Source organism: Sciurus carolinensis, chromosome 5, assembly GCF_902686445.1.
Source record: "Sciurus carolinensis chromosome 5, mSciCar1.2, whole genome shotgun sequence".
NCBI classification, from domain to species: Eukaryota; Metazoa; Chordata; class Mammalia; order Rodentia; family Sciuridae; genus Sciurus; species Sciurus carolinensis.
Window position 1 is genome coordinate 53237688 of NC_062217.1, and position 72089 is coordinate 53309776.

The following is a 72089-nucleotide window of genomic DNA, read 5'->3' on the forward strand; positions in this document are numbered from 1 at the left end:
AATAGCAGTACTATCAATAAATATCTTTACTCCACTAATACAATAGTCACCCCTTAAGCACAGTTTTATTTTCCTTGATTTCAGTGATCCTGAGTCAACCATGTCCCAAAAATATTCAATGGAAAGTTATTAAAATAAACAATTCACAGGTTTTAAATTGTGCACCATTTTGAGTAACATGATAAAATCTTGCACCATCTCACTCTGTCTCACTTAGGACCTGAATCATCTCTTTGTCTAGTATACACATGCCAAATGTGCCACCTGTCTGTTAGTCCCTTAGTGGTTGTCTCAGTTATCAGATAGAATGTCACAGTATCACAGTGCTTGTGTTCAAGTATTCCTTTTTCACTTAATAATGATCCCAAAGCCCCAGAGTAGTGATGCAAAGAAGGCAGGAGGACATGAATCATGGAAGAGTAAGTTAAGTCTGGTACTCTCTGGCAACACTGCAGGGTATGTAGGAAAAATACAGTGTTGTAGGGCTCAAAACTTAATGAGGTTTCAATTTTCCGCTGAGGGTCTCAGAACCTACCTGTCGCCCATGGATAAGGGAGGAACTACTGAATAATTATAACTATGTTATTTTGCTACTATGATTATTACTACATGTACTATCTGTACAGAAATAAGTATTACTATTCGTAGTAGTAAAAAATAGTCATAGTAACGTACTTACAGTTGTGTGCTTTTAGATTTGGAATGTAGTAATAAAGAGTCTACCTCCATTTTGGACTTTTGACACTGACTACAAGTCTTTACTTCCCTTTCCTTTTATGTCTCCTGCGTTGGCTTTGATAGAAATTAAACTTCCCATGCATGGAAACTTGTCCTGTGCCCCAACTTTTTAGTCACTACAAAGGCCCAATTCACTCTTTAACTTGCCCAGCCAGCCCAAATCAGCTTGGGAGTGACTCCTTTCCAGGAGTCCTGTATGTGAACAATAAATTTTCATTTCATTGCAAAATGAAACAGAAAAATCTTTTTTATGCTTATCTAAAATTAAAACCTAACTTCATTTTACACATAAACACAAAATATTCTGTTCATAAACTTTATATATACTGAATTTTCTAGGAATAGTAAGAACTGTGTAAATCCAGAAAGCCTATACATATTTGATATAAAATCTTCCAACATTTGTTCATGTTATGAGAAATTCACATCTCCAGGAGCAAATGCCACTTGTGGCATTTGGGACATTATTAATTCACCTGTATTGATCAGTATTTGTAGCTGTCAGAAATAAAGTATGTGGAATTGACTTTTATCATATCTTTTTATGAGGTCATTCTTATGTATTTTGCATATTGAAATATGTGTGGTTTTATTATACACTTATTTCCCTTAATTTCTCTATCATACATTTAGGGCATTATACTGATTTTATACAATTACTTGAGTAGGGTGATTTCATTTTCTGATATTTTTACTGCAGAGATTTTCTTAGTTCACTTCATAGTTGTTATTAAAAAAGATTGTTGGATCTGATAAAGGTTGACAATCAGAGACATAAAAGAACATTCTGAAACAATGAAATAACACATTTCTTATTCACAATTTTTAAAATGGAAAGCTAATGGAGTCGGGTAATTTGAAATATGTTTGATACTGTTTTTTGATGTCATAAGAAGGAGAACAGTGTGGCATAGTCTTATTATTTCTATTTCCATTTTGTATTCCACTGTAATATACTGCAGTGATCTTACTTCAGAATGTAACTTTAAGGAGACCAAAAAGTCACATGGGTTAGAAAGAATCAAAGGGATGTAAAATAACAACATAACAGAAGTGGAACAGAAACTATTCCTACTGATAAGAGGATTGAGTAAGAGGAACAAAAACGAGAGCTGGTAGAAAATTGATGGACTCAAAGACACAAAGAAACAAGAAAAAGAAATTTTGCAAAGAAGAGTATGTAGCATATTGAGGGTTATGTAAATAAAAAAAATAAATGAAGGAGAACACAACTGAGGATATATTCCTTAGAATGCACAATTTTATTGAAATCACTATTTTTTCTTGTATAAGACACTTGTGGTCTCCTTAAATTAGCTGCAGTAACATATGAGACAAGACATACTCATCCTAAAAAATATTCAAACCAGAATGCAGCAACTCTGCAAGAAATCTAGTCATCTCATTTATTATGATGATTTATTATTCACTGAGCACCAGCTCGATGCTTCTCATAACAGAGGAAAAAAAACTTTTCTATTTCAGATATTTTTAAAAATATAAATAAAAATAAATGGAAGAATAAATTGTCTTGAGTCTGATACTATATACCACTTATCTCTTTTCTCTAGAAATTTATAATAGAAAAAATAATACTCAAGCCCCTAAAGAATAAATCACTAAAAGTAAAGGGTAAGAAAAATAACATAGAAAAGTGAATAATAAGAATTTAAAGAAAAAATAATACATTGCAAAATTTTCAATCTAATTTAAATAGTAACTATCTAGAGCATATAACTACAAATACCAAATAGTTTGGGTTCTTTTCCCCATCCACCATTTTCTTCTTATGAATTAACCTTCTAACTCTGAGTGCACGTGTACACCCTTCTTAAATATTTCAAGATCCAAATTAGTCATTTCTCCTCACTAAGAATTTTTTCCATGTAATCTTTGTACATTGTTTCAAATTATCCATAATTTTTACTGCAGACTCATGAAAACACAAGTATTCACAAACTACATAAAAAGTCCTTTGAATTCAAGACAACTTACATCCAAGAACAAGTAGACATAAGTGGTCATAGAAATAAACACTATAAGAAGATCATGGATCAGAAAACAGGTAGTTTCTAAATTTTTTTAAAAGTCTACTTATGTTTTACAATAACAATGTTAATAATTTAATGAGAGCTTGCTAAGTGATAGGTCTAGATTTACATGCTTCCCAGGCATTCTTTCATTGAATCACTGTGGAGTGAAATCTATTTTTGCCACTTAAGGAAGAAGGAGACTGAGGCACAATAAATAGAGAAGTTTCTCATAGTCACAAAGAGAGAAAATAAATACCAAGATTCACAGTTATAATTCGAGCTATGTTCTTTACCTTGGTTCTCCATTTCTTTTTAAGAAATTCCTTTCTAAATTTATTTTAATAAATTTTTAAATTATGGAAAAATACAAAATGTTAATGAAACAAAACTTATATTCCAACACCACACTCTAAACTAACCACAAATAACTATTGTTATTTGCTTTAAGTTTTATTCTAAGGAAATAAATTATCAAGAAATAAGTAAATGACCTACTAACCATCACTTTATATCTCCTTCTTCCCTTCCCCAGAATAAGTAAAATTATGTAATACTTCTTATCACTTTAGTTATTTTACATATAATATAAATATATCTATTTTATTCTTCTGAAGTTCTTACTGGTTGACAGTGAGTATATTGTTAATTCTCCTCCTGGCCACCTTTATTGTCTTAGCATTTGAAGAGAGTAACTATTACAGAAACTGAATGGCTCTTTCTAGAAAATACATCAGAAGCAAAAATATGTTACATTAAGAAATGTTATACTGGCATTATTCTTTGGACTAAGGGAGATTTCAGTGGAAACATTGGGAAATAACGAATTATCCATTTGAACAAGGTAAATTGTATGTACTTTAGTAATATAATTTTTTCCAAAATTATCAAAATATTGTTCATAGTTTCTTCTTAGAAATGTATGAATGAATAGAACATCAAAGTCCTGCCAAATCCAACGTTATAGTCCACCATAATAGGTAATGGCAAATGTACAAACCAAACTTACATTAATTCTTTATCCCTACTCTGCTCAAAAATGACAAATGCAACTACAAATAAAAATCTCATAAGGGCTAATATTTCATATTTCATCACCACAATCTAAGAAAAGTTTCACTAAAATATTTACCATCAGAAAGGAGAATAAGCCAGGTGCAATAGCACATGCCTATAATCCCAACAGATTGGGAAGCTGAAGCAGGAGGATCTCCAGTTCAAAGCCTGCCTCAGCAACTGAGAGGCAATTCAGTGAGATTCTGTCTCTGAAGAAAATAAAAAATAGGGCTGGGGATGTGGCTCAGTGGTTGAGTGCCCCTGAGTTCAATCCCCAGTACCAAAAAAAAAAAAAAAAAGGAAAGGAAAGAAAAACAAAAATAATAAGAGAGAGAGAGAGAGAGAGAATAAAAGAAACTTGGGAATTTATTTATCTGAAAGCCAATAAAGTAGAAGTTCAAATTAAAATTATTTCTGTTCAATATTTCCTCATTTAATTACAACATTCTTTCTTTGCTTTTCAGTGCTTTATTAAGTGGAAATACACAAGAAAGCTTTCTCCACCGGTATCTCCCTTATTCCTTATTCCTAGATAGCTGCAAAAATGCTTTACTGCAACATTTTATAAATGGTAGGACTACTACTACTTACGAATGACTAAAATGATGGTTCCATATCCTTTCCAATATTGACATCTTAAAGGAGGGTTGACTAGTGCTCACGACTAAAATATTTGATCTTCTGTGAGGACTGTGCTATCTCCTGGGAGATTTCAACATGAATATTTCTACAATTTGGAAAGCCTCTGCACTGCACTCCAACAAATGCAAAATATGAGTCTTGGAAAAGACTTTCAGACCATAGTGGCTATTGATAAATAAAATGGCATAAAACACAAGCAAAGGGATATAAATTTAATTTTAAAAGTCCTCAAATGCAATTTTTCATGCACAGGGTAATTATAGAGTGGGTAGCAATATAATACCGCAGACCACCCTGTGGTGAAAATACATTTCTCAATCCATGTACTGAAATTTTTTAACAACTTCAAGCTTCATTTTTCTTGTAATACAAATGGGACTAATACAACTTGTCACCTACTTCATAAGGAATATGATGAGGATTCATGAGATCATTAAATGAAGAGTCTCCAAGTGCTTAATTTACTCCCTGGCAAGAACTCAAAATTCCATTCACCTTTTCAGAGCAGTAGAGCATATTTTGTTCACAAAGAGTTAATACACCTGCTTAACTTTCTTACATTCATCTAGAAACTCCAGTACTCATGTGTGGTATCTAAACAGGACTATTTACATTGCTACATGATATAATATGATAATAGGCAAAATTGTTTTGTAAGGAAATTAAAATATAACATTTCCTTAGAAATCCTTTTAAACAGCAACTCTAAAAATCATTGAAATAGTAGCATATTTGTTTTATCTCATGGATGGCAAAGTGAATTTTTAAAGGGCCATAGGTGTGAAAATTAATAAATAAATAAGTAGACCACTGAATATAACATTAAAAAGGCCAAATTATACATGAGCAATTTTATACCTTTTCTTGGGATCAAAACCATTAGACTACCCTCATCTTAACTGACAAAGGTCTTTAACACGGAACAATTAGAAAGTTATTTTGATACATTAAAAATCTATTGTCAAATACCAAGATGGATAACAAAGTCTGTATCACCTAATATCCTTCTCATAACCTTTTAAAATAAATCCTTACTCTTTGTATATTAAACGTCTTGACAACATGAAAGTTCACAGAGTTACTGAGAGATGTTCAGATGCAATGATTGTGAAGGTATAATGATCTTGCTTTATTGAGTACTTGCTTATCAATATGCTGAGAACTTTCATGTAAGGGCAATGGCTCCATGATAAGGTGGGCATTTTTTTTGGGGGGGGAGTGTCTACTGGGGATTGAACTCAGGGGCACTCAACCGCTGAAAAACATTCCCACCTATTTTTTATTTTATTTAGAGACAGGTTCTCACTGAGTCGCTTAGTGCTTCACTTGTTACTGAGGCTGGCTTTGAACTCTCTCGATCCTCTTGCCTCAGCCTCCCAAGCTGCTGGGATTACAGGTGTGTGCTATCATGCACAGCCTAACTGGAGCATTCAAGCTAGAATACATGACTTCAGAGTCAATGGAAATGTAAGCCCAGAGGAACCCTTCATTTGTGCTTTTATCACACTACCTTGCTTTTTCCAGAAAGTTTCAAATAAAGGCAATATTTAAATCTCTTTTTCAAACAAAAATATGTTGTTCATAAACCAGATGTAGAGTGTCAACAGAACCATTTTTTCAAGAAAAACAAAAATTCTTTATATTTGATTTTGATAACAGAAGTAAAAGTTTTAAAAAGGAAAATAGATTAACTCTGGTAAAAGACTTGAAATACAGAGCCAAAATGAAGAACAGATGGATGAAATACTATTTATATTCATGCAAAAATATTTTATAGGAAAACACCATAAATGTGACATTAATTATTTGATTCAAAATGTGACAGTCAATTTCCAATTAAGCAAACATTTCATTAAATCAATTCACCTGTACTGTCTGAGGCTGAGAAATATTTGGAACAGATACTGGTAGATGAAAATGTAGCTGAAAATAAAATTATCTATTTCATCAATAAGACTTTTTATTTCTGAAATTGACCTAATTTCTACTTTCTTAATTTAAATATAAAATATATTATACATGGGAATAAACCTATTCAAAATGAAGTAGATTTGGAAATATTAATAGTTACTAAATTACTAATGAAGGTGAAACTCCTTCAAAAACACCAGCTTTTCTGTCTACCACCCCCAAATGCAAATGAATACTTGAATTTTTTGAAATGTACAATCAACTATATTCAAATAAGTCAAATGACTTCTTGATTCATTATAGCTCTAACTTATGAGATAGAATGCACTAATAGGAAATATAGCAAACATTTTAGGAACCCTAAATTCTAGTACAATTCTTCCATTACTATAAGGCCTTAGTATAAGAAAGGCTAGCTTTGCTTTTACAATCCTCTTATTTGAACAAGGGAGAACTGAATAATCATTAGGAAAAAAATTAGGTTTCTACATGGACAAAATGATCAATTATTCTCATGTTTGTAAGTTTTTGAATTGTGTTTCCAATATTTTCAAAAAAGCACTAGATCAACATTGCAATTTTACTTGATATCTTTAATGCTCCTTTTTTTCTTTGTTCAGTATGTCTACAAAACTGATCATCTCATAGATTTTATGTTTTTATTATTATTTTGTTTTTGGTACCAAGGATTGAACCCCGGTGTGCTTAACAACAGAGCCAAGTACCCAGTCTTTTTTATATTTTATATTGTTTTGAGAAAAGTTCTCACTAAGTTGCTGAGGCTGGCTTTGAACTTACCATCCTCCTGGGCCTCTTGGATTACTGGCATGTACAACCACAACCTGGCTGCTATTATTTAAACAAAATAAAAATATATTTCTTTTGCCCCTGCAGTAATAGCATGGTATTGTGAACAGAAAGGTGTTAATATCCAACTTCAAAAGCCACAACATATAGAATTAACAGAATCCTTTTTTTTTTTCTCATACCTTTAAGAGGCTGCTATTAGTTATTCACAGTTACACATATGTTCAGTAGCATGGTACAAGCAAAGTCAAACAGAGGAAAAGGAAGACTGGATCTATATTCAAAGATGAAGAGTAGCCTAAAATTACATTAAGGACTCTTCCCTGGCACCTTCCCAACCCCAGCCCTAATCTTGGTCCTCACTACAGGCTACCATAGCATCCACTCCCAGACCATAGTCCCATTTACAATTATATCATTCCGGATTATTTGATCAGTGCCTGGTTTCCTTTCTAGAGCAGCAGCAAGGACCTGTTCTGATTTTTTTTTTTCCTACCTCCAGTATCGAATAGAGTGTCTATTGAACTGCAGGCACAGAATATTTATTAATTTAATGAAAAGAATATCATTTCTAGTCATCTCTTTTTTTAATTTGGTCACCAAGATTTAAAATTTCTTCTATCTAAAAAATGATAAAATATGTTAAAGTAAAATAAATGAATAAAGAAACAATTTAATATTATGAACTCTGTTAATAAAGACAATTCTTTTGTTAGGTGCGTAATTTGGTGATAGAGCAAATGCTTTGCATTCACAAAGTTGGTTCCATCACCAGCACTGCAAAACAATTAAATAAATAAAGACAACTGTATGTAGTCTATCTATCTATCTTTATACTACTCTATCTATCTATGTTCTGTTTCAAAAAGAATCAGCATGTAGGTATAAACTTCTCTTTCAACAATGATTTTTCTCTTTTTAATACTGATTTCTAAAAAGAAAATCATATTTATTGAACTCAATAGTTCATTCAGGTCTTGTTTCTGACCATTAGCTTGGCGAGTTTTCTCTATCAACACTTCAGATTCAAACAAGTTCTTCTCCCATTATTAAAAAGTTTTCTACTCTACCTAGTTATTTTTTTAGGTTAATAAATGAAATTACAATGTTCAATGCACATTTCAGTATATATAATTATTACCTCAAATTTATAAGATCAATCCTGCATCTAATCAGATCTCTCCACTTAGTCATACAGAGTTACGTTTTTATACCTAAAAATCAGAAAATAAAATCACCATGCTGATTTCAGAAATTGTTCATGATACGCATGGAAGGGTATTTGGAGAGTATACATATATCAAGATATATATCCTCTTCATATCGTATCTCTGATTTCTTCCTTCTTAGGGGTGACAGATTGTCCCATGACAGCTCCAGGTATACATGGATCTTGACAGAGAAATCCTGAAATGAAGATTATACCTCACTCAACTGGCTCCAGCTGGTGAATCCCTTTGACCATATCTCTGATCTGCTTCACAGTGGTCAAGTGGGGCCAATTTTCTAACTTAATAGGAGGCAATAAAATGCTATAGGATTGAGGAACAACCGTTCCTGAAAGGTAAGATAATGTTCCCCAAGATGTTAAAAAAAATAAATATCTTCCATTAAGGGCTCTATTTGTCTTAGAAAATTACATGATTAATGAATCGTTTGCCCTTTTCTATACAGTTCCACCAGAGAACTGAGCCATTATAAACACATGCAAGAATACAAAATCTTTGTTATCTGATTTTATTTTTCAATTTTTAAAATATGTCACATCTAGTTTTAAGATGTTCTGGGAAGGAGCTGGGAAGAGCCAATTATATAGTAAGAATATGCCATCCCTGACTCATCTCTTGGCTTTATTTTCAAAGAAAAGGAACTGTTTTCCTGGGTACAACATGCTTGGCTTAAAAACAAGTGTCAGTTCTGCATGATAATATCCATTTGGCTAATCGGAACCTTTGCTTAGATGACTGTTGTTGTAGGAAAGCAGAGACTCAGTGTACCTCAAATCATTTCCCCAGTACAGCATGTGTGTGACTGATGTTGTTGGCCACTGCTGCTCTCTCAGAAGGAGAGAGTGAGATGCATGTTAGGTGTCCATGTCACTGGAATTTATTGTGCAGGTCCCAAAATGGGGCTGGAGTGCAACATCATGTAGTGTGAATTCTGTGATACTCATCTGACCAAGCAGAAGACTCTCTCCTTAAATTTTGAACTCCTGACTCCCCAAAGTAATCAAGATTGGCCTTCAAAACTTCATAGAAGAGTTGGTTTAAAGGGAGTTAATAAACCTTTAGTATTATTTCTGGCCAGGATAGATTTGAGTTCTCCATACTTTACAGGCAATATATTCTAACTATTCATTATCTCCAATGAAAATGATAAAAAATTAATTGAAAATTTATATCATAAAAATATATTTCACTGTATTTCTTTTCATATTGTATCCTAAAATACATTAGTATTAAAAATGTTCCTAGTAAGCCAGAGAATACTTGTATGAACATTTGTCACATACAATATTTAACAGATGTCTGATTTCAGTGTTTCTATTACTAAAGAATCAGCAATGATCTGGTGGATAGTGCATTATATCAGGAGCCAGAAAACCTAGAGTCTAGTTCTTGGCTTTGCTACTGACTATTAAATAACACCAAACAATTCCTGAATCATCTTATTCATTTTATTCACCATCAAGGCATAAGGAAAATGTTTTTCCTTCTCTAAAGTGTTATAGAGGCATGGTAAGCATGGTTAAATAAATCAGGTTTAAAATTTCAGGTCTAAATCAGGGTGGTGGTCAAAAATTTGAAATTTTCATTTATGTAGATATTAGAAATTAAGGGACAAGTCATTCCTGAAAGACTGATAGGATTACACTTATAGGAATTGTACAGGCAGGAGAAACTATGGTCTGACAAGTGAGGAAGTCACCACTTGTCTGCACAGAAGTGTCAACAGGTGTGCAAGTATCTTTTGATGATATCACAACACACTCTGGTACTTGAACTTTTGCATGTAATGTTTTCTCCTAGGACCCCATTACTGACGTGGAAACTTTCATATCAAAGACTAAATGTTATGGTTTAGCTATGAGATGTCCCCAATAGCTAATGTATGAGACAATCCAAGAATTTCCAGAGGTGAAATGATATTATGATAGCTGTAAACTAATCCATGGATTGATCCAATGACTTAGATTAACTGGATGGTAACTGTAAGCGGTTAGGGTGTAGATTACTGGAGGTATGCATTTGAGGATTTATATTTTGTCCCTGGTGAAATGGAATCTCTCTCTTTCTCTTTCTCTCTCTCTCTCTCTCTCTCTCTCTCTCTCTCTCTCTCTCTCTGCTTCCTGGTTCCCATGTTGTTTCAGTCAGCTTTTTCACTGTTGTAACTAAAAGACCTGACAAGGACAATTAGAGGAGAAAAAGTTTATTTAGGGGCTCATGGTTTTAGAGGTCTCAGTCCATACACAGCTGGGTCCATTCCTTAGAGCTCAAGGAAAGGCAGAACATCATGGCAGAAGAGTATGAGGGAGGAAAGCAGCTCACATGATGATTAGGAAGCAGAGTGAGACTCCACTGGTCAGATATATACCAAATATATACCCCAAAGGCATGCCTCCAGGGGCCCACCTCCTCCAGCTACTTCCTACCTGTCTTCAGTTACCACTCAGTTAATCCTGTCATGGAATTGATTCACTGATTGGTTTAAGACTCTCATAACCCAATCTAAACCTTATTGCATTGCCTCACACATGAGCTTTTGGGGGACACCTCACATCCAAACCACAACACATGTCTTGATCTGCAGCCATGATGTTCTGCTTCAGGTCTGACCTAGAACCATGAAGTCAGCAAATCATGGACTGAATCTTTGAAACCATAAGCCAAAATAATCTTTTTCTTCCCTACATTGTTCTTGTCAGGTGTTCTTGTCACAGTGATGAAAAGTTAACTAACTACTAAGCAAAAGGACAATGCATCCTTCACGTAGCAAGCTTCAATTCTTCTCTGAAAATTCAAATTCTTTTTCACATGTTGTTGCTATAAAAATAATGAAAGGAAGATGAACAGTCAGAGAATTTTTATGTAAATGAGAGAATTAATACAATGAAACAATTCTGTGAGCCATTAACCTAGTATAGCTGATGCTGGGATAAAGCAACATGAAAGACCCTTGAGCTCTTCCTTTTCCTGCTTGGGGCCCTCAAGACTAAAATCAGGTGCAGTGATTTTTCAGCCTCACCTAAGAATCACCTATTAAAGAATGGTTAAAAGACATGCACATGCCACACAAGGTCAACTAGATGAGAATTTCTAGAAATGGGTCCCACATCTTGTTGTTGTAAAATTGTATAGGTGATTGTATTATACACCCAAGTTTGAAGACCTCTAATCTAGTGCAGCCTATGGCAACTTAAAGTAGAAATTCCTTCCTGACTGCTGAGTCACAAAGCATCTCTTCTTTCTTTTAAAAGAGCTGAATCCTTAAAATATGGAAAAAAGCTACTCCTAAAGCTCTTAAAGATTAACAGCTAAGCCAATGTTTATTGACCTATTGCAGAGTAGAGTACAATCCAAAGATTCTGCTTTTCACTCGCCCGAATCTATATTATTCTTTGAAACACATGCATGTGAACTCCAGTACTTCCACTCCTGGGGCTATACACACAAGCTAAATATTACTTTTAAAGCTATGGCATTAAAGTCCTCAAAGGAAGCTTTCTACTCTAATTATTGATTTTTTGCCATCAAAAGAGCTATTCTTTTTGATTAGGAACCTACATGGTAACATGAATACAGTGCCCTATATTCATAACTCATATCCTTTATTTTTTCAGTGAAATACTAGTATCACATTGAAAATGTCCCCAAATCTGCTTATAACTGCCACACATTGATAAAGAATGTCACATGCAGACTTTCTTTCCAGGTAGATGTATCTACTGATTTTCTAGTTATCTACTTCAAACACCACTTTGATTCTTTAAAGAGTAAGAGCAATTTATTCAGTTACTTAAGATTTCTGTTTTGGTCTTTCTCCCCCTAGCAGATTCTGAAACTGAGTTATCACATTATTTTCAACAGAGTTGAATCCCTGATCAGGGAATAAAACTTGATTGGAAGGCAACTTGATACCCATATAAAACTCAGTTGAGGAATCTTTTAAAAGAATCCATCTTTTTCTTTTTTCCAGGGGTGGGTTCTTAGAATTGGGTGAATAAATACATTTCACAGGACAAATCATGCCATTATAAACAACCACAGATATTTTTATGAGAATATATTTATACTATTTTCTGGGAAGAGAATATACATTTATTAATCACATTGTAAAGGAAGACATAGACACAGAATAGTTCATAAGGTTTATTATGAATCTTCTAAAATCTCTCAGGATTAAGGTAGTTTTATTTCCTTTGCTCCCCATGGAAATGATTTGTATAACTCATGCTTCCAGTGAAATGCCATTATTTTTAATTATTGTTATAAGAATATAAACTGAAATGATGCCTTTACTACAGATATTTTTAATTATGTTATACATTACAGAGGACACATGTAAACCTTATTTTCTTGGTTTTCTTCTTGAGCCACTAGGTTACTTTAATTACATTATTTGTTACATTTCAAAGGCAAGCTCAAACTTCTGTATTCTACTTTCTGACTCTGAGACTGGTGGTCTACAAAGTGTTTGCAAGGTCTCTTGACAGGTCACTTTCTGATGACATTTGACCTAGGCTTCAGGCAGCAGTTCAGATTCCTTTTGCCTCTCATTTTTCTACTTCTTTGCCATAAAAGGACAGGTATCAGCCAACTGCTCATTTCTACATTCCTGTTATCACCTGTCACATACCTTTCAGAAGTCCAAGCATCAGCCCACAGTAGTAATGCTCCTCCATATCAGAGGTATACCAGCACCAGTGGTACAACATCACTTCCCAAATTCATTCTGTATGTCCTAGTTTGCATTTTCTTCTCCAAGTTCTAGAGGCAGAAGCTGGTTCCTGCAGTTACTAATATCTGTGTTCCCTTAGCATTAGATTCTTTTTTGTTTTGTTTCAGCCCTCAAATACCTATGTGACCAACTCTGTGTCAAATCCACTCTTAGAAAAATAGCTACAACAGCTTCAAGGTCTCCAACAAAACAATGATTGATATACTATAAATCATATAACTTATATTTCTGTCTTTAAAGAGATCTATTGATTTAAAAACATTTAATTAAGTAATGTTAACAATTATTATTAATTTGTGGAATAACACATTGGTTTTGCACAAAGGTCGAAAGCAGAGAGTAAGTCAAAGGTGTGCCATTCTAATTAGTAGATGTTTCATACAAGACACTGGTCTGATTTTCCAGAGAAGTGTTTCATAAGAATCCTAATGGTGAAAATCACATGACAAATTATATCTATAGTGAGATCTATTAGGACAAACTATATCATTTTCATGTCCCAGAGCAAAGTGAAATACTGGATTCATTGTTATAAAAAATCCTGAAGATTTCAAGACAGCAGCAAGAGAGCATTAACTGAAGATTGGAAGTTTTGTCCATGTGAGAGCTTCTGTGATTGCACATGCAAAGTGCCCACTGGATCCAACCTTACATTACAAACTTTGATGTTGCTTTTTTAGTTTATTTTTGTTAAAAAAAAAAAAAAAAAAAAAAAAAAAAAAAACTTGAGGTGCTTGCCTGTAATCCCAGCAGCAAGGGAGGCTGAGGATTGGGTTCAAAGATAACCTCAGCAATTGCATTCTTAAGCAACTTAGCAAGATCCTGTCTCTAAATAAAATATTACAAAGGGCTCGGTGGTTAAGCACCCCTGTGTTCAATCCCTGGAAATCCCTCCCACCCCCCGAAATAACAAACTTGGTTGGGAAAGGAGGAAAAAATATAAAGGTAACAGAATTGAATAGCTATGCCAAGAGAAGGAGAAAACATGAATACCTCTCTTATCAAATGTTTTATTTGTTTAGTAAACCATTGCTTGTAGACCAAATTTAGCCCACCATTCGATTTTGTAGATAAAGTTTAATTAGATTACAGCCTGTATTAGGCAGACTCATTCATTTATATATGCTCTCTGACCAAACTTGTACCATTACAGCAGCAGTGAGTAAATGTGACCAAGATTGTGAGGCTGACAAAAAATAAAATAGTCAACATCTGGCTATTTACTGAAAAGTTTGACAACCTCTGGTAGAGTATTATGGAGTAGATGTTAGAAGTTAAAAATTGCTTGAATGAGTTTTTCAATTATTCTACCCTTTCTATTACCATGTAATTGGAATTATTACATTTTCCAATCCATTATTTAACCCCCAAATATGTGAAGATGTATGCAAGTAGGTCTCTAATTTTAGGTCTGTAAAATATAATAATTTGTTTGTTCCCATACTAATAAGGAAGTCTCTGGAAGGTCATCAAAACTTCAGATAAGCCATCCAGCACTGTGTGCCCAGAACTAGGCGTTTTAATATGAATAAATGTAAGTAAGGCCATCTTTAATAATCCACAGTATCTCTAAATGCTGTGTAGATGGAAAGCCACTACTTTGTTGGCATTCATGCCATACACTGAGCATATCTGTGTACCTCCTCTGTAAATGCCACATTAGCCTGGTGAGCAAAGGCCAACATTTATAGTCAGTTTTTGGAAAATTCATCTAAAATAACTGGGCAATTATATAAAAACTTATCCATAAAACAAAGTAAATCTTATTACCAGTACCATGCTCAGAAATTACCAACTTTCATTTTAATGACCTCCAGATGCATTACACAATAGCAGTTCCTCATTTCAGGAAAATAGAAGTAGGATAACTATGCACTCGGGAGTTAGCTAGAGAAGTATTCAATTCTTCAAAAATGCAATTTCACTTCAAGCATAAGCAGTCAGGGATGAGTTGTGAGTTTAGAGCTCACCTAATGTTTTTTATTTGAATAGAGGGAAAGTTCGAATGAAGGCAATTGGACTTATTCTTTTCCCTGCCAAGAGTTGGGATTTTAACACACGTATTATGTTGGTAGTTTAAAAAACATACACAATGGTATTCCGTTTAGTTTTAAACTGTGATTCAAAAATAAAAAATAACAACAGATGGAGAAAATAAAATTGAATTCCTGGTACATTGCAAACAAGCTTAAATACTGTGTTCAGTTCCCATGTGCTGTGCTATTTGGTCTGAAGGACAGAATGTGACAAATGTTACCAGTGACTCATGGCCATGCCTACATGTGGTCACAAAATCCAATGTCTTGTGATAAACTCTTGCTTTTCATCCTTTTTTGCATTACTTTTAATGAATATCTATGCAAGTCTAACAAACTTTGAAACCATTGCAGTCATAATTAGAAAATTGTGAATTTTTCATTTTGTGTTGTCCAAAGAGACCTTATGGTATTAATTGCCAAATATGGTGGACAGAGCCAGGCCTGAGACATAGATCAATTTATGAGATTCCAAAACATTTACTACACCAAAGAGAGCACACACACACATGCACACACACACAGACAGAATTCCCAGTCCTTTGTCTTTCGACATCCCTGTGCTTATTATACCTATTTTCTTTTGGTTCTTTTTAGTTATACATGACAGTAGATTCATTTGATATAATTATACTAGCATAGAATATATCTATTCTATTTAGAACCCTATTTGAATGGATGTACATGATGGTGAGATTCACTATGGTATACTCATATGAAGTTCACAGGAAAATTATTTCAAATTCATTCTGTTTTCTATCCCCTCCCCTTCCCTTCATTCCCATTTGTCTAATCTACTGAGCTTCTATTCTTTCCCTCTTTCCCTTTACTGTGTGTTAGTTTTCACACATCAGCAAAATATTCAACCTTTGTTTTTTTGAGGCTGGTTTATTTCATTTACTTGCAAAAGTCACAGTCATTCTCCTTTATGGCTGAGTAATACTCATTGTGTAAATACACCATAATTTCTTTATCTGTTCCCCTATTGAATGGCATCTAGTTTGGTTCCATAGCTTAGCAATTGTGTATTGACCTGCTATAAAAATGAATGTGGCTGCATCACTGTAGTGTGCTGATTCTACATCTTGGATATAAACCAAGGAGTGGGATAGTTGGGTCGTTGTATCTTGATTTGAGATTCATCTTGCAACTGTGTCATCATTGCTTTCATGTGTATTTCTCCACAAAGATTAGATTAACACATGCTTTGTTTAAAAAGTTTTTGAACAGAGTATAATATGCCTTAAGAAAAGCACTCTAATCAAAATTTACAACTCAATGAATTTCACAAATAGAATGCTTTCCTTTTACCAGTATTCAAATAAAGCATAAAATACCAACCTAACAGGGATCCCCTCTTGCTGTGTTTTGATCACAACTTCACAAAAGACAACAATACTAAACTTAAAAATTGCTCTTCATATTTTAATATGTCATTTACATGTGGTCAACAGTGTGTGCTATTGTGTATCTGGTTTCTCTTGCTTTTAAAAATATGTTCTTAATTGACAGATAGAAGTTCATGAACTTACTGGATATACAATATACTTTATATGTACAGTGTGCATTGACTAAATCTAACTAATTAACATCAACATTACTTTACATATTTATAATTTTTTGTAGTGAAAACACTTAATATCCATCCAACATCTTAATATTTTTCAACTAAGTACAGTTACATTGTGTAATTGGTCTCTTGAACTTATTCATTGTGACTGGATTTTGTATTCTTTAACCAAAATCTTTTTTGCTCATTATTTTTTTTTGGGAGATTCATTTGTGTTGTTGGACCAATATTTATTTTTTAATTTTTACTTTCTAGAGTGTTATCAATATGTTATGAAACATCATAATTGTCTTTATCTTCATACTTCTTTTCTATATTATCTTATGTGTTCCCTTTGATTATCTTTTATTTCAACCAATCTTTTGAGGGCAACTTTGTATCATTCACTTTCTTAGCATTGTGAGAATAAAAATACATGTTAAAACCTATCTGTGTCTTCAGGAGTTTATCATTTAATGGAATATACCAAACATAGCTAATTTAAATATTCTACAAGGACAGAAGACCTACATAGAAGTATGGAAAATATATTGGAAAATTTCACTATTAAGATGATTTATTTTGCCTTAGGAGATCAGAGAAAAGCTCAACTGAAAATTCCCTACATAGTCGGGAAGGATTTAGATAGCTAATGGAAGAGTATGGGCACTAATGGCTGAAGATATAGCATGAACAACATTTTATAACACAAAACTGAGAAAGAATTTTCAGAAATGACAATGATGAGATGTAGTAAGTGAGTTTGTTGGAAAGGTAGGTTGGGGCATATCATTGAGGGTTTTGTCCCCAGTACTAGAAGTGAATGAACTCCCCTTCCCCTTTTCTTCTTTAGCAAAATAGCATTACCCTCTCTGTTGTTTTGCACTGCTAAACTCACATCTTTGCTCTCCTTGAATTATTCCCTAACCTTTTGCTTCTGGTATTTTCATTATTTAATGCTGCGACCTGCATAGCATCTGCAAAGTATCTTGAGTAGGGGTGACTGGAGATGAAGAAAAACACAGAACTGAAGAAAACACAGAGGCATTTTTAGGCAAAACTGGGGCCAGGTGGGATACTGCACTCTGATGGAGGCACAGTGACCCAGAACTAGCTCTGCAAGTTTATTAAATAGAGTCTCATCATCAGGAAGTTAAACTACAGGGGCATTGTAAATTGTTCAAGACTTGTGAGTTATCAAGAGGCTTCTTTTTGTACTAAAATGTTACAGAACTAGAAATATTTTTGCAGCTGTCCTGCTGCACCCAGGAAGTTCATTGTACTGGAAAGTCTGATAACCGTAAGGGCCAGAGTCAAGTGTCAAGGCTGTTAACATCCTCACCTTTTGTCAAGGAATATTTCCCAGGTTTGGCTTTTGCTGATACTGCAGGATCAACTGATGACCAGGGGGTCATCTGCTCTCCACAATTTAAAGAAGACCTGACAACATCATTGCAACAAAACAAGATTTTTCTAATTGTAAAATGTCATCAATATTTTTCTAGATAATTTGGACTCCTCACCCTTTGACATACTCTTCACTCCATCTCAAATTTACAACATAGAATGCACTGTAGTAAATTTATATAGTGATTTTTCATACCTCTTTTATGTATTTGTTTTTATGTTTTGAATCTTGTATCATTAGATGTTCAACACATGTTGGAAAATGTTGACATTAAGATTACAATTAAAAAACCCTGCATTTTTAGCTAATATCTCATATGCATTGTAACATTCCACATCTATACTCTATCACATTAATTTTTACTGCTATGGCTTTAAATTTATCATTAAGCACTAAGATTTTTTAACTATAGATAATAATTTTTAATTATGACTGTGTTTTGCTTCTTGCTAAACATGCAATTATTAGCAACCCTTGCCTGGGTTCCACAGTCAGAGTAACTGCAAAGCTGCTCAAAATAAATGAAAGTATTAAAGATTTCAGTAGCTCCTTCAGTTCTGACATTAGTGTTAACTCTCTTAAAATGGCTCTTCTGGTATACCTTGGAAACCTTTCTTCAATGTTTCTAGTACATGCCTAATCTTCAGATTTCCATAAGGTAACTAAGCCATCTTAGTATCATCCATTCTCATCACATGATCAGTCCAGTGGAGCTGGACAGCAAGGTACAAGGTTTGACACCAATAAAGTAGGGGGAAAAGGATGAGAAATTAGTCAAAGTGAATTTAGTTTTGGTAAAAAACTGAATTGGAGTGATTCTTCTCGACTATTAAGAAAACCTGTTATGAGAAATAAGAAGTCCAAATTTTTTCTTTCATAGTGATGAAAGATATTGTATGTCTACCACTGATTAAAATATAAATTATAATACTATTAGTAAAGTCTTTTATGAGAAACTTAGAATTTTTTACTTGAAATATCAATGACTGTAAAAATTTTGGATAATTATGATTAGCTGGGTTAGTCAAATACACACCTAACCAAATTAAATATTAATCTACTTGAACTCAACTATTTGTCTCTAAATTGTTTGACAAAATAATTCATTTGTGATGCGTTCAACAACACAATATAAACTTTCCACTTGTTTCCTTGTAATTTTTCTGGACTGATCTATGGGGATCTTTATCATAATTCTTATGAAAATCACAGTTTTGTCAATATCTCTGCAAACACAAAGAGGCAAAGTAAAATAACAATCAAGTTGAATGGGCTACTCTCAAAACCATATCAATCTAACACTTGATTTCGAACTTTACCAAGTGTTCTTGAATCACTAAAACAATATATTTAATGTAACCTATGTTATTTATGTAGGAATAAATTTTTTTGTTTTTTGCTATTTTAAAATTCTATTTTTGAGTTATTTTATTGTATTAAGATTTTCATTAATTGGAGGTGGCCTAGAGTCACAAATTCATTAAGTTGATATAAATCTATTTTGGTTTTCTCTCACTTGTTTTTCTTGTGTGCTAAAACTGTATTTTTAATCTTCAAAGCTTCACCTATAAGGTTTTGTGTCATTGTTTCTCATTAGTGAGAAAATTAGCACTCCATAGCACTAATCAATTTACTAATTGTTATCTGAATGACAAAGAAATTATGAAGTCTACCTCAGTTATTTTCTAGTCTGGTTTCAGAAAAGACACCTTAAATCCTTGTAAGTGGAAATAAATCCCAAGTCTGAGATGCCTTCTAAATTCTTCTAAAGGCACCTTGAAATACTTACATTTTTAAATACTAAAAACAATCTAATAAATTTATTTCATAGAATTTTAGGTTATGTTAACAGAGTTAAGCATAATTAAAGACTTAAAATTGATTCTGAGGAAAATTTCATACTGTACTGAACTGAAGAATTACAATTACTATTTTTTTACATGTGTATTTAAAACACATATAAATAAATGAATGATACTGTCAAAATTACTACAGAGATACTTTTATGACTGGATAATAGTAAGAATAGTCTTGGATAATAGTAAGAATGAATATGCATCTGGAAAATTTCTAAGCAACAAGAACTTTTGAACTTATTGCAAATTTTTCTTCTTTAGAAAGTAGGTGATCTGGTCAAATAAAAGAAAAAAGAGGGATCCAAGTCAATATCTAATGATGGCCCTTTCAAACTGGCTTAGTTATCGCCAATATAAAAACAGAACAAAAAAGATAAAGAGACACTTCACAAAAGAAAATGCATAAATAATAAATAAAGCTGTAATGAGGTAACCAGAAATATAACTTGTTGTGATTCTGTTTTATACATTTCCTCCTTTGAGAACTTTTATCCTAGTTACTCAGAAATATAATTTCTAGAATTATTACAGTGGAAATGGAAAGAGCAAAAAGAGTCAATGTTGTTCATTATTCTCTTTTATTTTTACATCCAAAATGGATCTGAGGGTAGCAGGGTACAGAATTACTGCTACATAGTAAGCTGAAAAGAGTAATTAAATACAAAATTACTCTGCCCCAATAGAAGAGTCTTCTGTGCCAGGAGGAGAGGAATGTGAGCATGACTTTAGAGATGACCAAAGGGTGGAAGAGAGCAAGAAGATAACCTAATTAAGTGAATGCAGATGAAAACACAGATATTTTTATTCATCGAGTCGGCAAAGGTTTGTTAGTTAAAACTCAATGTTTCCAAAGGCACGATAAGGAAGCACTCTGCTAGGCAGCATTTACATAGTAGTTCAAACACTTCAAAGGATATTTTACAATTTATATCAAGGACCATAAAAATGACCATACTTTAACCAAATGATAGGTTTCTGAAGAGCTAAGTAGGAATGTACAGAAAAGTACATGTGCATTGAAGTATTATCAAGTTTCTATTAAGACATTATTTATGATACCATAAAATTCAAAAGTACCTAAATATTAATAGACTATTTTTAAAGTATATAGTATTCTATCCATAGAACAGAAAATTTAGGGGAATAAATTTCATTATATTCACAAAAGCAATAAATTTTGTTCTATATAAGATAAATATAAAATTGATTCCTTTATAACTGCAAGTGAAATAAAATAATTCTATGTATAATAAGCAAATATGCATGCAAATGTACACACACACAAGTGTGCACACACACATACACACACAGAGATTGTTCCAGGTGCCAAGAATTGTATGATAGATAAGCATTATGTTTTTCTAAAGATCTGAGCAAGTTTTAGGCTTCCATGAGCATAATAATGACTCTGTAGATTAGTTTGTTTATTGCTAGCTGGGGTTTCAGAGAATTGTGTAACTTATGCTTTGTCAACCCAGGACGTGTTTCCAAGTAGTCTGCTCTGAACATTCCTGGGAGAGCTCCTTATCAACTCTCCTATTCTGGCACATATTTCTGATTTCCCAACACTTGATCCAACTAGTCAACCACCATCCCCTTTGATACTTCAATTTTATGCCTTTATTGTCCAGATTATAAAATAGAAGAGTGTGTGTTCAACAATATATTTGCAGTTGGATAATGCCATGTAGAGCAAATCCCCTACAGGGAAAGAGCATCTAAGAACACAGTGAAAAGAAAAGAATGAGAAATCTACTTTCAAATTAATCCAATGGGGTTGCCATTCATTTCTGTAATGTCTTATATATGTTTCCAGACACCAAAAATAATACATCATTACCCATGTTCTCAGTGAAATCCTCAAATAACTTTTACCCTACTGCTTACTCTAGTGAAAAAAAAAAAAAAAAACTAAAGCATTGGAAAATGGTTATTGTGACACTATTAGATGAAAGAAGTTTTAATCCAGATATGATAGATTCACTATAAATTTTTCAGAATTAATTGTTAGAATATAGAGTTTAGAGCTTAACATATGTCAGGCAAATTCAATTGTTTTATCTCCTCTTCAAACAAAAATGCCAACCTTTTTCTGATTAGTAGACTACACCAATTAAAGAAAAAAGAAAGCAATTTAGTGGAAATGCATTGCATAATGGTGAGAGCATATTGATAAAATATTCATTTTTTTAGAAGAAATACAGTTCAATCAAAAAGAGCTTGTGGAAGTTTCCCCTTTGAGGAGTATCATTTCATCAGAGATCACTTTCTTAAAAGGAAAGTTGAAAACAGATGCATTAGCTTTCCTTCTTTTTAGTTAACAAGGTAAAATAAAGAAATGTGAGTAACAATGGCAGTTAGTTGATTCATTGTAATGTAATTAAAGGGCTTATTAAGAAATGGTAGAAGCTACTACTCAGACAAGTTTCGGAGGCTTATTTTGATTTCAAGAGAAGCCAACCAAATTCTTTTGTTGTGTCTATTATGATGTTTTAGTTAAAATGTTCCTAAAAATATAATATAGACAATAAACGATAAAGGAAATTGTTGGATCATATAATGGAAGAGATTTTCCAAGGTGATATGCTTCCAAATTCAAGTCCAAAGGATAAGGTAGAAGCCTCTACTTCAATAATAACTTACTCCAAAGTTGGACATTGACTTGCATTAATCCTAATATGCCTGACTTAGGTTAAATGGTAACAGATCATGGAATACCTTGATTTGCAGGTTATTTCAGGTTTACCTCCAGGAGGTGGGGAGGAATCTTTCACACTGAATCCAGAATTTCAGGATACAATTGAAAAAAAGTCAACCCACCTAGTGTCCACCTCATGTGCCACTCAAAGTCTATTTGGATATTTAGAAGTAACCAGCCTCTCTCATGATGCAGACCAAAAAGTAAAATTTCAGTTGCAGGCTGTGTCATCATGAAAGCTCTCAGGTGTGGAGGTGGGATTGTGAGTGTTTTAAGGATAACTTTAAATACCAGAAGAGGAAGTAGTTCACAGGTATCAAGTAAGCTTATGGCAAGGGTTGGAGTAATGTGTTAAAGTCAGTTTTACCTCTATGGAGTATTTGAGGCTTAAATCTGTTGAGTAAAATACACAAAATCACAATACTCACTGTCGAAATAGCTGATTTCTAGTTCCTTAAATAAAATCCTTTAGGTTTCATGACAATTCTCTGTGATGCAGAAATCTTATCTATAAAGTAATTATTTCTCAGAGATTTCTGTCAACATCAAGTGATACAATTATTTTAATATGCTTTATGAACTGTAAAATCCTATAATAGGAAAGTATTAATATTATCATTTACAAAGGTTAAGTATTATCAACATTGTAGCATATTATCATATAACAAAATCACTTTATAAGATGGAAATTGCAAGAAGTGGTTTAATCACTATTTTGAAATTTTAAGATGTATTTAGTAAAATTAAAGTCTCTACTTTAGTGAACAACTTTTGACAAATACATCAATAAACAGAGAAGCTGCCGTGAATGTGGCTCTGATTCCAATGAAGCACTTACAAAACTGCTTTTAACTTTATTACTTTTTCCTACTTCCTTTCTCATGCTCCATCTGCAAGTTACTAATCCAAGAACTGTCTCCCTTGAGCATATTTTTTTCCCACAGAGCTAGTTTCTGGAACTGAAAGGATGTTAAAAGAAAGATTAGTGCCTAGTAGAGGGTCTCCTGAAACAAAAAGTAGACCCAATGGGACAATCAGAAGAGAGAAAAAATAACTTGGAGATTTGAAACAAAGCAGGTTTCTCTCAGTATACACAGGAACACAGGACCCAGAAAACTCAGACCTCATAAGAATTTTCATTTAGCAAATACAAGTTTATTTCTAAAAGCCTCAGTCCTTTCCAAAACTTTAGTCCCTAGTTTTATTAAATTTCCTAGACAAACAGCAAAACATAGTTTTGTAAGAACAGCCTAGTCAATGAAATTCTTGATTCATTTGTTAAATATAATTTGTATCACAAAAGATTGATTTGACTATGTGACAAATAGCAGAAGCTGAATTAATTAATCCATGATTAGAGATTTGGTTCTATGGACCATTTTTCTAGGGTTTGTAGCCTACAACAGTCTATTAGTCAATGAGAGTACTGATAATTTTGCCTTTGCCTTTCTTATATTTTTGCTGATGTTGACCCACAATTATCTTTTCATTGAAATTTTCTATGATTTTTTTTTCAAATGATGATCTATCTTTAAAAAAAATCCTACAATCTTGTGGAATGTGTTCAACTATTTAATATTATTATAGATTTTGGGTCATAGGTGTCTCAGTTTCTTGAACAGCTTTTGTGTTTCTTAAAATCACCATGTAGCAAAGCTTCTTCACTTGTGTACTGAACATCTGCCGTGTGCTAGGCTCAGAATTAGATGCTGATATACATTTGGATATAAGAATTTATCCTGAGAGATATACCATATTCTATGACCTCCAAGATTTATTCAAAAATGGAAACTAATTTGAGAGGAAAGTAGAGATTTCAGAGGTTGTTCTGTGCTGAATCAATTTCTTCCTTTTTAAATTAATAGCCATTCTTTCTCTAGCACATATTTTTTTAACATTTTAGGTCCAACAATTTACTGTACAATTTAAACTTTGTGTTCTCATTGTGAAGATCCTTTTATCTATCTTTTAGCTAGTGTCTGCAATCACAGTCCCCAATAAATATCTTGATAGTAATAAAATACAAAAGAATTATAAAAACTCACAATCTCCAAGGATTTTTTTTTTCATTCCTAAAGCTCAGCAGAAATAAGGTACAAAGTTTAGTGATAAAAATTTCACCATTTTTCTTACATTTTAAGAAACTTGAAAATATTATGTACTAAAAATCCAGTGTTCATTTAAATTTGGCTTAAAGCAGAATAGAGAATAACACAAGTAAAATGTATGAAATTAGTACATTATTGTTTTTTTTTTCTCACCACTAATTCTACTGTTCCTGTTTTCTTAAATCACTACATCCTAAAAATTCCATGTAAAAAAATAATAGAATAAATAGCAGAAGTTGAATAAAATCAAAGCCCTCCCATTTTATAGAGTAAAAAATTATGTAATATAATTTGATAGTAATTCAATAGTAACCTCTAAGACAGGATTAACAACAAACTTTGGTCTTTAAAATATAAAATTCCATAAACTTTGAATTAGATAAGTTACATGGTAGTTAGTAGGTCATCCAAGATCCAATTAAAAATGAGAGAGAGAGAGAGAAAGAAAGAGAGAGAGAGGGATTTATTAAAACTGTGCTTAAGGTGGTGATCAGTTTAATTTGATCACTACTGTAAAAATTTTCCATTGCCATAATAAAATATAAAATCTTGGATTCTAGCACTGATGTCTTATTCACTTGAAGAATCATTACACTTTAAAAATACTATTGGAAATGGCAAAAAAAAAAATAACACTTATTTGGCATGGAGTTCACAAGAAGAATCCTCTTTTCTAATTGATTTTATTGCATGTCAGTTTCACTGAAGTGATTTCTCCTAACTGTGTCTTAGAATAAGAGTTCTAAGGAATTCTTAAGATAAATAAAGTTATGAACTAATTTATATTGCATTTCTCCACCATTCTCCAAGTATATTAACATATTACAGGTTCGGAAAATGTTGCAGTGATAATATATACTGCAGTTTCCCAACCATATTTGTGCATACACCATCTCACAATTAACACCAAATAACATAAACTAAGTTTGGAAACTAAACCTAAGTTTTGATCTAAACCTATCAATCAATTTACGTTTTCCAGTTTTTAACTTAAAATGTCCGATTTTATAATGATGACTCATTCATTTGTCAGGCATTATTATAAAATGTGCTTAACTACATAATTTATTTTGCATCCATATACTTTTTCTTTAAAACTTATTGAGTAAGTAATGTGAACAAGGAGTTCTTACTATCTGGAAGATAAATGCCTGAAAAGACATTGCTTAAAGAAGTTAAAAATACAGGACAGAAAATTATGTAAGTAATGATTTTTCTATAGAATATAATAATTGATAAAATATCTATGCTTTAATGGTTCTTTCTAAGATACAGTCCTTAGATGAGTTTTGTAAAAACTTTCTAATTATACTTATTATATAAAATCAAACTTTGCTTTATTGAATGAACTATAATTTTGAATTTAAGCACCACATAGTTCCATTATGTCTTCAAAGAATGCCCAAAGATTTAGAACTTTTTCATACCTGTATTTAATGGCAACAGGTGGGTTCTCCTAGTTATTGTTTGTTTGTTTGTTTCCTTTTGTCAGCTTGTGTTACTTTTCGGTTTTCATGGACTAGATATTTATGCAAGCTCTGACCAATGCTTCTATTTTATTTCCCAGAGCAAAACTAATGATTGGAAGAGGAAATCAAGCAACTTAGTTTAACTACTGAATTTATTCTTACTTTTATTATAAAGAAGGTCTGTGTTGATCAGCATTATCAGCTTTTCCTTCCACTCAGATGTAAGAAAATGAGGTTTGCTAGAACTAACTCCTCACTTTTCTGCTACTATGTGCCCATGCAAATGAATGCCATGTAATTAATTTCCGAAAGAGTTTTTCATAGGGGACCTTATCTACTGTCTTAAAATTTAATTAATTCCCTGTGTGATACTTGAGCAGGTACTGTATGTTTATCTTCCGACTAAAGAGGTACTAGGATAGGCACAGAAACAAAACCTACATTCCACCACCAGGAAAACAATATGAAATAGCCAGTACATTAAAAAAGAATCAATGAAATTCACAAAATAAGTTTGTGAATTTTTAGAAAAAGGAAAGAGGATATTGACTGGTAAATAATGAAAAGGACCATACTGTTTAACCACTATGAAAACAAATGATAAGTTGTAACAAATTCAAATTAATTAATGATTCAAAATGAGAAACAATAACAACACAGACCAAAAATTCTTCCCTTAGAGACATTTGACCCTGTCAGTATAATTTCCCAAATGTAATTGATCTCCCATTTTTGGAAATGTTCTGATATGGATTTTACATGTGATATGTAAGTAAGGCGTGTGGATCACTGAAAAGAGGAATTCTCCGGTTTAGAGCATTTTTATTAAAAAAATCTGATTATATAACTTACCAAACATATATACTAGTGAGCCATGCCCCTAAACGCATAAACTCTAAGCTTATTTACATCATAGAGCAAGTATATTGTGACAATAGCATTTTAAACATACAAACTTGTTATTATGTTTCAACTTGTAAATATCACACCCACACTTTTTTGATTTATTTATTTACATTAAAACATTATACTTACACATAGTAGTTGGATTCATTTTGACCAAATAGTATATGCATAAAATTTGATTTTAGTACCCGTTCCTCTCCTTTCCCTTCTCCCCTCACTCCTCTTATCCCCCTTCATCTATCTATTGATCTTCCTTTAACTTATTTATTTTTGATTGATTATTTTGTACTTATACATATGGTGAAATTCCACACAGAATATTTATATATGTATATAACATGATTTTGTTAAATTCATTCTGCATTTCCTCATCTTTCTTGTTCCTCCTCCTTTCCTTTGGATCCCTTCCTTCAACACCACTGATCTTCCCAATATCTTTATGATATCCAATCCTCCTCACCTTTCTTTCCCTTATTCTGTGGATTAATCTGGAGGTTTACAGTCAAAGAGATTTAAACCGGCCTTTTCTTTCTTTACCAACAAGGGAGACAAAGGGTCACAGACTTGGAGTTAACCTGGTATTTCCAACTGATATTACTGGAATGTTACTCAAGGAAGAAAATGATTGACTTGATATGATATTTAAACATGGTCAGTTTGAGAAAGCTCCAGATGAAGTTCTTAACTTGAAACAATCTTGTTTCCATCCAGTTAAAAGTCCAACACACTGATAGATTTACTCTTTCTTCTTGTTCTCTTATTGTACAGTAATATAATTTTATCTGGTAATAAGTGCAGTTATGTAAAGAAAAATAGCACACAAAATTAGCCAAGTTGCAAACTCAGATCCAAATAGGCAATATTAGTTTTGTAAATTCACTCTTCACCCTAAATTAGTGCAACGAAAAATAAAATCACACAAAGAACATAACTTAAAGGTTTTATCTATATTTTGCCAAGATAGAGTCCCATTACTGAAAATCAAAAAGATTTTCTAATAATTTTAAGGTAATTTTTTGTTAAACTATAAATGTACTGCATCAGCATCCTGTAGAAGTAAAGTTACTATGACTTGAGTGATATTAAACAATTTGTCAGCTGTTTATAATTAAATCGATAAAGCTTATTTGTGAAGCACATTTTTACCACCATAATTCTTTTTTTTTTTTTTGGGGGGGGGTTCGGGGGATCGAACCCGGGCCTTGTGCTTACAAGGCAAGCACTCTACCGACTGAGCTATCTCCCCAGCCCCTGTGAAGCACATTTTTGTCAATCAAATTCCTTGAGGTGGCTGCCATACTCTTCATCAGTTTCTGAACGCTGACATCTGAAATATGCAGAATGCAAGAGTTAAAGGCCACGCTACTTTATAAACCAGCTAGACCTACTGCTGTTAAATATCAGATACTTACTTGTAGAAAAAAGCTAATTTAATCTGTTCCATTTAATTTTCATGCTTGAAACAATGAAACAGCAATTTTTGATCAATTAGTACTTGTCTAATATTGTTTTTTATCAAAAGTCACCAATAAATTTATAATTTTTGAAAAATGCTGTTGAAATCCATTGATAATTGCAGGGTATTATGACAATTCATAGATTGCAATCATCATCAGATCACCTAGGTTAATATTTATTTAAAGTCATTTAAGAAAAATGCATGTATAAAAACTTTATTTTATATTGATTTTAACCATTAGATTATAGTACATTCAAATTCATCAATATCTGCATATTAAATAAACTTATCCTCAAAAAAACTTGTTTAATGATCATTTTATTATATTTTCTGTTTATATTCCTTGAAAAACCACTTACACATATTAATACAGAGGCATAAAATTTTGAAAAATAAAGTCTTGCCAAGAATTTTTGGAACTTAGAAAAATGCATACAGAGAGCCAACAAACAATATAAAACTTCTTAAGTCTTTGATCCACTTTGAGTTGAGCTTTGTGCAGCATAAGAGGAGTTTAATTTCATTAAACATCTAATAAATTAATACAAGCATTCATCACATAGTTATCATTTTTGTGGTGAGAACACCTCACTCTCAGCATTTTTCAAGAATACAGTATATTGGTAACTATATTCACCATGTTGTACAATTGATCTCTTGAGCTTATTCTTTCTATATGAATTTTTTGTCTTTGCCAACCATGCTTGCCAACCACCCCAGTCCCCTGCCACTCACTATTCTATTCTCTGCTTCTATGAGTTTGACTTTTTTTTAGATTCCACATGTAAATGGGATCATGAGGTGTTTATCTTTCTGGGTCTGCCTTATTTCACTTATAATTTCCTGTTTCATCCATGTTATTAAAATTATCAAGATTTCCTTGTTTTTGAAAGCTAAATAGAGTATCAAGGTGTATACATATCATAACCTCTTTATCTTTTCATCTGTAGAAGGACCTTTAGGCTGACTTCACATCTTGCCTACTATGTAATAGACTACAATGAACATGGAAGTGAAGGTGTATCTCTAGAGATTGCTGGACAGAGTTCTCATCTTGTTTCTTACTGTAGTGAGAAAGTACAACAAAATAGAAATCTCAAGAGCCTACCCTAGAGATGTACATGTTTTCTTTTTTCTTTAGTGCCCATCTCTATCATTACTGCTCCTGCTTCATGGGACACCTTCCAAAAATATAGTATTTTGAACAATTCTTAAAGAAAAATTGATAACTTCAAATAAAAAGGGAAACTCAGACACTTTATTATGCTACCAACAATCTCTGCTTCTTGTTGTTGACAATAGGTGTATCATTCCTGTGTTCTCAGTTTAAAATCAATGTTTTCCAGTGTGCCTTGTAGATAAACAACAAGGCAAGGGAAAGTAATTTTTTTCACCATTCACAATAGTCCAGTTTTAAAATCTTCTCTAGAGTAAAGCTCAAGTCGCCAGAGACTAGTCATTTATGTGGATCTTCCTGAAACTGTCTACAGCTTTGACAGTTCCAATCTGTCCCACTTACTTGGAAATTTGTATCTAGTGGAGTAGGAATCATGCTGTTATCATATTTTGCATAAATTCATAATGATGACACTTAATTGTAGGCAAGAAAGAATGTCAAACTTGATAGAATGTTCTCAATAATGAAGAAATTATATTGTTTACTTATTAACCCTATTAGTCCTGGTTATTTCATAAAGAAATCATCATTTGATAAATTTATATTTAGAATAATACTGATGATCGATTTTAAATTGACAACCTAGAAATTCTAAATCTTCACTCCTTGACACCTAGTGGAAGCAAATGTAATGGCAGCATAGATTCCCAACTCACTGCACTTTAACCTTAACCTGCAGGTAATACATTGTTTAGTTTCTGTGTCCAGTGGTCATTTGTCTCCTTGCTGAGACTGCCAAAAGACTTGCCAATTAGTGTCAATCCTAGAGGTGGTTTGGGAATGTGGGCGCCTAACCAGGAAGAAAAGTACCAACATCATTAACATTTTTATGAAAATAAGAGCAACACAAAATTGTCATTAATAAATTTATACTAAAATATAATCTCACAGTATTCCCTGGTCTACCAAATCATTCACAATACATCAACGAATGTCATCAAAATGAGAGCAAGGTATGACAACTGAATATCCTATAAATCTGTTCTTGAATCTTTAATATGGGTACTCTATATCATCTCAGAAATTATCTCATGCATCTTGATGATGAAGGCCTGGATAAAATCAGTAACAAGAAGACAGACAGCTTTCTGACTGAATTCTTTCATATTTTTCTATATAGTCTGAAAATTACACTGGAGGTATTCAAAATGGGAATTCAATATGGGAAGGAAACACTTTCACACTTAATCTAAAGGGATATAATCCTTTCTCAAGAGACGTGCAGGTAATTTATACTTAAACATTTTCCTTTGATCTTTGTATCACTCTCTCTATTTAGAGTTAATTGGATTAAGTGCACACTGAGAGGGAATAAAAAAATGAAGAAGAGGAAGAAGAAGGGTTTTCTTTGGGCAGACAGCCAGGAACACAGCAGCAGAAACTTTTTGTTAATTGATTGAGCCACAAGTGGTACACATAATTAATCAAAATTAGAGATGGACTCCAAGGCACTGAACTTCTCAAATAGGGAATATGACCCATGGATATGCTTACACATTTTTGCTATTTATGTATCCAGAAAATTGCCATTTAAATTTTTTTCATGAAAATTATGCTTTTCTGTGCACAAAGGAGAGACATATAAAACAAAGTCAAAAGAATTCTTGCATATGTTCCTTTAAGTATCTGAGATCATTTAAAGGCAGCATACTAGTTAATATAGTGTCTTTGTCTTCTTAGTTCAAGGCAGAAAGTATCTTGAAATAAAAATTGTGGTAAACACAAAAGCAATTCTAATTCTGCTGCTTTTTGTTTTCTGAGATTCTCAGGTGCATAGCACACTAGTTTATCATAGGTCCTACTTCAGGTATTTTATATTTTCTGAACCACCTTTTTATATTATTTTCTGTAGGCGTTCCTATCAATTTCTGTGCAACATCATTGAACATCTAATATATAATTATACAGAGAAAAATACAGGATGCACATAAAAATTCTAAATAATACCAAACATTAAATTTAGGGAAAATTAAAAAAAACTGATGGTAAATTTTAGATTTTTACTCTTAATGGGATTTAAATATATGGAGCTATGTCAGTTAAACAAATTTGCAAGCATGTGCTGATATGTATTGAAGTCTTAACATTAGTTAAATATAATGTTGATATTTAATTTCTTTAGCCATGGGAGACTGGGAATAAGGCTAAAAATGTGTGGTATTTACTTATGAGATAAGCTTAGGTCTTGTAAAGCCATCTCAGTACTTCTAGGAAAATCAAGATTCTTTCTCAAAATAAATCTGAGTCAGTATCCTCTTGGGTCTGAGAGTATCAGAGACTTATTTACAGTGTGTAAAAACAGTTAAGAAGACCTTAGAAGGTTAAATACAGAGGAAAGCTTTGGGAAATGAACTAGGCTAGTTAAGGACATGCCACCAAAGAAGTAATGCCTTTGCCATACAACCTTTCTGAGGAATATTTAGTCCAATCAGTTGTTTTTCAAACAACAACAAAAAAAAACAAGTGGTGATATTGTTCATTTATTACCTGATTATATTAATATAATTGGGAATGGAGCCCTTTGGTGCACCAGAAGGACAGGCAAGGCTTGCTTACCCTCCATTTGAATAGACCTAACAGCCATGTGACAACTGTGTTGTAGTGACTACTCAGGGACCTTGGTAAATTGGCCTGGGGTGAAAGTTCCTGGTTCAAAATGCTTACTGGGATTAAACAATTCAGGGCCCTAGAAAACTACAGAATGAAGTTTTATTTCAAGAATAATTTTAAAATATGCTATTATTTATACCTTGATCTTAGTGATGAGCAACTGAGACCCAGAGTTTAAATATTGTTGTTCAGGATACCTAGCGCCTGACTGAGTCAGTACTTGAACTCAGATCAATATCATTAAAAAGTCTCCTGTTTTCTACAGTACTATAACATTATCAGTAAGCTATTCCTTTAACATTTATATAAAATAACTTCTATGTTGAATCCTAATCAGTGAAGCTCATTCTATAAAAAAAATCCAGTTTAATAAAACTCACTTTTTTTTACACTGATTGATGTCCACAGTGTTGGTACTTCATTAACACATTTCTGTCAAGGTTCTGCCTTTGAGGTTAATGTGGATAAATGGCTAATCTTTAATAAAATTAGTTTCTTAGACAGTGATATTCATACCCAGATGGTTGCACTTGTTCACAAGGAAAGGAAGGGTATGTGAATTCTTGGTGGAGAGAATTCTAATTTGCAATTTTTGCTACCTCCTTTCACCAAGACCCTGATGTAATTCCTATGGGAACATTTTGTTTCTCCCTACCCTTAAGAAAAATTGCTGTATTAAACCACTGTTACTGAGGGAGCCTTTCATATCCCTGGATACATTAGAGAAGAGGAAAGTAAGAGCTGTGCTAGATAAAAAACTCACTTCCAAGCATGGAATCTTGAGACCCTACAAGTCATCTTGTCAATTGCTTCTCCTGCATGATCTAAGTCATAAAATCTTATGCACCAGATTTCTAGTAAGACAAACTTAGTTTTGAAAATAAGACCTAGAATAATGTTCAACCAAAATACTTAGATACATGCCAAATATACCTAACTAGCAGTATACCAAGATCTCCTGCACACTCTGAATAAGAGTGTATATGAGAACTATTATGCAATGTTACAATACCCACCAAAATTTCAACAACACGTACACTTTAAACCAGTAATTCAATTTCTAAATAATCATCCTACAGATATAAGTAAAATTTTACTTATGTTAGCAGTATTCATTGAAGCCAAAGATTAAAATAATCTAAAAACAAAGCAAAACAAGGTACAATCATATCCACACACAAATATAGAGTCTATAAAAATGTTAAATATATAAAATTAAATATATATTGTATTTCAAAGAAGAGAATATTATGTAGCCATAAAAAGTCCTCTATATGTGTGAGGAAATAGCCAAGATATATTGTCCAATGAACAAAGAAAGAAGCAAAAGTTGTTTGAAATGTTGTATTATTGAGCAAAAGAAGAAAAATACTTGTACGTGTATTTTCTTATATATGAACTCTCAAAGAATATCCAGTAAACTAACAACAGTGGTTAAACTTAGGGAAGGTAGATAGCAATGTGTTTAGGTGGAAAGAACAGAAAAGAGATTTTTCATATATATAAGAGGAAATTTCAAATATCTAAATGATGTATCTATACAGTTTAATAAAAACAGTAAATTTTAAAGTTCATAAATTAACAAAACAATAAAAACCTTCTTGCTCTCAAGTTTTATTGTTTTTTAGTTTTTGTTTTTAATTTGGCCAGTGAAACACAATGACATCAATATTTTATATACATTCTGTATTTCATGTGTAGACGTCATAAACACTAAACTAGGCTGTATCTATAATTATGCTACAGAAATAACATAATAAGGGTGATTACATATTATGTGATTCATTACAGCTTCTAAAGATTAATATCGCAACTGACATTGAGTGGTATTTTAGAATGAAGCTGAATGGTCGATTACAATGACTGGGCTAACATTGTATCAGATTTCTATCATACATTCCTTATGAATAAAAAATACAATTTTGAAAATTCATGCTATTGTAGTTTCTTAAATAATTATGTTACATGCAATTTCATTAAAATAGTGATAAAATTTATTGTTTTATTGGCCAAGCAAGTGTTCACTTTGTTTATGTCATCTAACTCATTAGTGTATAGAGATATAAACTCTGATATTAAAGTTGTGGATTATTTTATGTAGGATTCAAATAGAAGAAAATGCTCCATATGCTTTATAGACTTCTATAGTGTAAGAGCTTGATTTCATGGAACAATAATACAATGAATTTCAGGTTCTAATTTTGTAGGTATAAAAAGCACCACTTCTGATAAGAACATCTGGCTTGAGTATCTCTGAAAACTAGTTCCACAAATTTCTAGTGCTCTTCAGAACATGGGAACTGATTGTGATTAATCAGGGAAAAGCCCTTCTCTAATAAGGCTCTGTCCAGTCCAATTGCTGAACATGACAGTCTTTAGAATTACATCGCCAAATGGTCTACTAGAGATGGAAGGTTGAAAGATTGGCTGAATTAAATAGCTCACCTTATGTGACCTTAGAAATGGACATATATTTTTTGACTGAAGGCGAAGAAAAATCCATGCATTAATGATTTTGTATATTATATATGTATTTTGGAAGAAAAACACTATAGGATGTTTCTTTTACACTGACTACTTCCAAGTATTATTATCCAGTCTAACTGCTGCAATCACTCAGGTGACAGCCCACGGTGTGCATCCATCCCTTCACTCCTGATTACAGATAACATTTGTAGCATAAGGATGAGAGAGGGAAGCAAGATCCTGAACACAGAGAAAAGTCATCAGAAATCATAAGAGAAGAGAAGCTCATTTGTATGACTTGCCACCTCCCAGTCAAGTGCCTGCTGCAGACATTTATTGTTATTAGAAAGTGGGCTTCTAAGACAAGTGAATCATGTTTCACAGTGTACTAGCTTCTAACATAATTAACACAGAAGATTTAGATCTAGATTTTGTCAACTCAACAGCAAGAGGTCTTTAAATTCATGTGTGAACTTATTGCATGATTCAATGATCACACAATCCAAAGGCTACTCTGATGGCATGTAGGTTTCTACAGAAGAGAGTACCTAGGAAAAAACACATACGCTAATAATTACTTGAAAATGGATTTTTTCAAGCATAGGAAGGCAGAATTTTATGGAAATCTCAATTTGGTGGCATAGCTTATCTTTGGCATAAAATTCTTTCATACATAAAATAATGTAGAGCAAAGAAAGTCTTGATGTATCAAAATAAGAGTTTTATGAATCATTGTTAAAATCTCACTAAAAATAAAACATACGAACAATTTTGAAAATCATGATATGCAAAAGGAAGAAAATTCAAATCACCCAAAATTTTAGTATTCACACAACCACTAACAGGAATATTGGTGCATATCTGCCATTTATAAATCCTTATGTTGTTATATCAAGATATATTTAATAAATCTCATCTGGTTGAATGTTTGACTTTTGCCTAATATTTGTCAATTGACAATACTGGGATAAAAAATCATTTTAGATAAGTTTTTACACAAGCCCATGATTATTTCCTGAGAAGTCATTCCTATAAACTAGTATTAATTTAAGACAAGATTTCAATATGTATTACCTTATCTTCAAAAATTTGTTCCAACTTAAACTACCAGTTTGTCATCTAGCATTTTCTCCCATAGACATAGATTTTTGTTGAAAATATTTTCCCAAATAAATGTCAAAAATTATATTTTAGTTTAAATGTACATTTCTTTATAATTAAAATAATTATAATTATAGTACCTGTTATTTTAGATTTTCTTGATTTTAAATGTTTTTCATATATTATTGTTTCTTATAATCATTTAAATTGTGGGAACACATTTTGTTAAATTTAATAATGATGTTTCATTTTTTGGTAACATTCATTTTTATTAAAGTTTTTGTTAAAGACTCTTCCAATATATAGAAACTCTTATCAGTCTAGCAGTAACTAACTCAAAGGGAAAGCCAGCGATAGATATTGGGACTCTTGGAGCATCAAAATAAATAACTAGGTGATGGATTATAACCAGAGTACAAGAAAGACTCCATGAATTAAAACCAATATAAGTAAATAACTGATAAATAAATAAATACAGAAAATGTACAGTTTCTCCTTACAATAGATTTTTTCATTAATAAAAGTAGAATAAATCATGAAAAAGAAAAATGACCTGTTGGCAAAGAATATAATAAAAGTTTTTCCAGGTAAGAATTATCTATGGATACCCAAATTAGTGCACATTGGCTTGAAACAAACCAGGATATTTTTAATGTTTCGATGTATCTCCCTAAAATATGCTTATTAATTAAAAAGGAAATGTAGTAAATTTACAGTCATAAACCTGGCACACATCACTTCACTTAGCAAGCCAAGTTAACATGTCCAATCTCTAGTAATGAAGCTCTTTGAGGGCTTCATATCAGGTAGCTCTTAATATGATAAATAGATAGCACATCATTTCGGTAGTACTCAGAGAAGTACTTTACTTTAACCAGGAGAAAGCATTAAAACAAACCTGAATTGGAGGAGATTCTACAAAATATTTGGCCAGTATTCTTCAAAATTGCCAGGACTCAACAAAGGAAGACCAAGGAACTACTATTAGAGATTGGCAAAAATTAAGGAGACATAGTTAAGCAAAAGATGAATACGTGAAGTGGGTACAGAAGTAGAAAAAAGGCATTAGTAGACAAATTGACAGAATTTTAATGAGTAAAATTGTTGCTAGTAGTCTGTCAATGTTAATTTCCTAGTTTTGATATTATTATACTACATTTGTGTAAATTAGTATGGTATCACGTAAAAAGTTAATTGAAGGAAATTTGTAAATGTATGCACTACTTTTTTAGGCTACTTATTGATAACCTAAAAATAATTTCAAAATAGAAAGTTAAAATGACTCACCAATCAGTTCTTCTGAGTTATCTATGTTATCATTCTCACAATACAATCCTCTACATAAGGTTTTGAGGAAAATCCTTCACACTACATAGACTACATTTTTGGTTTAGTGTTTCAGACTAACAATGCATTAAGATTAATAAATAGCTTAAAGCCAATTTGAAAGAAGTATGCATATGGCATGATTTATTAAATATTTGAAAGTAACTCGCATCTTTAAGATGATATAAGGAAATTTTAAATGGTTTGAATAAAAGTAATTAAATAATAAATACCAACATGCATTGATAAAGAAATGATAATGTGCACAATTTTAAATGCTTATAATGATGAAGAATGAAAACCTGATATATGGAGATATAGAATTTGTATGCAAGTTTCTATCACAAGTCCATCTAGCCCAGGATTGAAGGCATAGAAGTAAATACTCATAAGTTATTTGGGGATTATTTTCTTCTTGCTCCTGTAAAATGAAAATATCCTGTATTTGGGTATTTAACTTATTTCCAACATTTCACAAAAAGAAATAGTGGTATGATTTGTAATAATAAATATGCAGGTGGACATGATGACCCATGTCTGTAATCCCAGTGACTTTGAAGACTGAGCCAGGAAGATTACAAGTTCAAAGTGAGCCTCAGCAACTCAGTGAGGCCCTGAGCAACTTGGTGACATATTGTCTCAAAATAAAAAAGGGCTGGATTGCTGGAGATATGGGTCAGGGTTAAGTATCACTGGATTCAATCCCTGGTACAAAAAAAAAAAAAAATACAAAAGAATACAAAAAAAAAAACTTATTCATATGTATTTTCTAGTTATTGGAGGTATATCATAAAAGAAAATTTCCAGAATTAGTATTGCTTCAACAAAGGGTCATTGCACAAGTACTTTTATTAGATATTGTCAATTGCCATTTAGAGGGTCTATGCCATTTTACCTCTTGCCTAAAATGTATGAGTGTCTGTGCTGTAATGGAATGTTTTATTACTCTCTCTCTCTCTCTCTCTCTCTCTCTCTCTCTCTCTCTCTCTCTCTCTCTCCCCCCCTTCCCTCCCTCTCTCTCTCTCTCTCTCTCTCTCTCTCTCTCTCTCTCTCTCCCTCTCTCTCTACTTCTCTCTCTCTCTTCCCCTCCCTCCCTCCTCCCTCCCTCCCTCCCTCTCCTTCTCCTTCTCAGTACTTCAGGGAAATCCAGATTAAAAGTAGGAAAATGTTATGGGCACAGTTGTCTTAGTCTTTAACAAAAGTCTATTTCTCACAGTTCTGGAGTCAGTGAAGTCCAAGATCAAGGTGCCATCATTTGGTGTTTGGTGATAGAATTTGTGTTGCATCTCCGCTTGGCAGAAGGCTGCAGAGCAAGAGAGCTGAATGCTGTGTGGAACTTCTTTTATAAGAGCCTCAGTCTCATTCATGAGTAAGGCGCCCTCATGACTTTATTACACTGAAAAGGTTTCTCCTTTTTATACCATCACATTGGCAATACCTGATACCTGAATTTTGAAGGGGACACATTCAGACCACAGGAGACAGTGTTATGGGTTGCATGGACCTGGCAGCAAACTCTCAAAATTCATATGTTGAAAGGCTAATCCTCAGTGTCTCAGATTAACACTATATTTGGATGTAGGGTCTTTTATTAAACTATAGTGAGGTGATCAGAGAGGACCCACCTCTAATATTTCTGGTGTTCTTTCAAGATTAAAAAATTAGAACCCAAGTAAGTACACACAAAAGGAAGACCACAGTAGTAAGAAAAGACAAACTTTCTACAGGACAAGAAGAGAGGTTTCAAAAGGAAACAACCTTGACAAGGCCTTGATCTTGGACTTGCAACGTTCAGAATTTTGATAAAGTTCTTTTGTTTAAGCCACCTAGTCTGTAATGCATTATTACAGCAGCCAAAGCAAACTAATACAGAAGGCAGGAAAAAATTGAAAATATGAACAAACTTGACATTCTGGACATATTATGGAATATTTTCCCAAAAGTACAGAATATATCATTTCTTTTAGAAACACATGGAATATTCATAAAACCAGATGATAGCCTATAACAGAAAACAAATGTCCACAAATTTTAAAGATTGACATTTGCATAAATTAGAGTCACTGGCCAAAATGTTATTAGTAAGAAATTAATAAGTATAATACTTTTGGAAAAATTTCAAACGTTTTATGTGTGTATTTGTGTAAATGTAGATAAAGTATTGACCAAAGATAAAATTATAATGGAAAACATAAAATATTTCAAAATCTATGATAATGAAAATAGTAGATTTTAGAAATAAATTAGATGTGGACTTATCCCAATATTTAAAAGAAAAATTATGACCTTAAATGCATATATTGGAAAAAGAAATTCAACACCTCATCATGAACCTGATGTTAGAGAGGGAGCATATGAAGCCAATGTGATAAATTGATTTGGCAGAACCCTGATGCAGAGTGGATCCACTGTGTCTGCATAGTATGTAATGGAATGGATATTCTTTGCATTCGGCAAGACCTCTCATACTGCTTCCTTAGTCTGTGAGGCAACAGCTACAATCTTGGGGAAAATCAAGTAGAAACTTCTTGAAAAAATCATTTCCTCTAGGAGTAAAGGAAAAGATTAGGGTCATCCTTAAGTATTTAAAGGGTCAGATATGTTGACCCTTATTACATTTCCACTTAATGACCTCCCAAAGAAGACAGATCCCAAAGAATGGCAGTGAACTACCCTAAATTCAACTCAAAGTAACCCTTAAGAGCAGTTGCCGTGCTAGGTGTAGCTCTTTCGTTAAAGTCAATCAACTTTCCTTCAGATATCTGGAATTGCAGCCATCGATTTGAAGGTGTATATTTGTTTTTGTTCTTATCAGGAAAGAGAACAGGAATAGTTTGGATTCAGGTGGGAGGGCAAGTGTTATTTACATTTACATCTTCTATTATAAAGTAGTACAGAGAGGCTTGAATCATCAGGGAATTAATAGAAAATCACATTGGTTCACTATGTTATATTATGGAGATAATGAGAATGAAGAGAAAGATATGTCAAATAGAAGACAAATGTTCCACAGAATGGGAGATAAACATTATAATAAGTCAGAGAATATTCCTTGAAAGCAACTTTTAGATATCAAATGACCTGGAACATCCAAGAATATTTTTTCAAGGTAAAAAAATAAATGGTTCTTGAAACTATAACTTTAAGAACAAAGAATAATTGCCTGGTAGTCTTCTTCGAGTTCTGGAAATAAAGATTTCAAGCTGAAAAAAACTGATTTGTTTACTGAAGAACTCTGATGACTACCAACTTTACTGATCCCAAATCAAGTAAAGAGAGTGAAATTGATCCAGTCTGGAGTTCAGTCTTGCTATTTGTGCCATGCAATATGATTACATGAAAGATCCTATGGTATGTATCTGGAATACAGAGTCGAGGGAAAGTAACAATAGGAAAGTTGCAATATAGATTTTATGGAATTTTAGAGCAAGGTCATGTGATCTTTACCAGAGAAGTATACATTGGAAACATAGTTATTGGTGTACTACTAGGCCCTGAGAAAGATGAGACACCTAACTTCACAGCTTCAATTAATCTGGCATCTTGAACTGCCCATAATGAGCTGAATTTCATCAAAACCACTAACTTATGAGATCATGCTAGTCCAAAACAATTTACAACTGAAACAAAAGTGGTAAGTTCTATATTGGACAAGCGCAGGACCAGAAGGTGCAGGGCCAGAGGGCCAAGAAAGTGAAGATGCTGATGGTGGATGTTTTCTGGTGGGTGTTAACAAGTGATACAAAGATCTCATCTTTCCATATACTCATTCACTTACCTCTTCCCCAGACTTCTATGTTCCTGATCTCCCAGTCTTTCTTCTTTTAGAGCTGAACCAATTAGCCAAGCAATTCTCCACTCCCCCAAATCACAGACAATATGAAAAGATCCATATTAGACTTAGGGGCAAATTCTCATATTCTTTTTTTACTTCAAAAAGTTTTGCAGTTTTAATTTTTATACGTAAGTCAATGATGAATTTGGAGAGTTAATTTTTGTATAAAGTGTGAGACAATGTTCCTTTATTTTGCTTATGAATTGCTTCAGCACCATTTGTTGAAAAGACTATCTTTATTAAATTGCTTCTGGAATTTTGTCAAAATTATGTTGAACATACTGTGTGAGTCTATTTGTGGGTTATATATTCTGTTCTAATTATCTATGTATCCATCCACCAATACCACACAGTCTTATTGACTGTTGCTACATAATAATTCTGAAAATTGTGTATACTGACTCTTCTCACTCTATTATTCATTTTTAGAATTATTTAACTTTATAGTTTTTTGCCTTTCCATACAAAGTTTAAAATAATTTTGTTGATTTGTACACACACACACATACACACACACACACAAACATAGAGACACACAGTTTTCTGAAGCTTTGAATTAAACCTCTACATAAATTTATGTATATAATTTGGGGAAACTGACATCTTTCCTATTTTGTCTTCCAGCATATAAGCATGATTTGGCCATCTATTTATTGTCCTATCTTATGTCTTTAATAAAAATGCTGTATTTTTTAGAATAAAATTTTTAAATTTGTGCAAAATTATTTCATGTTTTATTGAGAAATTATAAATGATACTATATACTCTACATTCATATGTTGAGTGTTTATATAAAAAATTACAGTTCATTTTTGTTCATTTGCATTCTGCAAACTTACTGAATTTACTTATTAATTCTTAGAGTTTTTCTATTTAGGGTAATTTTTTTGATTCTTTGCTTTGTTTGTTTTTGGCTTTTTTTTTAGAGTTCTTGAACTTGTCTAGTAGGGACAGATTAATTTCTTCATTTTTGATATACATGCATTTTATTTAATTCATTTATTGTTTCTTTGCAATTTTTTAAAAGTATTGCAAGGCAAACTTCCTGCTTCATGTTTATAATCCTTGCTTTTTTCCTATTCTTAGGGGTAAAGCAGTTAGTCTTATCACTAAGTGTAATGCTAACTATTTCTTATTAAATAACTTTTCATCTAAACTTGAGGGAATTTTTCTTTATTCCAAATTTTTATCAAGAATTTCAAACTTCATCAAACTTCATCAGTTTCAGATAACCCAGTCATCAAATGTTTCTTGTTTAGCTTGATTTTCAAATAACGAATTAACTTTGCATTCCAGGAATAAACACAATTTGTTGTTGGCATAGAATTCATTTTAAATATTGCTTCAGTCTATCACCTAATACTTTTAAGAACTTTTGTATTTTTGAGGAATATTGTTCTATAGTTTTATTGTTGTTATTTTGTCTTTTGACTTTAGAGTCAGGGTAACATTAATTTATAAAATAATTTGGAACTATTCCTTCATCTTCTATTGTGTGGTAGAAATTATTTAGGAATACTTCTTTACATGATTGGCAAATTCTTGACAGAGATTTCTTGCTTGGGAGTTTTCCAATGAATATTCGATTCCATAATAATTCTAGAATTACATTATTTCATGTTGGGTAAGTTGTGGCAATTTTAATTGGTTTGTAAATAATGTTTCATTTCATCTGAGTCATCAAATTTGTGAATCAAGTTGTTAGTAGTTTATCTTTTCAGATCTATAATGTCTGTAATGCATTCCATGTTTAATTGCTAATATCGGTAATTCCTGTCTTCTCTCTTTTTTCTTTATAATTCTGCTAGAAGTTTGTCATGTTAATGATCTTTTCAAGGAACCAGTTATTATCATTGACTTCTATTATTTTTCTGTTTTTAATTACTCTGATTTACCCACTTCTCTTTATCATTTTCTTTTTTCTGCTTGTTTAGGGTTTATTTTTGCTCTCCTTTTTTTCTAGGTTCTTGAAGTGAGACTTCAGATTATCTGTTTGAAGATTTTTCTCTTTGGATTATCTGAGGAATTCTCTTGCTTCTAATGCATATAGTTAGTGTATGAAATTTCCACTCATTAGTGGAAATTGTATACCACAAATTGGATATGTTGCTTACTCATTCATAAAGTCAATGTATTTTTATTTTCCTGTGATTTCTACTTTGATACAGAGATTATTTAGAAGTGTTGTTTAATCTCCAAGCCTGCAGCTTTTTGGAGGTCATACTGGGAATTGAACTGAGTCTCTTAACCACTCAGCCACACTCCCAGAATCCCTTTTTATTTTGAAACAGGGTCTTGCTCTGTTGCTGAGGTTGACCTCCAATTTGCACTCCCCCACTTAAGATATAGCTGTATCTATGTCTATGTCTATCTTTTATTGATTTTGTTTCTCTAGAAAGCTCTAATACAAGTATATCCTCTGATAACTGTAGAATCAAATTTATTTTAAGTGGGAAATTGACTCACACAATTATGGAAGCCAAAATTTCCACAATCTATCATCTGAAAGCTGGAGGCCAGTGGTATTACTCCAGTCCAAGTCTAAAGGCCTGTGAACCAGGGGCAATAATAGTATAATTCCCAGTGTGAGTCTAATGGCCTAACCTCCAGAAGCACCAATATTATAAAGCAGGAGAAGATAGATGTCTCAATGATAGAGAGCAAATATGCCCTATCCTCACTTAAAAAATATTTTTAAAAATTTCAACACACAGTGAATTTGATCACATTCACCAAATTGGTAAGGGTAATTTCTTTATTCAGTCTACCTATTCAGTTGTTAATTTCTTCTGATAGCATCATCACAAACACATCCCAAATAACGTTTTATCAGCTACATGGGCATTTCTTATTCAAGTGGACACAAATAACCTTCAAAACACTTTCATTATTTTTAAAATTTATGAGATTTGGTTTACAGTGTAGAATATGATCTATCTTTCTGTAATCACTTCATGTCACTTGCAGTTGACATGAAGAGTGTTCTCTAAATGTCAATTAGATCCAGTGAGTAAGTGATGTTACTGAGTTCTATATTCTTGATGATTTTTTTGTCTAGTCGTTGTTACTGGATATGGCAGGCTAAAAAATAAAGATATCTAATCTCCTAAACCTGTTGAAGACATTTAGAACATGCCACTCCAAATTATGACACTCTGGCATATTGACTGTTTTAAGTTAAAGGCACTTGAAAAAATCAGATGCAAGAAAATTCTGATCCCCTTATTTTTATTAAAAACAGGAAATAAAATTATAGAAACTAATAGAAGAAAACAAATATTCTTATCACCAAGGACAGAAAGTGGAGATGAGATAGTTCTGTACAAACAAACCTTGTGAAAATAATTCTTATCATCTTTTAGCCTCTCTGCATGTTTTAGTAAGTTTTCCACAATTTTCTCTCTTTGTTCAACCTAGTATACAAGCATTTTGGTTGTTCCAGTTATTCTGGGCCTTCATTTCCTTGTGAAGACTCCCATGTCAAATAAAATTTATAATAAATTTTATGCTTTTATGCAATTAATCTGTTTCTTTACCAAATTAATTCTCAAACCCCAAGAGAGTTGAGGTGAAAATTGGTCTCCTCTACACTGTGATTATATTGTGTATTAGTAAATTTTTTGTGCCTGTGACCAAAGTACCTGACACAACCAACCAGAAAGGAAAGATTTATTTTTTCTCAAGCTTTTAGAGGTTTCAGTTTATCACCAGCTGTTAACATTGCTGTGGGTCTGAGATAAGGTAAAAACATCATGGTGGAAAGGTATAGTAGAGGAAAGTAGATCAGTTCATGACAGTGGGAAACAGAATAGGCAGCAGGGTGGGCAGATACAAGACATAGTCCCCAAGTACCTAATACTAACAATTATTTCTCCAACAGTGCTTACCTGCCTAGTTTCCACCACCTCCCTATAAACCATTCTGCTATTGATGGATTAATTTACGGGTAAGTTCAGAGCCCTCATGATACAATCACTTACCAAAGCCCTGCCTCTGAACATTTCTGCACTGGGGACCAAATCTTCAGCATATTAGCTTCTGAGGGATATTCCAGATCCAAATCATAATAATTATTGTATACAAAAGGGGTTCTTTGAAATTAAGGTAAGAATTTTGAGATGAGTTTACTCTGGATTATCTGGGTGGTTCAATATAACCATGAGAGTCCTTATAAAAAAGAAATAGGAGAAAAAATGTGAGGGTACAGCAATAAAATGATGGAGACAAATATTAGATTCATGCAACAAAAGGAATAGGCATCAGTAGACTCTGGAAGCTGTACCAAGACTAGGAATAAATTCTTCCTTAAAGCGTCTAAAAAAATCAGTCCTGTCCATACCTGGATATTAACCTTTTAAAAATCATCTTACACTTGTAACCTTCAGAATTATTAGACAATATGTTTGTATTGTTTAAGCACTTTAACTTGTGGGAAACTGAAACAGAAGCAACAATAAAATAGTATAGAGGGTATTGAAGACACCATCTATAATAATTTCCAATTTATTTACTTCTCACAAGTTTTATTAAATTTTTTGCTTGATCCTTTATTTTTTGGTACATGCACATTTAGAATTGCTATGTTTTCTTGGAGGTTAGTGTCTTTCATAATTATATAATTTCCCTCTGTCTCTGATAATTTTCTTTGCTCTAAAGTCTACTCCATCCAATGTTAATATAACCATTCTTGTTTTCTTTTGGTTGTTTGAAAAAATATATCTAATTTCATCCTTTAATTTCAAATTTGCCTCTAATGTTATATTTGAAGTGAGTTGTCTTATAGATAGTATACAGTTGGGTTGTGTTTTCTAGTCCTTCTACCAAAATTTGCCTTTTGCTCTGTGTATTTAGCTCATTTGTATGTAATGTATGTATTGATGTGTTAGAACTTACACTGGGTATAATGAGCACTATACTCTCATAAACGGATTATGTTGATATCAGGGGAGCCGGTCAGTTACTGCAGGCATGACATTGTTATAAAAGTGAGTTGTCTCTTGCAAGTGTTCTATTCCTCTCTCTCTCTCTCTCTCTCTCTCTCTCTCTCTCTCTCTCTCTCTCTCTCATTTCTTTCTCTTCCACAGACCTTGGGTACCTTTTCCACCATGTCATAATATAGACAGACAGACAGAAGGAACACACTAGATGTGGGTACTGAGTTTTTAAATCTTGAGAAACTTGAGTCAAAGGAACTTCTTTTATCTATGATTTACCTTGTCTTTTTTTTTTTTTTGTTACAGCACCAGAAAACAAACTAGGAAAATGGAGGCATCTTCAGTTCAAATGGACTATAGAAATCTTACCATCTCCCTTTACACTTCCCTCTTTATAATTCTTTATAATTATCTTAAATATTCCCTCTTCATACATTTAGATTCACAGGAGACAGTACTTAATATTTTTGCTCCAATGGTCAAAAAATGTTCAGGAAATTCAATGCAGAAGTATAGTTTATTTTATTTTCCCATGTATTTGCTTACTATTATATTTCTTTCTGATGTTCCAAGTTTATATCTTCTATTATATTGTTTCTATTTGGAGAAAATTCCCCCATTTTTCTAAGGTAGATCTCTCAACAATTCCTTTTATTTTCTTTCATCTTAAAATGTCTTAAATTCCTTTTCTTTCCTGAATGACTTTTTAACAAGATTTAGGATTCTGACAGTTCTTTTACTTTAGAAACTGAAAAATGTGGTGCCTTTTCCTTCTGACTACATGGTTCCTGATAAGAAACCCACTGTTATCCATATTGATTTTTCCTTGCAGGTAAAAGGTCATTTCTCTCTCATTATTTAAGAAATTTTTGTCTTTAGTCTTTAGAAGTCACACTATGTTGTGTTTTGTTGTGAATGTCTTCAAGGTTTGCTGTTAGGGGGATTGATCCACTCTTTGAAACTATAGATTTATGTCTCTTGACGAATTGAGATTTCATCCATTATTTCTTTAGATTATTTTAACCTTCACTTTCTTTCTGCTTTCCTTCCTAAACTCTAATTACATGAATATTAACTAGAAATTTGGTTAACCTCCAATATATATATATTTTTTCTGATCTCTATTCATTTTTATTTAGTCTTTCTTTTCCATATTTCTCAAGTTAGGGAATTTTTATTTTTCTATCTGGCAGTTAATAGGCTCTTTCACTCTGTCCCCTTCTCCCTCCATTATGCTATTGTAGTCATCCCTTGAGATTCTATTTCGGTTATTATATCTTTCAATTTTAAGACTTCCCTTTGGTTCTTCTCCATAGCTCTTATTTCTTGGCTGAAACTTCTATTTCTTTGGTTAGTTTACCTTTTCAGTCTTTAAATTGTGTCTGTAATCACTCACTTAAAACTTTCCTTTTCATGACTGCTTAAAATCTTGGTTAGATAATTCTAGCTTCTTTATCATTTCAGTGTTAGCACTAGAATTGCCCTTTTTCATTCGGTTTGAGATCTTCCTGGTTCTTGGTATAACTAGCAATTTTTAATTGAGACTTGGCCATTTGGCATATTATATCATGACACTGGATCTTATCTAAGTCTTCACATTCTGTATTTAACCACATAATTGTTGCCATTACATTCACGTGTATTCATGGGTACTCCATGCATCCTAATCTTGCACCAAAGAGAGTTTAATAATAAATGATTTTTTTCATAATATTGGCACAATTTTTTAAGCTTCATATAATGGTTGCAGCACATTTTTTTGTGAAGAAATTTGGCATCAAAATGTGTGATGATTATGTGGTGAAATATGGTAGCTGGCTTCCTCTAACAGTGCTCAGGAAACAGAAAGAGGAGGGATTTGCCTTGTCACTGCCAGCTGGGGCTAAAAGACTAGGTATCCCATTTGGCCTTCACTGATGCCCACGCTATGGGGTTTCCTCAAACTTTTGGGTATGTGGAACTTCTCATTGGGCCTCCACTAGTGCCACTGTGAATGGCTGCAGAGCCATACCTCAGTACTTCTTCCAACAAGGTCCCCACAGAGAGTACAGAGGGGCAGTGAAGGCAGGTAGTGAAAGTTGTGATTTTCAATTAAGTCTTAATATTTGTTTTTATTTCCAAGTGGTCACAAAAGCCCCAACTACACAAGTCATCTTGTCTGACACTATTGGGAAGGTTTCAGGAAGGTGGAATGAGGACTTATTCGGGATGAAATTCTCAGATTCTTGATGGATCTTCTCTGGCATGACCAGTGGGGTGCTTGAGGTGCCTGTTTAAGCCTGGCAAAGATGCAACTCTACGTTCCCTACCTAGTCTGTCCTGGTATGGGTAGTGGAGGATGACAGGTTCCTTGTTTAAATGGAGAAGAAAAGACATCATCTACAAGCATTTATCTCCATAGTTTGCTTTTTGCTGGCCGTTCGACTATAGATAGCAGAACTCTTTGTCTAGAGGGGAATTATCTGCATTTTTGAATTTTCTGGATTACTGACTTGTACAACTCCAAGATTGGAATATATGCAAGGGAAAAAAGACAAAACAAAAACAAACTACCAAGGAACTTATCACATGTTCCTTGGTCTCGAGATGGCTCAATGTTCTCATTTATTCTATAAACTTTTCAGACTTTTGTTCCTTTCATCTATAATACCAAGTTTTATAATGCCATACATTCTTTAACATATAATATCAAAGTTTTACTTTGCAGAAGAAAAATGAAAAAGTTTATCTACTCTGTCTCCTCAGATATAAAAGGTTACAATTCACTTTTAAAATACTTTCTGAAAAATTGTTCATTAACTTTTTTTTCTGTGGCTATGGTTTAAGTTTGTGAAGGCTCCAATTTTATAAAAACTTTGAGTTTTTTTATGTTCAAAATAACTGAAAATGAAGCATTTCAACCTCTGGAACTTCAAGTTTTCCATTCCCCAGTGAGAAGTGAGAAGAAATGTAAATTAAAATTAGTTACAATGTGTTGCCTTAATTATTCCACTTATTACTTATTATCTTGCTTTGTGGTTTTACATGCCTCTGAACTGAAGAAGAGATTAGAAAAGAAGAGAATAAGCTAATTAAACTTGGCCTTCTAAAAATTAAAAAGAACCCAACAACTTGAAAATAAAGACAAAATATGAAGTGCAATTTTGACTAAGCTATAAAAAAAAGTTTCTGAGAAAACCTATATGAGGTACATATATTTGGCTTATATTTGCGTTTGTGATTCACTCAGGAAAAAGAAAATTGAAAGTGTTGGAGATAAGTCTCAGATCCAAAAGAACTGAAACAACTATAAATGGAACTATACTTTTAGGAATGTTCTTTCCACCTTTATCAAATTACCAAATCAAATCACTGTGTATCTTTCCCTGTATCCATCTGTCCTTCTACTCCTCTGGTTCTCCTATTTTTTTCCTTCCTTCTTTCCTTCCTTCCTTTTCTTCCTTCTTCCCTTCCTTTCTCCTTCTTTCTTTTTTTTATCGCTATCTTCTTTCTTTTGGTCTGCCTCTCTGCTCCTCCCCCGCTGTCCTTTTCTCTTCTATTATTATATCTTTTATCACTGCAAATTAGTTAGGACTCTACTGGATACTTGTATGACCACAATTTTGTGTCTAAAGCAAGAAATTTTCAGATGAGAAATAATGTTTAAAAATCTTTGAAACTAATACAACATTAATAGAAACAACCCAAAATATCTTAATAACGTGGGTTCTGAAATATCTGCTATTGACATCTTTTGTTTATGAACCTCTTAAATTTCAACATGAAAATTATATGCTGGCAAAGTTTTTGTGGATTTTCACACTTGATCTGCTACTTTGTTTGGGCATTAATAAAGCAGAGTGAATACCTGACACAAACAAGCTTCCTCTAGCCAAATGCTGCTACTTGGAGATCTAGGGAATAATGCAAATTTAAATAGAATTTACTTTGTTTTATTTTTTCTTTTGTACTTGATATGTAATGCTTAAAACCATCCTGACCTAAGTTTCTCATATTGGTGGCATTGATGGTTGTTTTTTCATACCCTCCTTAATTTGAATCTTTCTGTCTATTAGAATAGTCTTCCAAAATATTTCAAAAGCTTGAAGTCTTCATCCAGTCACACAATATAAAAATTCAGTTTTAAGTGTTGACTATAGTACTTGCACGTACATATCTGAAATCTTCCTACTGTTTGTGTTGCTCTACCAATTTGTTTCAAACAGTGCTGAGGATATTAAGCAACACAACCCCCTCTGACAACAAAGGTGCTATTAAGGGCTGTTGCATCAATAATGGGTGAATGTAAACTCCCTAAATAATCATAGATTGGATATTGTGTAGCAGTTTCAAAAGCGCAATTATAGCCTATTGTGTCAGTAATGTGTGCATTTAGGCCTCTTAATAGTACATATTGGCATAATGACTGTGAGATAGTGGAACTAGTTACCAAAGGGTAGATTCTCATTTCCTGGGTATATTTGAGGAGCGGAAATAACTGTTTGAAATTATTTAGGTTCATTCTTACTGGAATCAGGGGGTTGGAAAATGTTGCCTCTAGTGGGCTCTTCTGGCTCTGTGTCATTTGGAAAAAAAAATTACTAAACTGTTACTCAAGTTTTTCTCAACCTTGCTTCAGAGATACAGAGCTCAATTTAGAATATTCATGTCATGTTTGTCTCAATTCAACTCCTACCCTGAAATGGGAAAAATCTATGCAGAAATCCTAACTCCACATTGTCAGCTCCAAATTTGTAAGGTCATATTCTCTAACAGAAAAAAAATTATATATATATACATACACACACACACACACACACACACACACATATAAAATAAAGTATCTGTTGTTTAGTATCAATAATACATCCCTAAACCCATCCTAAAAATAAAATGATCTGCCTGCAAATGATAACCTAGAACCCATTTCGCAGGTTTCTTTAAATTGGGAAAATCGTTTCATTACATATTAAAAAAAAAAAAAACTAACCAATATATTAAAATGTAATTAAAATACAGTACAGCTTTTATAGGTACATAAAAACTATCATGTTAAGAAGTTAAATGCATCATTTCTTAATCACCACTCTATTTTTAAACAAGCAGTTTCTCTTTGCACACCAACATGTACAGTTTTCATGCTGTTACATCCACAATATATTTATGACATAGCAGAGCAAAAAACAACATCGCAATAAATAAATTGAATAGAGAAACACAACTTAAAATTTATAGCAAAATAAGATAAGCAATTTCCAGAAAGAACTCTCTTTCTTATTTCTTAAATGAGACAAAAAGTAAAGCTTAAAGAAAGTTGAGAAAGTGGGAAGTAGGGGGAATTCAGCATTCTTTTTTGTTTCTGGTTGCAAGTGGCCATACTGCAGGGAATGTGGGTGACAGAGGGGTCATATCAGGTCATTTGTGGGACTCAGAGGAGCTGTGCAGAGTTTCACCATCATTTCATTCCTGCCCTAGGCACTTAACCAGGAAGGAAGTGGTAAAAATTTATGTCAATGTTTGATGCTTCAGGATAAAATATTATGAAACTGATGTTTACTTGATTTCACCTATTTCTGATAAAGGTTGTTAGTAGAAACCAGCCAGTTTCAGGTTTAAATGAAAGGATAATTTTCATGACTCATCCGAACATTCTTGTTTCTGACATTTGTCCTATTTTTCTAAGTACCTAAGCACTGACTCTTATCAAACTTTTGGTAAATTTTCCCATATGTGGTATATTAAGTTTTGAACACAAATAAAACTATTCTTATATAAGCATTGGCAAACCAATACAAGATAGAAGTGATCACATATTCTATAATCTTTAATTTTAAAAAAATTAAGAAGAGATTTGCTGAGAAAACTTTCACAGGGAGAAAATTGGAAGGGAAAAGTTTATCCACATTACTCAGAAAACTAAACTTACCTAGCTCATTACTTTCCATACAATCCCAAATGTCTCCCCAGTGCTAATATTCTTGGATAAAATGTGCTTTGTTTGTCCTTAGGTCTTTGCCATGAACTTGTGGAAATTTTCCCTAGCTAATGTACCACGGTGAATTCACTCTGTGGGATCTCCATACTGCTTCCCAGAGTGGCAGCACCAATTTGCATTCCCACCAGCTATGCATGAGTGTACCTTTTTCCCCACATCCTCGCCAACACTGATTATTGCTTGTATCCTTGAAAATTGCCATTCTGACTGAAGGGAGATGAAATCTTAGAGTAGTTTTGGTTTTCATTTCTCTAATTGCTATAGATGATGAATATTTTTTCATGTTTGTTGATCGATTATATTTCTTCTTCTGTGAAGTGTCTGTTCAGTTCCGTAGCCCATTTATCAATTGGGTTATTTGTTTTTATCTTCTATTTCATTGCTTGAAATTGATCTGTTTAAATTGTAAGGTCATTGCTTCAGTTTGGGTAGATCATATGTCATTAGAAATTCATGAATTTTTTCAAGATTTTATATTTTGAGTATCAATTTTCAAAATAGTTTCTAATTATCTTCTGTATTTCAGTAGTGTCCATTGTGATATTTCCTTATTCATCATGGATTTTAGTAAGTTGAGTTTTCTCTCTCTTTCTCTTCATTAGTGTAGCTAAGGGTTTATAAATTCTGTTTACTTTTTCAAAGAACTAACTTTTTATTTTGTCAATTTTTAAAATTGTTTTTTTTTCAATTTTATTGATTTCAGTTCTGATTTTAATTATTTCCTATCTTCTACTGCTTTTGGTGTTGACTTGTTCTTCTTTTTCTAGTATGTTGAGATATAATATTAGGTTATTTATTTGTTGACTTTTTATTCTTTTAATAAATGAGCTCAGTGAAATGAACTTTCCTCTTAAAACTGCCTTCATATTGTCCCAGAGATTTTAATAGAGTTTATCAGTGTTTTCATTTACCTCTAAGCATTTTTTATTTCCTCCCTGATTTATTCTTTATCCAGCCATCATTCAGTAGTATGTTATTTAGTCTCCAGGTGTATCTAGAGTAACTTCTACTTTAAAAAAATTTTTTTTATTTGTCCTAATTTGTTGTAAATGACAATAAAATGCATTTATACATTTTGATAGATCATATAAAAATGGAGTGTAATCTCTAATTTTTATGCTTATTATATATTGTGATCACATTTGTCATGCAGTCATATATGTACACAAGGTAATAATGTTTGTTTCATTTATTTTTTTATTTTATCATTGATTTCTAGTTTCATTCCATTATGATCTGATAGAAAGCAGGGTAGTATTTCTATTTTTTGTATTCACTAAGAGTTGCTTTGTGGTATAATATATGGTCTATTTTAGAGAAGGATTCATGTGCTGCTGAGAAGAAAATGTATTCTCTCCATGATGGACGAAATAGTCTATATATGTTCATTAAGTCCATATCATTGTATTATTTAGTTCTATAGTTTCTTTGTTCAGTTTTTGTTTGGAAGATCTATCCAGTGGTGAGAAAGGTGTGTTAAAATCACCCAGTATTATTGTGTTGTGGTCTATTTGATTCTTGAAATTGAGAAGGCTTTGTTTGATGTATGTAGATACTCCATTGTTTGGGCATACATATTTATGATTGTTATGTCTTGTTGACGTATGATTCTCTTAAGCAGTATGAAATGTCTTTATCACTTCTGACTAACTTTGACTTCATTTCCACTTTATCTGATACAAGGATGGAAACCCCTGTTTTTTTCACAGTCCATGTGAGTGATATATTTTTTCCCAATCTTTCACCTTCAGTCTGTAGATGTCTTTTCCTAGGAGGTGAGTCTCTTGAAGACAGCATATTGTTGGGTCTTTTTTTTTTTTTTTTTTTTTTAATCCAATCTGCCCAGTCTATGTCTTTTGATTGATGAGTTTAGGTCATTGACATTCAGTTGTTATTGAGATATGATTTATATTCCTGGTCATTTTGGTTTATTTTTGGTTTTTAACTTGACTTAGTTTCTCCTTCGACTGACCTTTCCTTTAGTGTATTTCCTCCCTTTCTTGGTTTTCAATGTTTTTTGTTTGTTTGTTTTGTGGTTTTATTGTTTTTTGTTTTTTTCATTTCCTCCTCATGTAATATTTTGCTGAGAATGTTCTGTAGTGCAGGCTTCCTAGTTGCAATTTCTTTTAACTTTTGTTCATTATGGAAGGTTTCTATTTATTTTTCAAATCTGAAGGTTAATTTTGCTGCATATAAAATTCTGTGTTGGCATCCATTTTCTTTCAGAGCTTGATATATGTTATTCCAGGACCTCCTGGCATTGAGATTCTGGGTTGAGAAATCAGCTGAAATCTGAATTGATTTCCCTCTATATGGAATTTGATTTTTTTTCTCTCATAGCCTTTAAATTCTATCCTTATTCTGTATGTTAGTCATTCTCATTATAATGTGCCTTGGTGTGGGTCTGCTGTAATTTTGTACATTTGGGGTCCTGTAAGCCTCTTGTAGTTGACTTCCATTTCATTCTTTAGATTTGGGAAGGTTTTTGATATTATGTCATTGAGAAGATTATGCACTCCTTTGGTTTGTATCTCCACACCTTCATCTATTCCAATAAATCTTAAATTTGGTCTTTTCAGATTATCCCATATTTCTTGGAAATTCTCTTCATGGTTTGTTACCATCTTCTCTGTATGTAAACTTTATTTTCAAGAGTGTATATTTTGTCTTCATTGCCTGAGTTTCTGTCTTCTAAGTAATCTTGTCTGTTGGTGATACTTTCCATTGAATATTTAATTTGGTTTATTGTTTCCTTCATTTTGAGTATTTCTGCTTGATTCCTTTTTATAATCTCTGCCTCTTTATTGAAGTGATCTTTCACTTCCTGTATATTCTCTTCAATACCATCCTTTATTCTGAAAATCAGTCTATGTACCTTCTAAACTCCTTCTCTGACATTCCTTCTACTGTGTTGTCTATGGATTCTACTATTGGAATATCTTGGTTTGTTTGAGATGCTTTGTTCTCTGTTTTTTCATGTTGTTCGTGTATCTTCCTATCTAGCTGTATGGATCTCAGACAATATAGTTTCTATCCTTTAGTCTTATAGTGTCTCTGAAGATTTCTAGTACCTTACCTTTACGGGGGAGACCAATATTAACTACACCCAATGCAAACAATATACAGCCTTACACCAAATAGCTCCTATAAAGGCATCTACAGTTTTGTCACAATAAATAGAAATGATGCATTCAATTGATGTCTACAATACAAACAATAAATTTGCTAAAAGGATTTGCCATTTCAAATGATAGACAAAGAGGGAACAGAAGTAGTGTAAGATGTGATGTTCATGAGCGAGAAGGAGAGAAGATAGAGGTAAAAATGTATACTAAAAGTGAAGGAGGAATTAATACAGGTTCACTGTTAGCCTGAGAGAAGTGAGAAAGAGAATCCAGGGAGACAGATAAGTGAGAGAAAAAAAATATACAACTTTTTAAAATGTAAAAATATAAGAATACACAACAAAACTGTGAGATACTATTCAGACAACCCATTCCTCAATAAATTGATACATGAAAAATATTTAGATTCAAAGATGGTTGAGGTGTTAGAGAGAGAAAAAAAGAAAGAAAGAAAGAAAAAAAAAGAAATTGATTGCTTCCATTAGCTTTGAAAAATTTTCTCAACTTCCCTTCTCTGCTGATAGGTGGAGTTGTCTAAAGTTTGAAGGTAGCTCCAGTCTGGTGGGTGCCAGATTTATTGGCTGGGTGAACCAATAGTAAGATACTCTCATACCCTCTTCCAGTCTTCCCACCTATTGTAACTGGCCCCTTCTCTCCCTGTGCACTTCAGGACTCACTGAGCTAGAGAGAACCCGTTTTTTCCAGTGTCTCCAACCACTACCTCTCCCCCTGGGGAGACCTTCCCCAATCTTTGGCTTTACACAGGTTTGCTAGGCCCAGACTACTCCACACAGACTCAGCTGCAATCTGGTGGATCTGGGCTTCCGATTTCCAAGGCTCTGTCTTGGTGCAGTCTCAAGATCTCAATGCCATTTCAACTTGCAGAGAGACCACCAGAGATGCACTCACACAAAGGAGTGACCCTGCAAAGAGGCAGCCATATGGCAGCCACTAGCACATCCAGAAGGAAGACCTTTAGTGCAACCAGACCTGCAGGTACCCCAACAATATATCTCCAGTACCTGGCTCATGTCCCTAGACTGACACAGTTGTGTCCTGAAATGGTGCCGGTGGTGGCTGTAAACCTGCAGGTCCCTTGGCCCTTGGTGGTGTCCCAAGTTGGTGGTAACCACATGTAACAAAACCTGCAGATACTCTGACAATTGGCTTCCATGCTGCAGTGGGCAGAGGGCAGCAGGCAATCCGTGGGTGGTTTTCAAGCGATTGGGTGGATATCGAGCAGTGGATGTTAGGCAGGTGAAAGGTGGCAAACCAGCAAGCCCACAAAAGATGTGCGATATGCTGTCAGAAGGTGGGCAATCTCCAGGGACAAACAGAGCAGGGTGGGGGGGAAACAGCAGGGGATTTGTGGGTAGCAACAGCTGCCTCTCATATAAACAGCATTTCCTCTGCTTCAATCCCAAGTCATAGAGCAACAAGGAATGTAGCCTCCCTCTAGTTCAACATCTTGGATCTCATTATAACTAGTTTTTTTGAAGGTGTTATTTTAGAAGCGATCCCTGCCTTCTTATGTAACAGAAGAAAAATTCCTGAACAGTAAATTCATCCCAATCAAGATAAATATTTTTGTGGGCTGGGGAGATAGCTCAGCTGGTAGAGTGCTTGCCTCGCAAGCACAAGGCCCTGAGTTCGATCCCCAGTACCGCAAAAAAAAAAAAAGATAAATATTTTTGCAAATCAAAAAATTATAATGAAAGCTTTACGAATGAAAATTTTCAATATATCTCTTTCAAGCTTTTCTACATCTCAACTTTTCAAATATATGGATAGATCAGATTAGGATTAGATCAACTAAGTCTATATGTGTAAGCTTTTAATTATGCCTTTCTTAAGAAAGGACAAACTATAACCCTGATAAGAAGTAATCCTAGGAATGTGGTACCCAAAACTCTTGCAATAAATTCTTATCTAACTATGATCAATGACTGACTGGAGGCAGTAGAATACCCAAGTGGATCTTCAAACTAAGAAAAAATAGTCTCTACACACAGGTAATTTCACATTTAGTGAAGCATAATATAAATGAAGAAATGGGTGTGCATTTATTCTGATGTCTAGAACAAGACCGGATCAAATCCAACTGATTCATTTAGCCAATATCTACTACCTACCAAAGATTATATGCAAGATACAGAAAAAAAAGATATTGAAGGGAATACTTCATTTGATTGAAGAAAGACTTCATTTAGGAGGGAGAATTATAAGTATTGGGGGAAAAAAAGTTATGTCCAGTGGTAAATGGTGGTGGAAAAAGTATTCCTAACAGAGGAAGCAATTTGTGTGAAGGCATGAAAGAGCAAGGAAGTATGGCATTTACTGGGAACTAGGGTAGTTTGCTGTTGTTGAACAATAATTAGAGAGGAAAATGGGAGAATGTGGGGTTAGACAGGTAGAAGTGCTGAATCACATCCATCACAGTACTTTAATGCCTGGATGAGACAAATAAGTGAAGAAGCACTAACCATATTTTATGCTTCCATATATGAACTCAAGGGAGTCTGTGCTGGAAATGCAGATTACAGCATATCAAACATCAGTTGTAATTACAGTTGGGATATCTAAATTAGAGGGGACAAATGCTCGAAGTTCCCTATTGGACACCAACGTGATACAGATCAGAGGAAGAGCTAGAATAAGTGGTCTGTGATATAGGAAGACAATCAAGGCTGAACATTCTTGCAGATTCTAGAAGGAGTAAATTTGAGCCCAGAGTCATTAACAGTGCCAAAGGCCAGAGATGTCAAATAAAATGAAGATTAAACATATGCACAGGATTTGGCAATTGGCGGGTCATAGTTTATCTTAATGAGAGAAATTCAATGAAGTGGAAATGTTGTAGGAGACAACTACAAATCTACAGCAAAAAAGCAATTTTTAAAGCCATGTTTCCCAATTTTAAGAAACAGAGACTTGAGAAAGAAAATACATTGTGAACCTTAATAGTTTGGTTTTACATATCAAACTTAAAATCCAAAGGACTCATAAATCATATGTGCAAAAAAAAAAAAAATGTGAAAAAAATTGAGCTTTTCCCAGACCAAAACAAAAGGAGATAATACCACAAACAGGAATGAGATAGTGGATGCTTTGTGATAAAGAGACTCTGATGAGATAAAACCAATATTTAGAAACAAATAGGTCACTAAGAGTTTGGATGGAAACCTCAAATATTCATTTAGGGGATTCGAGAAATAAAGTCTTTTGTCAGACTTCCCAGTTCAGTCATAAAAAAAGTAGTTTCATTTTGGCATACAGGATTCTGTGAGTGTGACAATTATATCCACTGAAGGTAATTTCAGTGATATGAGAACATGGACACGTAAGTATGTTCCACACATTTTAGAAGCATAATTGTGTTTCAGGGAGGAAATAGAGTAATAACTAGAAAAAAAAACAAAAGAACAACCTCCTTCCCTCCCCTCTTTCCTTCTATAGTTTGGATCTTGAAAGTCTTTCACAGACTTAATTCAGCCTGCAGCACTGTTCAGAGGTGATAAAGTGGGTCTCCAGGAAGGAAGTTAGATCATTGAGGGCATAACCTTGAAGAGAATGTTGACACCCCAGCTCTTTCCTCTGTTTGCTTCCCAACTACCATCAGTGAGCAGCTTTGCTTCCTCAAGCTCCCTGTCATGATTTTCTGCTCTGCCACAGGCCCAAAAGCAACAGAATCAACCAACTTGGATCAAATGCCCTGAAATCATGAACCAAAATAAATCATTCCTCCTTTAAGTTATTTTTTTCATGATGAGAAAAATATGACATTTTCTTTCTTTATTTTAGTATTAGAGGTACATATCTTACAGTATGACTTGAGTCCATTTAGGTGGATATACAAAAAAGAATGGATAATTGATGCAGCAGAGTCATTCATTTTTCTTTTTCTTTCTCTGAGAGATAGAAAAAGATAATTTTTGGTGGAAATCTGACCATGTTTGAAAAATAGGGTGATAGGCTGTCACAGGCAATAGGATTGGGACGGATACAGAGATATCTTTAACCATATATACTGTCCTGCAAAATAGAATTAATATGGCCTAAAGAATTTCACATTACCAAATGGTAGGACATCTGTGAATTACTACTAGGTAAAAGCCGTACCATTTTTATGGACATGTAGTTTTCCTATTTTACTTCCATTTATTTAGGAGACTTGGAGAACTAGGAAGGGTACTCATGGAAGGAGTAGAGGTGTGAACCAAAAGGAAAATTACTCAATTTCCCGGATCCTCTGACACTTGTTAGAAAAAAAATTGAATGAGAATGTTAAGAGAAAGTATGAATAGTGGCAATCAGCAGATATAAAAGTTCAAATAAAGAAAGGGTAAATAAAGTCATGCTAATGATTTTGGACTTTTGGTGATTGGGGCCTGGGGGCAAAATATGAGTGAGTGAAGATACTGATTAGACAAATATTGTGATAGAATGTTATGATGAAATTTGGATGTGTGCCTACATATGCACACATCTTAATAGGACAGTGGCAGTGGTCACTTAGTATATGATGAATTAGATAAAGGTCTTTTGAATATGGATAGGAGTAGGTTGCCGTCTCAAGGGTCTGAGTAATAAATTACAATTGCTCAAGTAAGATAGTCAAGAGACTAAAACAAATGATATTTAGGATGGCTTAAGTATTGATTAGATGGTGGAGAAAAGAGTGAAAGTCAAGTATGTTCTTCACACTTCTTATGTGAATGATAGGTTATTAAAAAAAAGATGTAATCAGAATACACAAGAGCAAACTGTAGCTTAAATTTAATATGAACACACTGAAAATGACACCCAAATCAACATCTAAAACATTGTCTTAAGATAGTTTTAAAATGTCTCAGTCTATTAATATAATTAAAAGATATGCATGTACTCCTCAGATTTTACTTGTATTTTATCATTAACAATACACACAAAAAACTAAATTGAACTTCATGCAAATATTAGCACATACTTTCTCTAAAGGCACCAACAATAGGACTCAAATAGACTAAATTAACATCAAATTTATCCCTTTTGTGCATAACTTGGACCCTTTTGTTATTTCTTCTTTTATTTGACTTCATCTTTTAATTTATTCTACCAAAAAACATGTCAGTAATATTTCTACAGAGCCACTTCACTTTGAAAGAGGCAGAAGTCAGTGAGCACATCCATTCTAGTGCTAATATTTTTTCTTAATTCCTCTTTTCAAATTAAGTTTATTGGGGTTAATTCACTTGAATTTGAAATAGAAAAGAAAGACTTCCCAGAAAAGATACCACTTCCCTGCCCCCAGCTTAAGTGCTGCTTAGAAAATTGCAAAACTGCTTGGGTAGGATGGAGAATATGGTATCATTATTTCTCAGCAATTTAAAAATAAATCTTGCAGTTACAGTTTTTGTGCCATTACATTGACCTTTTTAATCTAAACATTGAGAAATAGAACGTGTGACTATGTTTTAATTAGTCTATTGACAATTGACATTACAAGAGAGGCCAGAAATACTTTTAAAGAGAGGGAATGCAAAGTAGTGTCCTAATATTTTGTTTCTAAAATGTTGTACTATTGTGATAGCCTAGAGGAATTCACATTTTACTTTCCCAGATTATCAAAAAAAAAAAACACAATTATAGAATTTTATTTTAATGTGTCCACAAATTATTCAGCAAATGAGTTCAAAATAACATGGATCATAATTGTGCCTCTTACTACATTGGCAAAATTTATTTTAAATGATAAAGGAAATATTTAAGTAAATATTTACCATAAGCTTAGGTTTTCCTTAGATTTTTTTTTTTTTTTTTTGAATGGCTGATACACCTCGTGGGGGAAAATGTGTCCTATGAACCTTCTACATGTGCTGTACTAACTACCAAAGCCCCCCAAGTATATCTTACACACAAAACTAAAAAGGCAAATGAAATTGGGCAGGTGTCTGGTTTTGTTCTGATGACAACTGCATTTTTCCATTAAAAGCATTTTTATGGTACAAAAATGTAAACCCAGATTGGTGGCTGGTCATTTCTTAGGAGCTATATATAGGTTGTTACTGACACAAACCCTCTCAGGAGCCTGCTGTTAGGTCCCAGACAAAGAATAAAAGCCTCAGCAAAAAATACACCGACATATCATACGTATGTAAGGAGTATTTCAAAAGAATGAAAGGTATAAATGTAAAAATAATAATAGTGATAGTAATAATAATAATACAAAAACCTATGAAGAACATAATAATGCTTTCCCTTTAATCTAGATCAAGGAAAGTGCTCCTATTAAATATCATTTAGAATACAGAGACAATGAAAGGGGAAAATAGATAAAGTAGATTATATGGCAAAAGATATAAACAAATAAAAAAAGGAAAGAAAAATAATTACAAACAGGAAAGAATATATGCGATTATATATATATATATATATATATATATATATATATATATATAGCACAGATCAAAGGATAATATTCCCATTTTAAAGATCATCTTAAATTGGAGAACAAAAGAATTAAAATCTTAATGAGCTACGGATCCAAGAAAGCAAATCAAAGGATTTTAAATAAAAAACTAAAAGTTTCTTCAATTCATAACAAGGCATCTCATTTAAAATAAGATATATATATATATATATATATATATATATATAAATGAAAACTAAAACAATATCTCTTGTTTAACTTATTACATCAACAAAACTCCAAAGTTTGGTAACATACTCTATAGTACATGTAGAGACAACACGCATTTATCAGCTCTGGAAAGATAAAATAATTACACCAAATGGTAATTACAGTGGCATCATTAGTAATAACAAAATCAGAAGTAATATGCCAGGAGTAAGGGTGAGGTCACAAATATGGATGATTGTTTCTTCTGGGTCATATGTCTATGGAATTTCTGTGTTCTTATATATGTTTGACATTTTTCTTAGTGACTACTTCTAAATTACAAAATTAAAATAATCTGAAAACAAAATATTCTTCCTACCTCTTTTCAATAAACTCATTTTCTTACTATTCCCTTCTTAATTGATATTTGATCTTCCTAACTCTTTGCAACTTTTCCTTCTCCTTAGATCACTGGAGTAGATATAATTTATCAAAATTTACTTAAGCCATCTTTATTTTAAGCAAGTATTGATGTGGCTTCATAGAAATTTGACCAGCCCATTTTATAGAGACTCCTTCATTCTTCCCAGAAAAGCAAACAGGAAAATATTCAAAGTATATTAAATTTCTGTTATTTATCCAGAGCAGTTTATGAAATAGGACATAGAGGTGAATTATATATTCTGAGTTTTTTTCCATATCTAATTTTCAAAAAAAGTTTTTGAACAACAAAATACCCTCAAGAATGACTCTTATATTACCACTGAGTTCCCATAGTACTGTATCAACTATACATTATATACATATAGAAGGTTTTAAGGCTAAATATACATTAATTTTGGTATAAACATTATATCTCATCTTTAAACAGAATCTCTTATAGTCAGTTTGAACAGTTATCACATTAGTACTTCCAAGTAAAGTAGAGATCAGAAGTATTCTAGGAGATAACTTATAAAATAAAATCTACAACACACAAAAATTTTCATAATTTTCATTGCTGTCACTTGTAGAGTTTATATCCTTATGTTTGACTAAAAATAGTACTTATTAAACTGCTATATACATTTCTATGTTATATTATCCACATTTTTTTTTTTTTGCAATGCCAGGATTTGAACCCAGGACCTTGTGATTGCAAGGCAGCACTCTACCAACTGAGCTATACCCCCAGTCCTACAAATGTTTTAAGTTTTTCTAATATATGATGAAATATTAAATAGAGATTTAATTTTATTTAAAATAAAATCTTGCAACATATGTAATCTCCAAACATGATATATTTGCTTTTTAAGGAAAAGAAAACTGTAACATTTAGATGCACAAAAATTACTACAACTGTAATTTCTTTTCATGGAATTCATGAAGTACAGAACAAATGTAATTGGTTATTAAATTTAGTAGGAAATTAGGGTAAAATACAATTCCCAGTCTAAAAAGTAAAATTCTATTAATTAACACTCAAACTCAGAAGCCAGAAATGTTTTCTTATATGAGATGTTTTCTTAAATGAGATGTTAGATGTATACACAATTAAGAAAATCCCATTTTGTGAGATTTTCCTCATTTCTGCTAAATAATTCATGTGTATAGGAACACAACAATTTGAACAATTAAAGAGTTTAGGAAAATTACTTTTTTATTTAATAAAATTATAAAAATGAAAGATAATGCTCATCTGCTATTTTGATCATCCCCTACTTTGGAACCTCATTTGATACTATACTGTAAATGGAAATGAATAACCCAACCTGAGGGTAACAGGCCATATTCAAGACTTTTCTTCCAGTTTCAAAGAATTCTGCAGTAATAGGCTCTGGTCCAGGGCTTAACTACCTTAATAGTTATCTTTTATCTTTCAAGAATCTCCCCAGTAGATCTGTGTGAAAATCAGAAGTATTTTCATGTTGTTTTCAGCAGAGTTCAACAAGTAAGTATGAATTATCATATAAATAATGAATACTACTTGTAGAATGTTTAATTTGTAACATGTATACAACATGCTTGCCATACCGCGATCCCAGATGAACTTATTATTCCCATTTTAGGGTGGCTGAGGGTAGCTAAATCAAAAATCACAGTGTTAGGGAACATGGTTCAGTTTAAACCTATAAGAGCCTGAAGTTTCAGCCCCCAACTCCTGCATGCAAAACAGGTGGTTGTCATTGTGAGGGCAAACATAATGATACACAGGCTTTGATCCCTATACCTGGAATAGGGGAACAGGCAGCCCAGAAAGCATTTACAAGTTCCTTTACCTCAATGAGGCTTCATTTTCTCACCTATTAAAGGGGATTAACAATATGTAACAGGGTAGGTGGGGCTGAGGATATGGCTCAGTTGGTAGAGTGCTTGCCTAGCATGCACAAAGCCCTGGGTTCAATTCCCAGCAACAACAACAAAAAAAAAACAGGGTAGGTGATAAGGACATATGAGACCATATATGTGAAATATTTGCCAAATAGTAGGCACTTAGCAAATTGAGGTTTGCCTCTATTCCAGGAGTACTTAAGCAGGAAGAAATTCAAAATCCTGGGAAGACTTCTAAAGGCAACTTAATTAAAAAAAAAAAAAATTCAGTGATGTTGATTTATGACCGAGTAAGTTTAAGTTTGAAGAATAAAATACATCATGTTCTTAATAAAAAGCCTAAAAATCACTAGAACACAAAAAAATCTCTCAAAACCAAATTACTTTAATGACTGGTGGTAAATGTGCTCTTGAATGTTGGCCGATTTGGGGGATAGAAAAGTGGTTTATTCTTACAAGGATCATTTGTTCTGCATTTGACAAAAACATGAACATTTCATTCTGTTTTACTTTTAAATGGGTATTACTGTCTTTGTTATTTGACAATGTCAAGAAAAATGTCACACCAATCAGAAAAGCCCATTCATCTTTGATAGGTAGATTACGGAACAGAACATACCTTTGAAAATCCTACATAAACAATGTTGATATTTCCATTTTTATCAAGTATCAGCACAAGACATTTCACAACTGTTGTTTAAGCAAAACACAACTGTTCATTGCTATAAAAAAAAAAGAAAAGAAAAACAGTAGCAAGTAACAGAATGTTAGTTTAAAAAAAAACTACTGAAAATGGGTAGTTGTTACAGCAGTATATTTTAACCTTTAACTTGGGTAAACTTTCTGTTCGTTAATGATCAAAACATACTGTTTGAATTTGAAGTTGTTGAAACTGAGGGTTAAGATTTAGAACATTTTTCGGGCAATGTTTACTGACTGTATTTTTATGAGTGAAATTGATAATTAACATATGAACTTTATAAATAAGTAGAGATAGTAAAGGCTTTTTCTTTGTCAGAGCCTTGATAGAATATTGTTCTGAACTTTTTATTCTGAATATCTTGATGTTGCTTGTTCTCATTTAAATGTTAATATGGTCAGTAAGTTTAATTGCATAGTACCTTTCATATCAAGCTCACTTATAATTAAGTACTTCAAAAGACAGAGCAAACTTTCTAAACATTTTGCAGTATATTGTGACTTTATAGTCATGAGAGCAGATTTAAATGTCCAGAGATAATTTAACGGGAATAAATTTCTCTGATTCTGTTGTACTTCTTTAGATTGATGTGTTAGGTAGGAATCACACCTGCTTCTCTGCACTAGTGTTGCTTTCTAAGTGTAAGTGTGTGTGTGTGTGTGTGTGTGTTTTGCTGATCAGGACAGGAATTCAAGAGAAAATGCATTACCCTTGAGTTCCTGGGAACTTAGACAGATTTATGGAATGTATTTGTGTGCTGAAGCATATCGAGACCGACATAAAACCAGTGCATTCCGGAAACTCAAAATCATTTAGTAATCTCTCTTACATCCCATCTCCTTATCAAGGAGAAACACCCCACAACCACTGCTAATGCTTCAAAGCCTATCATTTAAAACAAATCTCTAGGCAATCCCTTGTTTTTAATATCAGAGGCTTATTATGTGTGCTTTAAATATAGACACTAATATGGAAATTTGTATTTTAAAAACCTTATGCTTAAACGCACATGTAGAACTGAAGCAAAAGCTATTAAATGTCCTAGGCTTTTTAATTGCAATCTCTCTGGGTTTTATGTTTTTTATTAAAAAATCTAGTAAACACAACAAACAGTAGTGTCAAACTAAAGGTCAGACTAATACCTGGGAAGGTACAGCAATGGATTTGGTGGGGCAAACTGATTAAACTAAGTCAGCTTAATTCAAAGCAGCAGGAGCAACAGATGCTGTTGCCTTTGTTTATTTTCCCTTGTTGCCAGATGGGAAAGAAGAAATAAATACTAGGACAGAAAGAAAAAGCTGCTGAATCATGTTTCTTCTCCATCTTAGCTTGCTGCAGGATTTCAATATGCAAAGTGCTCCAGTGATCTAATCAAAGTAGTTTGGTGTGGAGAGGTCTTTTCATCTCTGGTGACCATCTTTATCTTAGAAATGGAGGTAGCAGTAGGATGGAAATCACCTACACAAAGTAAATTTTTTTGTCATGTGTAAAATAAGGTGATTTGTAACTTATTCCTTAATTCCAATGACTTGACCATGTTCTCTGAAGGCAAGGATGCTGTCTTGTGTTCAACATATTTTGAGCAACTTGCATCACATGGCACACAGTGCACACAGCAGGGAATCAATCTCATTTTTTTTTATGCTATTGAGGAATTCTTGAGTCCCCACTTTGTGCTCTTGTTATCATACTGTAATCTCAGAGGAGTTCTCCTAGGCACTTCTTATAATAGCACTTCTGAGGTCACCTAACCTCAGTGGGACCTAGTAATTTTAAATTCAATAATTATTCATAAGGAGATAGTATATGTCAGGAAGATTGAGGCATTGAAGATTCAATAGCGAAGAAAACATAAAGCTTGTATTATAAAAATATACAAATAAATAAGCAACATAGTATATTTTTGTCTTATCTTGGTATCACTAAAAGACAGCCAGAGTTAAAGAGTAAGTGCTATTTATTCATAAACAAGTTTAAAAGCAGCACAGAGAGTGAAGGAAAAGTTGAGCATGTTGCGGGGGATAGGAGCAAATACAAGGTGATGTATATAGACTTGGTCACTGCTGCAAGGTCATAGGCAGATCTGGAGAGGATTTAAAGAAAACTACAATGATTTAGTGATGGAAAGGAAAAGAAAAACATCTATCTTAAGTCTCCCCAGTGTTACTTAAGTTCATCCAAGAGGGTGATGAGGGTGGTGGTGTGGTTCAATTCCACTCACAACACTGCTGGATGACCTGCCTCTCAGAACAGCAACTGGGGAAGTCACATCTAGTTTCTCATGGTATGCAAGTTCTTTGGGATTTCAAAATGGTGGTAAAATCCAGCATCTCTGTGAGTCAAATTATGTGGCGTTAGGTGTCATATAATACTTCACAAACAGAATTTGACTCAGCAGTGAGCATGTAACACCGATTGGGTGGATTCATTCCCTGAGTATATTATTTTCACCTGAGAGGAAGAAGTCTTTTGCAATAACTCAAAGTTGATAATGCCTCTCTTTTTTTTTTTTTGGAGGAAATCACATATATCCACAGTAAAACTGAGACAAGAGAGTAGAAAGGATTTAAGCCATCCTGTGTCTTTGATTTCAGTCCTTGGGGAGGTTACAAAACCACTAGTTCCAATAGTCTTTCCTTCAGCTACTTCAAAATCTTTACTAGACCACTTCATTTAAATTGCTCTGAGTTGGGATTCTGTCATTTGCAGCTGAAATAAATCCTGCCTAATGCAGCATGTATTATTTTCTTCATTTTTCAGAAAAGAAAATGGAGACATTAAGTCATTTGATGAGCATCATTGGTCTAGTTGTTATTTTGACTAAATCACAGCAGCCACTCTGATGTGTGTGCCATTGATAGCAATCAATTGTTACATATTTACTGAAAATTATGACATACTAAAGTGCATTGTAGATGTTCAGACAGGTTCGCTGAGGGTGAGGACAAATGATGCCTACCCTACCTAGCCTTACCCAGTGTGCTTACTCAGGCATCGGACATTGAGCTCTGAAGGCACTGATCTAATTTTATTTAGGGTTGCACAGGACATATATAGGCACATTATCCAATCAGGTTAACACACTTGTTAAAGTATAACAGAGTCAGCCTATAGGTGAACTATACGTCGAGGGTCCAGGTAGTGCAAACAAACCAAGCATGCCTAAGCAATTCTGCTCAGCAACAGGTCTGAGACAAAGGACTGGGGGAATGGCAAGCTCCAGCACACAGCATGAGGCAAGGCAGTGCAGGTGAGCTCACATCACAGCTTTCTGGGTTGCATGGCAGAACGGAGGACTTCCCTCAGTTCAAACTCAGCCTCAACAGCTACAAAGACCTTCATTCCATGGCGAGTCTTTACCATTACCTCAGTTTCTCTATTCAGACTGTTTGGCTTACTTAGACCATGGTGTCAGTGACTGCTGTCAGATAAACTTGAGGAATGTTCCCTGCATGCATGAGGACACTAAGTTTTATTGAATATAAATTAATCTGACAGATGACTCAGAAAATACTTTCCTATATTCCAGAGTTTCAGACTAATCCTTATGAATGCAAATATAAATTGAATACAACTATAGACATTTTTTAGGAATTTGTAGGAAGCACTCTGTATCAAACTGATCATCTTATTTCTCCCTAGGGGAATGGGAGCTAAGATTTACCATAGGCTTCTCAGGCAACAGGTTGAGCTTATGTGCACTATCTCAACTCATCATCTTTGATTCTCCCAACAACTCTGTTATCCTTCTCCAAATGTAGAAACTTGTCCTCAAAATAGTTAGACGATTTTCTGTCAAGTTATTTGGAGAGGACAAGTGGCTAAGTTCTAGGCATGTCTGACTCTGGAACCCTGATCCAAGACACTAAGACAGAAAACAATAATCTTACTTTCATGCTGTTGTGGGCTTTGGATACATGGGAATTTTATGGAATTTGGTGTGAATGTAGCAGTAAGCCAACAAAGTAGTTAAAAATCAATTATAAATCTAATTGTACTCTAAATAGTATGTATATGGTAGGCATTACGTGAACTAAAAACATGGAATAAACTACTTGATACCTTATCCTCGCTTTGCACAAAGGCATTCTACAAACTTCAAATATTCCAAATTTGGTTTTAAAATACTTTCCTCAAATTTATGTATGCCACATACATATATTAGTACTGAAAGAAAAAAAGAAATTTAGATTTTAATCATATATCAATGCAAAGCTAATGAATTAACATACACCAGAAGGTCTCCTTTCTTTTCCACAGCATCTAATTACTCTAAATATATTAGTGCATAAATTAGCATAATTGTTTCACATATTGCTTAGTGCTCTTAAACACCCATAGAAAAGATGTACATACAACTCTGTATCATTCAATGCCTTGGATATTTCAATTCATTGAAGATGAAATTGAAAGTATTTATAAATATGTGAGATATATGCATCCATATATTCAAGTGTGAGAAATGCACTTCCTTGGATAATTTGAATATGAAATTTAGTCTTAATAAACACCAAGAGGGTTTTTTATCTTAGGCTTGCTTGTTCAGATATTTTTAACTTATTCATCTCCTTAAAAATCCCATAGAAAATTGCTATTCAAACTTTCTTCAAATATATTTCAAAGCTTGAATTGTGACTGACAAGGAAGAATCAAACAGGAAGGGAGAGTGATTGTGTTTAACAATTATACGACCAAGAGAAAACATTAAACATGACATAAGTTCACCTTCAGATATCTAGACAAAAATGAAATAAGAAAGGGAAAACAATAGTTATACATATTAATGAGATCCCAACATCTAATAATAACCTTTTCTTTCATATTAGTTCAATCAACAAATTGGTACCAAAAGTAATGTTACACATTTAGGAATTATGAATATGTTGTAAACCAATTCTGCTATTTATCTTTAAAAACTGTCTGATTGTAAGTTTAATGTTTTATTAGATAAAAAAGAGATTTGTGGAACTTAATAAGAACAGAAGTAATTTGGAAAACCTTAAGAAATATTGTAGAACACTTTATGCCAATTACTTTTATATTCAGAATGTAAGAATAAAAAACTAAAGAAGCATATTCAAGGGTATGTGAACACCAAAAATATATACACACATGCATTTATATATTTACCTTTTGGGATATGAGTTCTTGAAAAATTCTCAAGTTTGCATATGAATAACATTGTCATAAGTGCTGTTTGCCAAATATTTCCAGTTCTGCATTTTCCAGACTCAAGATGGGATTGCAATTCTGCCTCTGTTGAAGTTAGACTGTGGGATGGTGGTAAGGGTGGAAGAATTGTCATAGCACAGATTAACAAGATGCGCATCAAGACCCCATTGATCTTGAAATTGAAAGTTGCTTCACTGCAACAAACATGTCAGTTGAACAAGAAACATTCTTTTCTTTATAATATGTCATTGAGATTAGAGAATTTCTTGTTTATATTGCATAATTTATTGTATCCTGACAAATACAAACATGCAATAATTTGCTTTTTTCAAATATAATAATTGTTTAGTGATGTGCTAGTGATTAAAAAAGTCAGAAAATCAGGAAAACGTCTAATTGGTACAAATTCATTGCCAAGTCATGCTTTAAGTATGATTGTCTTTCAGGTTCTATCTCTGGATTCTGTAAGTGAAACCTAGAAATAAATGACAACTTTAAGATCTTGAGAAACCAAGCCAAGTATATGCTTCACACTGAGATATAAACTGCTGTACCCCAAAGTCCAAGGCATGCAACAAAATATATCTCTGTACTTAAGAACCTAACAGGTAGAACACTAACACTTGATGACCTTTGAGTAATCAATAAACATTGTTTCTATAAAATCAGAATTTAAAATGGCAGCTTAATGCAAACACTGATCAGATTATTTTTGTTATAGCTCCTGGCAGGAATTACACCTGGACAGATGAAGGGGGCTTTTTAAACAAGTCTTGCCAGAAGGAATGATTGGAAGTGGAGATGCCTGGTGTAGGTTTCCCAAGGAGAAATAATACCAGGGAAAAGGGGTGGATTTGAAAGCAAGAGGCTTGGAGTTTTATTCTCCACACTTGAATTCAGAAGCTGGTATAGCTACATAGCCCCTGATGCTGCTCTGAACCTCACTTTCTCTGTCTACCCCAGAACCACACTTTCTATGATGTATTCACTCTCCTGTGTGCCCTTAACTTTTCTCTTCTACTGGTTTCCTTAGAGTTTATTTAGGCTTGCTCAGTTCTTCTAAATGAAAAGCGATTCTAGATTTTCTTTTTCTCCACTGCCCTGAATCTTCCTCCTTTACAACTCCTTTCTTCATTTCTCTTCCAATCTGCAATTGTTTACTATTTCAGCCATCAGGTTTTTAACACCTGTGCTATTCCCCTCCTTCCTCCAGATGCTAAATCACATAGATAATTTCAAGGATCTTCTCTTACTGACCTCTCAACAATATTTGATGGTGTTAACTTGCTTTCTTTCAAAGCAAAATACTCTTTCCTCCATTTTTCTACAGTGACAGCCTTAGAGTTTCCATATAGAGGGGGAATTAGGGATCAAAACTTAATTGTAAAAATACTGCTAGCAGATATTCATTATAACTGGACTTAAATAATTCCAATGTAATAAAAATGAATACCATTATAAAATAAGGTAGGGATATTTAAGTAATTGGGGGAAGGGTTGAGTGGGGCAGTGCCAGAGTTTCCATGACACCACCCCCCCCCCCCCCGCTTCTAACTCTGTTTCTCTGACCACTTATCACAGTGTTCTTTTCAGACTCCTCTGTGGTACTGATTCCTGAAAGCTAGGGTTCATCAAGATTCATTGGAGGCTCTTTGAACATTACACTGTATGCCCTCTGACTCAACCCTATAACAATTTTATCTGAAACAAAAGTGAATGAAAACCATTTGAGCTACTGTAGGATCCTCTAGAAGGGTGGTGGTGTGATTTATTGTGAAAATACAAGGGTACAAATGAATACTAGAGCAGGAAATGCTGCTGTTCTCCTAAAAGCCAGCCTTGGGCAAGGAGTGAGCTGCTATGGTTCCTCCTGTTTCTCCCTGTGCACTTATCTCAGGCCTCTCTGACTGCTTTGATGATCTTGCTCTGGTTTGTATGTCCCCAGTTCAAACATAGGAACCTGAGAATGAATGACTACTTCATTTCCTGGATTTACAATGGTTCTCCTTACCATCGCAGGTTTTGAGGGGTCTTTGTGAGTCCCAACTCCACTTCCCAGAGGGAATCTCCATGGAGGCAGAGCTCTACCTACTTGATAAAAATCAGCATGTTCTCATGTTGACAGTAATT